We start from the raw sequence: 68,400 nt of genomic DNA on the forward strand, positions 1-68,400 counted from the left end.
CGTCTCGTTTCCCAGCATGGCACTGGGCCCAGGACCACGGAAAGGCATCGCTAAGACGCCAGCGCAGGCTGCAGCAGGGAGCAGTGTCCGGGCTGCGCGCCAGCCGCAGTCCAGTACCAGTGGGCGGCTCTGGGCGTCCCCCCGGCTGCGGAGGGCCCAGGACACCGGGAGCCTGTGGGGTTCCGAGGGAAAGGGACCGACCGAGAGCGCCAGCGCCTCGCCGCAGGGGAAAGACCACTGTCCGGGGTCCTGACAGGCCCGGGAAGGGACGGGAGCTTCCTGAGACTTCACAACCCGACGGCGGGTGTTCGATTACGATCTTTAACTCCGACGAGGAAAGGCTCCGCCTGCGCTGGGAAGGGCTTCCGATCGCCGTGAGGCTGGGCCCGCACACAGCCCGTCAGCCTCGGCGATCTGACCTAACCACGTGGTCTCCCTGTTTAAAAACGCCGCGCAGGGCCAACGCCGGTCAGCGCCCGCCGGAAACAGGCCTTGCTGCCAGCGGGGCGGAAGTATTTCCGCCCCCAACCAAGATGGCGCCCGCGGCGGGGCCGCCGGGCGGAAGTGACCTGAGGGGCGGCTGACGGGTCCATCATGGCGGCCGCGGCCACCTCCGCCGCGTTCAAGCGGCTGGATCTGCGGGACCCCGCGGCGCTTTTCGAGACCCACGGAGCGGAGGAGATCCGAGGGCTGGAGCGCCAGGTTCGGGCCGAGATCGAGCACAAGAAAGAGGAGCTGCGGCAGATGGTGGGCGAGCGGTACCGCGACCTGATCGAGGCGGCCGACACCATCGGCCAGATGCGCCGCTGCGCCGAGGGGCTGGTGGACGCCGTGAAGGCCACCGACCAGTACTGCGCGCGTCTCCGCCAGGCGGGCTCGGCCGCGCCCCGGCCGCCGCGGGACCCGCAGGTCAGTCCCGGGCCCCGCAACCCCCGCGCGCAGACTCCCGCGGACCCGCCCGCGCGCAGACTCCCGCGGACCCGCCCGCGCGCAGCCTCACCTGCTTTCGCGGGGAGCGTGCGCCACTTCGGGGCTCCTCCGCTCGGGGCGCGGCCGGCAGGCCTCCCGCTGGCTGCTGACCCACCCGCCAGGCCATCTGGCTCCTTCTGCGGGAGCCTCCCGACTTCCGGCCGGGAAGCCCTCGCCTCCTCGTGGGTTCCAGGGGCTCCCACGTCCGACGTCAGCGGGAAACGCCAGGGGTCTCCCTCGCCTGACAGCTCGGCTTTCTCCGTGTGACATTTCCCGACGTTCTTCTTAGCACAGATTTCTCCACGTTGACATGGTCCCCCCAGTCGTTCATTCCTCATACCAGCCTTCCCCACCCAGTTCCCCAGAATCACGTCCACAGTCCCAAGGAGCCAGGTCACCCGTGGCTGGAGGGTCGTGCCGGACTCCAGCATCAAGCCATCCCCGGTAATAGCGGAACATGTCCCCGTCGGTGAGCTCAGGTTATTCCAGGCAGGTGATCCCAAGTGTGCTCTCCTCCGACCGCCAGGATCAGACGTGAGGTGGAAGGACGCGGCCCTGAGCACACCTCAGGTTGGAGCAGCGTTTTGTGTTCTGTGCTTGGAGGACAGTGTTGACTTAGGGACAGGGACAGCTTGAAAAGAAAAGGGCGCGAGGGCGAGAAAGGTCAACAAGGATTTGTTCTTAAAAACCTGGGAGAAGAACCTTACAGCGACGTGCAAGGAGAAACTGCAAAAGTACCACTTAGCTCCATTTTGGAAGTTTTTAATACAACCCGGGTCTTAGAGGAAGTAGGTCAGTAGGCTGGGCTCCCACGATAGCAGGTTGGGGCGGCCGGTGTAGCTCAGTGGTTGAGCCTCGACCCGTGAACCAGGGGGTCACCCTTCGATTCTGTTTGATTCTGGGTCAGGGCACATGCCTGGGTTACAGGCTTAACCCCCAGTAGAGGCTTGCAGGAGGCTGCTGATCAATGATTCCTTCTCATAATTGATGTTTGTATCCCTCCCTTCCTTCCTCTCTCTGAAATCAATAATTCTAAAAAATGTTAAGAAAATGGGTTGGAAACAGCTGATTTTTGAAATGAGTGACCTCATTCCTCTGTAAGCTGTACACAGAGTACATGTCCCTCCCTACGTGGCCAGCCTTTGTTACAACTGAGCCATGCTTCAAGGTTTATTAGTAAATTAACTTGTACTCTTGCTTGCTTTTAGAAATGTGTTTATTTTTATAGTTGCTATATCTGACTTAAACCCACCAAACGTTGCCTTTCTTTAGGGCACAAAGAAATGGAAGTCTCCCAGTTCCTGCTCTGACAGAGCTTACAATCTATCCCAGCTATTAAATCCATGAAAAATTGATAAGAAAAAATGTAAATAATGTACAGTAGCAGTAGAAAACATTTTAGCATTATGGTGATCAGGTCCCAAAATAATTGTGCACATTTACCATAAGAATTCCGAAGGAAGTCGTTTCAGACTCGGTCCTTCCTTCTCAGCAGAGAGGGGCCTTAAGGACAGATGAGGCTTGGAATGTGGGTCTGAAATATGTAAAGACAAAACTGGTAATGAATTTAATTAAAGCAGGGTTACTCACCCTCGTGCTGTTGACATTTGGGGCCGGGTCATTCTTTGTGGGAGTGGCTGTCCTGTGGAAGTGTAGAAGCGTTCCTGGCCTCCATCTGTGAGATGCCAGCAGCACCCTCCCTCTCCCCACTGTGATCAGCACAGATGTCTCCAGATACTGCCAGGCGTTCCCTGGGAGATGAAATCGCCCCTCTGCCCCACACATGCAAACCAACGGATTCAAGGGCCCCTGGAAGAAAGTAGTGGAGGATGGGAACCCTTGACTACCAGGCTGATACGAAGCAGCGAGGAGCCTTTAAAACGAAGCAAAGATAATATCTAAGTAGCTGCTGAAGAAGGCAAACTTGACAGTAAAGGAAAAGGATCGATCGGAGGAGTAGTGAATGAACACAGCACAGGCTAAATGTTTTTGGATGAATCTGAGTGCGAGGTGATATGATGATGACCTGCATTAGAGTCGTGGAAGTGTAACAGAAACTTAGATGGTAAAGAGATCAAGAGAGCCCATCAGAAGGACATGACTTTGGGGAATTTAGCAGTAGAGTGTGATGTGTGCTAAGATAGATAGGGAGGAGATGGCCAAGATTTTTGTGAGGGAGATGAATTTAGTTTGAAGTAGACTGATAATGGAAGGGTAGTGACACCTAGCAGGCCGCAGCACAAAAGGCTGGACTGGGATTCAGAGGAGTGACGAGGACTAAAGATAAAGATGTAGTAGTGGTCTGCTTAGAGGTGATGCTTGAGGGAAGAGACTCCTGAAGTGAAAGGACAGACTGACAGGGGTGGATGAGGACTGAGACAAGTGAAGGTTCGGTGGAGGGCTGGTGAATAGAACAGCCAGCAAAGACGTCCATGATGCACTTGAAGAAGCAGGAGAATGTGTAGGAGGCTGAACATCTTTAAAGGGAAGGAGAAGTGCACTCACGAGGGGTCCACAGGGCTCCGTGCCATTGAGGCATCACAGGAGCAGTGGTAACCAGACTGTGCGATGACCAGGGTAGGCGTGCCTCTCCCTGGGCCTGAGCAAAGCTGCACGCCACAGGTAGGAGAAACTGGTGGGATTGCGCAGCACGCCCCCTTCAGGAACTCCATCGCACTGCGCTTCGATGCCTTGCTGAAGGGCACTGCGCAGGCTCCTTGAAAGCTGTGAATCCTAAAGTGCCCCCACACTTCAGCCTGCCGAACACGCCCTGCCTGTTTCCTCCTCTGACCCTGTGCCTTTCCCTGTAGCCACAGCCGTCCCGGGAGAAGTTCTACAGCATGGCTGCCCAGATCAAGCTCCTCCTAGAAATTCCTGAGAAGATCTGGAGCTCGATGGAAGCCTCTCAGCACCTCCACGCCACACAGCTGTACCTGCTCTGCTGCCACCTGCACAGCCTGCTCCAGCTGGATTCTTCCGGCTCCCGCTACAGCCCCGTCCTCTCCCGCTTCCCCATACTCATCCGGCAGGTGGCAGCGGCCAGCCACTTCCGGTATGTGGACCGAGCGTGATGCTCTCTGGTGAGGGCTGTGCTTCACCACGACAGCTTTGTGGAGGGTGTCTTCTTTCCTGGGGCACCAAGACTCTTGTCTCAAAATGTGCAAAATCCCCTGGTGACCCTTGTCATCTTTCTAGGACAACCATTCTGCATGAAAGCAAGATGCTGCTCAAATGCCAGGCTGTGTCGGACCAAGCAGTAGCGGAGGCCCTGTGCTCTATAATGCTCTTAGAAGAGAGTTCTCCTCGCCAAGCCCTGGCAGACTTCCTGTTGGCCAGAAAGGCAGCTATTCAGAAACTTCTCAACCAGCCGCACCATGGTGGGTACCACGGGAATGGGGAAGGATGCGCTGAGGGAGACCGAAGCATGCAGAGCATTTTCTGTTACTAACGTTACTAGAGGGGAGTGTTTAAAGGGATGGTTTCTTCCGTAGGTGCTGGTATCAAGGCTCAGATTTGCTCATTAGTGGAGTTGCTGGCCACCACTTTGAACCAAGCTCATGCTCTCTTCTACACTTTACCAGAAGGGCTGCTGCCAGACCCATCCCTGCCGTGCGGCTTGCTCTTCTCAACTCTGGAGACCATCACAGGCCAGCATCCTACCGGTAAGCTCGTAGCCAACCTTTCTTATCTTCTGGTTCATTCAAATGATGGTTATTGAGCATCTACCATCTGCCAGCTACTATGCTAGGCTCTGGGATACAGCAGTGAACTGGACAAATACGGAACCCACCTTTGTAGAGGTAACAGTCTAGTGGTAGAGGAAGATTTTGAAGTCAAATACACACATACCTGTTTAATATCAATATTGGTCTTTGCTCTGAAGGTGGAGTAGAAGTTGGCTTGGGAGCATTGACATGAGGGACCTCACCAATGTTACCTGCATTGAGAAATGATATTTAAACTGAAACCTAAAAGTTGAGTAAGACTTAGTCAGGTGAAGAAGGCAGGGAAAAGAGTGCCAGGCAAAGGGAAGAGGATGTGCAAAGGCCCTGAGGCACAGTGAGGGGCCTCCCGGAGTCACACAGCGTGGCCTATGCCCTGCTGGAGGGAGTGGTCGCCTCTGAAGAGCTATAACTCACTCATCAGGATGAGTGGCCATCAGCTCTTCCCTCAGATCTTCAAGGGAGGTTGGAGGATGGTGAGAAACAGGAAGCATCACCTTTTTCAATTTGAGTTCATTTGCAAATGTCGCGGACTGCACAGCACCCAGGACTTCTCTCTTCCCCATTCCATTCCTCGCTTTCCTTGCCTTCTCAGCCAATAGGATGACCGGAGTTGGAGGGAAGCTGCCAGCTCCCTGATGACGGAGCCCTGGACATATTCTGTGCTTCCCTTTCCCCCCTTTTTCAGGGCTCCAGTCTGCCCTGCCCAGAGGAAGACTAGATGGTCTGTGGAAATTCCTAGGTCCATTGTTTAACATGCTGTTCAGAGGAGGGCCCGGCTCCTTCTCACTTGGCCTTCTCTTTAGAAAAGGGCGTCGGTGTTCTCCAAGAAGAGATGAAGCTCTGCAGCTGGTTCAAGCACCTGCCGGCATCCATTGTCGAGTTCCGGCCGGCTCTGCGGACCCTCGCACGTCCCATCAGCCAGGAGTACCTAACCGACACGCTGCAGAAGTGGATCCACATGTGAGTAGGCAGAGCTTTCCCGGGGCCGGCAGGACAAGCCTGACCTCCTGGATGATGCTCTGCACACCGCTCACTAGGTCAGGTCGGCCCCTCACTCAGCCACCTGTCGCCAGCTTCATGGCGGGATAGCCCCTACTGTGGGGAACCAAGAAGGAATCTGTCTTTCAAAATACTACGTAGAGGATTTTAAATTCTCTTTATGTACGAGTTCTGTCACCCTAAACTTTTCTTTAGTTCTTGAAGACACTCTGTAGGGCTCTCGACTTCCTTCCAGATGCCTCAGAGAAGCAAGGGTAGGCCGGTGAAAGGGCCACAGGCTCTCCCCCATTCAGCCAGAAACGCTGTGCTTATGCGTATTTGTAACTGCTCTGAGATAAGTATGTTTATGTATTAGGAGGTTTTCAGATGGAGGCCTGCTCTTTCTCTTAATAAAGATGTGGAATCACGAATCCAGTGAGGCCTAAGGAAAATGATTGTGTTGCAGGTGCAAGGAAGACATTAAGAACGGGATCACCAACCTGCTCATGTTCGTGAAGAGCATGAAAGGCCTGGCGGGGATCCGGGACGCCGTGTGGGAACTCCTTACCCATGAGTCCACCAGCCGCAGCTGGGACGTGGTGTGCCGGCGGCTTCTGGAGAAGCCCCTCTTGTTGTGGGAGGATCTGATGCAGCAGCTCTTCCTTGACCGATTACAGGTACCGCGGGCAGTCGGTTTTAGGGCCAGTCCTGGTGCGATCTGTGACTGTCTGGAGTGTGTTCTTTCCCTGCTGACTTACTTCAGGGAGTCCTAGCGTGCCTTCCGGGGGGCTCTTCTGGATCCGCACTGAGACCCCGACTCCGGTGCTGGAAGAGCCCAGGCCTCTGTCAGGTGGTCGGGAACGTGTCTGTGTCCATCAGTGATGACTTTGTCCTCTGCCAGCGTCATGTCATCTGAGCCTGGAGGACTGCCACTTGGTCCTCTTGTGTTGAGATTTCTGAAAGGAATTGCTCTTCTCGTTCTGTTTCAGACGCTGACAAAAGAGGGCTTTGACTCCATCTCCACGAGCTCCAGGCAGCTCCTCACCTCCGCCTTGCAGGAGCTCGAGAGCAGCCCCAGCAAGTCTGCGTCCAACAAGCACATCCACTTTGAGCACAACATGTCTCTCTTCCTCTGGTCTGAGAGTCCCGGTGACCTGCCTTCCGATGCCGCCTGGGTCAGCGTGGCGAGCCGGGGCCCGTATGGCGGCAGTGGGCTCTCCATGAAAGCTCAAGCTGTCAGCCCTTGTGTGCAAAACTTCTGCGCTGCCCTAGACGCTAAACTGAAGGTGAAACTGGATGACCTCCTGGCTTACCTTCCCTCTGACGACTCGTCACTGTCCAAGGAGGTCACCCCCGTGCAAGCCAAGAACTGTGCCTTTGACAGGTACGCGGACGCCGGGACTGTGCAGGAGATGCTGCGGACTCACTCGGTGGCCTGCATCAGGCACATCACGGACTGCGTCCGGGCAGAGCTGCAGAGCATCGAGGAAGCTGTGCAAGGCCAGCAGGGTGCCCTGGGCCGTGACAAGCTGCATGCGGTCCTCTTCATGGCCAGGCTCTGCCAGTCCCTGGGAGAACTGTGTCCTCACCTGAAGCAGTGCATCCTGGGAAAATCTGGGAGCTCTGAGAAACCAGCAAGGGATTCCAGGGCTCTGAAAAAACAAGGAAAGGGGAAAACGGAGAAAGTCCTACCTACGCAGGCCCAGTGGCAGGAAGTTAAGGAGCTCCTCCTGCAGCAGAGTGTGATGGGCTACCGGGTGTGGAGCTCGGCGGTTGTGCAAGTGAGTACAGGTAGCATGGCCGCGTTCTTTTCTTGCTCCCCACTCCTCGTCTCCCTGTCACTACAGTCCAGTCTTGCCGACCTTGATCTTTTAACAGGAAGGAAATAACAATTCTTACTCCACACAGAGCAAATGTCAAACCTCTTCCATTCATTTTTAGTCTGGACTTAGACAGAAACCCTGGTGATTTTTCCCTTCCATCTAATGAGAAAGACCATCTCTCTGGAGAAGGATCTGTATTTCCTGCTCTTCACCCTAAATATCACGTTCCCTATAGTCTCTGCTGTTGTCTTAAGAGCTGACATTTGCAGAGTAATTAGCAACAACATCCCCATTGCCGATACCAGTAATTAGCCAAGAGGAGAGTGACGTTTGCCACTTGCCACCCCACGTGACCTAAGCAGCAGAAGCTCCAGAGTCTGAAACAAACTCTGCAGGATCTGAGTGGCCTCTCTGGGCATCTGCCTTTTATTACCAGGTTTTAGCTCATGGATTTGCCCAGTCATTACTTCTAGATGATGCTGGTTCAGTCCTGGCCACGGCCACCAGCTGGGATGAACTAGAAATTCAGGAGGAAGCGGAGTCTGGCAGCAGCATCACATCCAAGATCCGACTCCCTACCCAGGTAAGCCAGGGCCCTGTCAGAGCCGGGCTGACCTGCTCTGGGGAAAGGAAAGAGCTTAGAAAGTCACTAATTGTCAGCTGCGGAGGGTGAGCTGCAAGTATAGTTACCACTTTCTGCAGGGGGTGCGGGAGGCAAAGTGGCCCTGGGGCCAAGTAAAGAGACTGCTCCAGAGTCAGTTATGATTCTTCCCTTTCATAGCACAGGCTCTGCTAATTAGAGAACCACTTACCCTTTAGTGAAAACGGCAACGTACAACAGTGCCACCAGCCAGGTCGACCCAGGCCACCAAGGAAATGACAGCAAATGTCACTCGGATCTGTTAGCTGGTCTGTAAGAGGGGCTGATTGGAGAGGTCAAGGTCTTGGTGTGAAGCCAGGATAGATGGACCCATATTTACTGCGTCTCACTTAATTGGTGCAAGTTGGCGACTCGGTGCTCCTTTGTTCTTTCAGCCGTCCTGGTATGTGCAGTCCTTCCTGTTCAGCTTGTGCCAGGAAATTAACCGGGTTGGAGGCCATGCCTTGCCCAAGGTGACGCTGCAGGAGATGCTGAAAAACTGTGTGGCTCAAGTAGTAGCTGCCTATGAGAAACTCTCAGACGGAAAAGAGATGAAGGTAGGTGTTTGAAGTTTTCTCCACTAAACACTGAAATAAACCTTAGCTTTTTCTGGGGTCTGGGCAGCGCACAGCAAGGACTCTGGGTGTTGAGGGTCACTGAGCCCAGGCTATCGAGTTGGTAGTGGCCCACAACTCTGCGAGTGTGATTACACCGCTCTCAGGGGTCAGGCAGGTCTTCATAAAAAGGCAGTCAGTACAGTGGGAGGAGGAAGGCCTCAGAGTAACAAAGACCCCCCTCCTGACCAGGCACAGTCACACACCGGGGTTTGGGGCGAATCACTTACATCTCAGTTTCCTCGGGATCAAATGTGTCTCTTAAACTAAACGGCTCTGGGGCTGGGAGGGAGTTGGAAGGATTACAATGCACAGCCTGGCGAGGTATTTAAGAGTCCCTGCCTCCCAGCCCTCCTCTCCCCTCTCACCCATGGTCTGGGAAGCATTCTGCCCTCATGGCATATTCCCATTTCATTAATAACACTTTTATGACAGGCCCACCTCCCAATTTGGGAAGAATTCAGGTAAGCCTTCTCTTCTGAGCTTGCTCACAAGGCCTCTCCTTCATGCAAGGGGCGTTTTCCCTTTAAAATGACCATCTCCAGCACCCGAGACCTTTTTTAAGGGCTGGGTCCTCCCTGCGGTTGGGTTTTAAGACCAAGTTTCTAAGCTGTTTGTTGTGAGATTCAAGTGGTCTGCGTGTGAAAAGCATCTGCTTCTGAAATAAGCTGGGACTCAGCCAACCCGTGACTGTTTCTTCCGTGCATGGAAGTCATCTCCCTCAATGGGCGGCGGGGCATTCGTTTGCAGAGAGAAGGTGCGTTCCCAATGACCCAGAACCGGGCACTGCAGCTGCTTTACGACCTGCGCTACCTCAGCACTGTGCTCACAGCCAAGGGTGAAGAGGTGAAAAGTGGCCGCAGCAAACAGGACTCCAGGTAGCCCCACCCCAGCTCTCCCAGTACAGCCTCTGCCAAATGCAAGCAGCCCCGTGCCCCTTTCCCGGGGAGCCACCAGGAGCCGCGCTGCACGGTAGCTGTGCTTGTTTTAGACAGGAAGCTCTCCTGTTGCCAGCAAGATAAACATGACCACCTGCTGGATAAACCCCATGGCCAGGCGGACTAAGTGGGCTCTCATTCCTCTTCTCGCGAGTCAGCCTACCAGCTGTTGGTATAATTGGAGCCTCCAGGGCCCTCCCTACACACAGCATGGGAAAAAATGGACTTGACTTAGACATCACATCAGCTCAAAACTCTTGAGGATTATTAAGCACAACAGTTAGTAACAAGTGGTACTGAGCCAGCAATTAAGAATAAATCCAGCTCCAGGATTTCCATAGCATTCAAGTACCAGAAAATGGGTTTTTGTCCTAAAACTGTGGCCTCATCATCCTAATCCTTTTTTCAGAATTGAGAAAGTGGCTGACTACTTGGAAGCACTCATTGATCCTTTTGACCTGGATGTGTTCACACCACACCTCAACAGCAACCTCACGCGCCTGGTGCAGCGAACTTCTGTAAGCCAGTCCCTGGGACAGATAAACCCGCTCTAGCGCTAACGCTCCAGGAGGCAGGCCGGGAGGGGCAGGACATGAGCTGAGGTTAGTTATAAAGACTGAGAGAGGATAAGTAAGTTCTCACTGCTGAGATCTGACCCCTTTCATGGTAGATAAGGGTTATTCAGGTTTATCAAGGCCTCAGAAAGGAATAAAGGAGCCATGTGACCGAGATTCTGACATGTGGCAATTTTTAAGCATTAACACACTGAAAAGAATGTTCCCCAAAATGATGGTGATCACAAAGTATTCACTTGCACAGCGGTTTTAACTGGTCAATAAACCCACCATGTTTCTGTACCCCCTTCTTGTCTGTCAGGTTCTGTTTGGACTGGTTACTGGTACAGAGAATCAGTTCACCCCCAGGAGCAGTACATTCAACTCGCAAGAGCCCCATAACATACTGCCGCTGGCATCGAGTCAGATCAGGTAACGATTCCACCAGGCTTCTGCTGGCCCCCAGCTTCCTGTTCATGCCACTGAAATGCCTTCATCTTGTCTTGGAGGTTTGGACTTCTTCCACTGAGCATGACAAGCACTCGAAAGGCCAAATCAACCAGCAGAAGCATCGAATCCAAATCCCAGGTTAGTGCAGAAATCAAGTTCATCCCTATGGATCCTGTCCCATCTCCCACCAAACCACCCAATCGGCTCCCCTTAAAGAATCGATAAAGAACTGAATGACAGAATGCACTAATGCTGCTTTTAATGGCGGCGCAATATAGAAGTACAGGTTTTACTAGCTTGAGCTGATACGTTTCAAAGGTGCTCATTTACACTACCAAGTAGCCTCAGATAGAAACAGGCCTCAGGCTGCCGAGGCTGGAGAAGAGCTGCAGGGCAGGAAGGAGGTTGTTCTTGGGTTTTGTAGGATGAGAGTGAACTGCTAACCCGGCACTATCGTTATACTTGTTTGGGAAAAAAAATGGTTGTTTTGGTGATGGTTTCATCTTCCATTTCTTTTACTTGGGTGGTAAATAAAAGGAAATTTGCTTTCTTGAGTTTTACATTTTCTTGTTAATACACATTTTGTTTCAGTAGGTTGCCATCCATTAGCCTGCAGGAGGAGTCCTGGGTATTTCTGCATTGTGTTGTATACATGTGTGTTTGAGAGCTCAAATGCTGGCTTCTTATAGCATTTACTTGTTTACTTTATTGCTAGACAAAACATGAGCAATGAATCCTTTCCACATTCCCTGCCACAAACCCATTAAGATCCAAAATCTTTGTCAAACATCTGGTTTTAAAACTTGGGAGATGGTAGTAAAAAAAATTCTTGCACAAAACATCCACTCCATAAGCATTGGCCTGTGCAGTAACTTCCCTCCATAATTCTAAATTTCTACTTCAAGTAACCGACCTTTAAATTCTGTCCATAGTAGAGGAACCACCGGGAAAGGAGGTGTGGATTTACCCTTTCCTACAGTGGTTCCCTCTGCAGTTTAGTCGTCCCCATGTCCTCTTCAGTCCCCTGAACTAGAGCTGCCGTGCTTCCAGGTCTGTGTGTGCTGTGTGCACTCCGAGTGGGGCGGGGCGGGGCGGGGTGGGGCAGGGCGGAGGGTGAGCAGGCAGGAGGATCTGGGTGGACTCTAAGGCACTTTCCTCTCCATGCCATGGCAGGTTGTCCCCCCGGCACTCTCCCGAGCAGATGACCCGACGCATCCCGGCTCCTTATTCAGGCAGTTTGTCAGTGAGGACGAAGACTCTACACCTTCATTATTCAAACTTGGTTGGCTCTCTAGTATGACCAAATAACACGGGACATGGCCATCACTCTCTAAATAAATACTACTGCATCATTTCTACTAACGGTGCCTCTGCTCATCCGTTTCTAAGCCATGCTAGTCTGTCCAGTCTCAGTGGTGGAATGTGGCCCCTAGTTACTGGGGGGGGGGGGGCGGGGGGGTCACTTCAATTCTAAAGGGAATCCTTGGCCAACAGTCACAGCACTGTGACTTCAGACATCAGTTCAGATAACTTACACTCTGTCAACTTTCAACAACGCTGCAATTCTCAACACTACAGGGTAGAATTATCAATGAGATCACATAAGCTGCCGAGAGAACAAGTTTGTAAGACAAAAAATCATTACATATTTCTTGACTGTCGGAACTGCAATGTTTTCTACCAAATCGGAGATGTAGGCTTTGAGCAATGAGGTGACAGTTATCTGCGTAGACAAGAACCTCAAAGACATTCTCTCTGGAAATACAAATACCACAACAGGGAGGAGACGGTTACGGGGGAGGGTGCTTCGCATACACAGCCTCCCTTGGATCTGACTCTCTTTACAAAGGAGAGCACTTCCCACAGCACAGCTACATACTAAGAGGTAGTATGGCAATTTCAGTGCAAGACTGAATCAAGGTCTATATTTTGGAAAAAATGTATGTTTCTTCATGGAAACTATATACTCTTTACTAGTTTATTGAATTTAAAAAATTGAAGATCCCGCATTTTTAAAAGGCCTTTTTACATAAAGTAGAATTTCTAATTGACAGATTTGGAAATCAATCTGAACTGGACAAACTATGGACTCAACACGCAGATGAGATTTCCTTATACCATTACCTTGACATGGATTGGATACCCACCCTCAAAAGAATCCTATAAAAAATTGCTTCAAAGCCCCTTTAAAATTGCAATAGTGCAGCAAAACCACAAGTAAACAACTGCCTGTTAACCTGTTATTTCAAATATAGACTGAAAAGCCAACAGGCATTTTTTGTGCAATTTTTTAAAACATCGTAAGATGAAATATCAAATCTGCACAGCACTGTCCCTTCACAGAAGGCAAGAAACCGCCAGCCCATCATGTTGGAGGCCGGCCTCGGTGCTGAAGGCTATGAAAGTGGGCCTCCTTCAGGGTCTGGTTGATGTGGAAGTAAAGGCCTTGGCATAGTGCAGACTGCTCGGGTGCGGGCTGAGGGGTGTTGGGGCTGGACCCGGTGACGATGTGGTTCAAGCTGCTTTCTGGCCCACTGGCCCTGTCCGGGCTGTTGATACTGCTGCTGCTGCTGCTGCTGCTCCCGCCACTGTCACTGCTTGAAGACTGGAAAGAAAAAGAAACAGTTTCACGACGAGGCTATTTAAGAACTTCACTGTGGTTTAACAATATTCTTCCTACCTAGTCTGAGAAGTACCAGCATCAAAACATACTGAGGAGCCGGCTGGTGTGGCTCAGTAGTTGAGTGTCGACCTATGAACCAGGAGGTCACAGTTTGATTCCCAGTCTGGGCACATGCCTGGGTTGCAGGCTCCATCCCCAGTAGGGTGCGTGCAGGAGGCAAACGATCAATGATTCATCATTGATGTTTCTCACTCTCCCTCTCGCTTTCTCTCTGAAATCAATTAAAATATACTTTAAAATATATATTTAAATATATATATATATATATATTGGGCTTGCCCTAGTCAGTTTGGCTGTGGTTAAAGCATTGGCCCACAGACTGAAAGGTCACAGGTTCGATTCCAGTCAAGGACACATACCTCGGTTGCAGGCTTGATCCCTGGCCCCAGTCAGGCGCACAGGGGAGACAACCAATCAGTATGTCTCTCTCTCTCTCTGTGTCTCTTCCCTCCCTTCCATTCTCTCTAAAAAATGAATGGAAAAAAAATGTCCTTGGGTGAGGATTAATAACAACAATAAAAATAACATATACTGGGCTTTACAGTTTACAAGTTACGTTCACCTGAGATCTTTCATTCTAGCCTCACCACTACCCTGTAATGTCAAGTGGGATTACTGTCCCCATTACACATCCCTAAGTGGCAGGGTCCAGACTGAAGCACAGGCCTTCTACTGCAAACCCCTTCAACTACATCTTAACTCCTTTACATGCCTTCTCTATCTTGTCCTTCATTCCAATAATTTCCAATAATCAAGGGAACAAGTTCTCAGCCTGTAAGGCAGGGGTGGGGAATGTTCGGCCCGGAGGCCAAATACGGCCTGCGAAATCATTTGGTCTGGCCCTGCCCAGGCGTCAGGGGTGAGCTAATTAAATGTTGAACAATGTAGCAGGCTAATCTTTAAGTTGATGATTTTGTATGACCCTCAAATGATGTTATAAAAATCCAAATGGCCCTTGGCAGGAAAAAGGTTCCCCACCGCTGCTCTAAGGTAGTATCACTCATCGGTACAGGGTGTAAGAGAGGTATCCTCATAACAAATAAGAGGGCTTCTGGGAACAAGTTAAAATAAAATAAAAACTTGTGACAATTTGTGGTTATCTCAAGGACGCGAATGGTGTTCTCTGAATGCAGAACACACATCCTGAGATTTTAATATATTTCTTGTAAAGTTATATTAGCATTTTTACAGTTCGATGTGTGTATATGTGCATGTGCACGAACCTATCTAATATTTTAATGTAACTAACATGACTGGGTGTCTTAGTCTTGAAGAAGCTACTCAGAGATCCCTAACAAGAGTCACTCAGAAATCTCCTTCCACTAGTAGGGTTCTCAAAAGAGAAGGCAATGAATGGTAAGGATCCTTTCAGAACTACGGTATTACACAATTTTAATACTGCATTTCTAATAAATGACAATGGCAATCATTTAATTAGCACTCTCCTCTATTTACAACTCAATACAATATCGTACTAGAAGGAATAATACATGAGAAAGTTAGAATTCTAGTAATAAATAATTTGGTGTAAAATTTTTTCTCATTAGCCTTTTGATACACCTAAATTTATATTCCCTTAAAGATATTGGTTTTGAAATGTCTGCTTACAACAATGTAAAATCTACACATAAGAAAAAAGCCTGGAAAGAAATAGCCCGTAGTACTAATGTTAAAATAGAGGGGTTATAGATCTTATTTTTCAACTCTTTACTATAAATTTTTTGCAATGTAGTTATTACATATTTTACATTATCAAAATAAATGTATAAATAAAATGTTATTTCAAGATAGATACTTTAAAAGTCACTTTTAAAATACCAAAAGTTACACCTAACAATACATCTATAATAATAAAAGTGTAATATGCTAATTAGACCAGACATCATTCTGGAGGACCTTCTGAACGAAGCCGGGACTGCGAGGGAAGCCCGGGTCCCTGGTGCCTGCTGGCGACCAGAGGGAAGCTGGTGCCGGCAGCCTGGGGAAGGAAGGCCTACTCTTGCACGAATTTCATGCATCGGACCTCTAGTATATTATAATCCACATGGGTATGTAGGAATCACATGAGTCCTTTTAGAGAAATTGCAGTTGTAATTGATGAAGGGATACTGGGTTGAGGCCTAAGTAACTTTGATTCTACTACTTAGAAATATACACGTATATAAAACATGCCTGAAACAGCAAAGAAAGCATGTTCACCACATGCATCGTCATTGATAAGGCTTGAACCAAGAGCTGTCATGGTCCATGGGTCACCTGGAGCTACTGAGCATGTCACATACCCTATTGCCTGTGGGTAGTAGGAGACAACCTAGCTTTCTTTCTACAATTAAAAAAATTCCATGAAAACATAAATGGGCTGAGTGGCATCAGACGGCAGTGTTACAGCAACAATTACATTTACTTGAAGACTGAAGAAGTCAAAGCCAATTTAAATTAAGAAACAAGCACCTTGCTTTCCATAGCAGCCTCTCCTGACCTAGACTGTAACAACCTAGAACTGCCGCTGGTACACCTCGCAAGGCCGTGCACATTTAACAAGCAGGGAAGGTACTACACTAGGTAAGAAACCCACCGCGCAGAAAACTTTGTTTCCTCTTAGTCTGTTTTCTTTGTTTTTCGTTACAGGTAGTGTCTGAAAATTAAGGCAAGAACTAGAATCAGTTTCTAGTAAGTCAAGTTTCTGTTTCAAATTATATTTATTTCACAACTTAACAGCAAAGGTGATACTACTCTGAGAAAAGGTAAAAGTTTTTTTTAAATAAACAGGTTAGGAAAGATTTCTGTACAATGACCATTAAAAGGGGGGAGGGGGGACACAAATACACCAGCAATTCCTAGGCCATTTAAAAATTTTTGTAACGTAACTTTATAAAGACACATACAAAAATGTTTAGTGTGCCTGGCCTTCATGGCTCAGTGGTTGAGCATCAACCCATGAACCAGGAGGTCACAGCTCGATTTCAGGTCAGCACACATGCCCAGATTTCAGGCTCAAACCCTGGTGTAGGGCATGCAGGAGGCAGCCAATCAATGATTCTCTCTCATCATTGATGTTTCTATCCCTCTCTCCCTCTCCCTTCCTCTCTGAAATCAATAAAAATATATTTTTAAAAAAGTTTAGTGTGACCTTATTTAATTAAAAAGCTAAAGTCTACAAACAACCAAAATGGGTAACAATAGAGAAACTGGTTAAATTATAAATCCTATATAATAAAAGCCTAATATGCTAAGTGTCTGACTGTTCATTCGACCATTTGACCTGTCGCTATGATGTGCACTGACCACCAGGGGGTAGATGCTCCGACCGGTAGGTTAGCTTGCTGCTGGGGTCCAGCCATTCAGGACTGGGCAAGACGGGCTGGACACGCCCTGGAGCCCTCCCAGGGTCCCTCCCCAGCCCCGCTGATCAGAACTAAAATGGATTAAAATGGGCCGGACAGGCCCTGGATGAATCCGTGCACCGGGCCTCTAGTATGTATATAAAGTACAATACATGAATTATAATTCATAACAATGAAATTGTATTCAGCTATTAAAAATTACATATACACACACACATAAACACACCAAGATAGAAAGAAGCCTTCAACATCTTTTTTACAGGTTACAAAATAGTGTATATAGCATGTCAGCTGGTTTTAAAATTATTTTCTTTAATGTAAATATAAATATATACTAAAAATATTATGGAAGGATATATATGCCAAAATATTTAGAATCTGGACCTTCTATTTTTTTTTACTATATTTTCTATAGCTTCTACAAAAAGAGATTTATTTTGTGGGAAAAATTATCATGAGTGAGAATATTGCTACAAAATAGAGGTCTTTAGTTAATTCTAAGACTTAAATATATAGATGAGTAGTTCCCAATCTTTTTTTGGCCATGCCCCTCCTGAACATCTCTAAAATCCTGATGGCAACCGACCGCCCTGCCCCCGTGACCATAATTCTTCTTATTCAAAAAGTGAACTCCTATTCACATGGAGGAAGCCTAGAAGGCCATTAGCTTGGTCTAAATAAGCTTCCAAAGAACATGGCATCCATGAAAGAGAAAAATAAAAGAACAAAAGGATAGTTGAAATATTGAGGAAGAAATCACTACGCAATTGTTAAAAAAATAATAATATGAAGTGATACGAAAAATTAGCAAATAAAGTTTCAAAACATATAATAGAGAACTGAAATGCATAAATGTCACTATATATTTATATACTGTATATGAAGTCCCTAGAACGACAAGAAATGCAAAATATTCAGTTAATAACTCATCCTCAAATTGTCCCCCTGGGGGCGTCTGGCCCACGTTGGGAACCACTGATATAGATAGATACTGTCCCTAGGATTTCAGAAAGACTGTTTGGCCTCCTTGAGCTACCTAAGAACCTTGACAAGAGCCTCAGTTGTATTCACTTGCATGGAGGAAGGCAATGATACCTTCAAATTAATAAGAGTCAGCCCATATAGAACCAAGGTGGGGTCCTTAAGTATCAGATATATACTAGGTTTGTAATAAAAGAAAACACGATAATTTCAAGAGAAACATCAAAATGGCTTTATTCAAAGTGATGTCCATTGCTAGCTACACATTTCCCCCACCTTTAGGTAATTTGTGGATACCGTCCCAATAGAACTTTTCTTGTTTTGAGGCAAACCATTTAGAGACCCAATTTTCCACTTCTTTGTATGTTTTAAAGTGCTGCTCAGAAAGTGTGTGTGCCATCAATTGGAACAACTGGTAATCTGACGGAGCAAGGTCTGGTGAATACGGCGGGTGGGTTAATACTTCCCAGGCAAGATCTTTTAACGTGTCTTTAACTGGTTTTGAAGTGTGTGATGGTGCGTCATCATGAAGCAAAATTACTTGCCGTGTCTTCTGGCACATTCTGGTCATTTCACGATCAAAGCGTGGTTCAAATTGATTATTTGTTGTCAGTAGCGATCAGTATTAATGGTTTCACCTGGTTTTAGATGCTCAATAATACACCACACCTTCCTGATCCCACCAAACGCAGAGCATTGTCTTCTTTCCGAAGCGATTTGACCTGGATCAACCCATGATTTTGTGCATTTGGGATTCTCAAAATAAATCCACTTTTCATCGCCAGTCACAATTCGATGCTAAAAAGACTTTCTTTTGTGCCGTTGAAGCAACATTTTACTGATGACTTTTCAGTTTCCCATTTGTCTTTCGTTCAGTTGGTGTGGCACCCATTTTCCTTCCTTTAAAATCTTTTGTGTGGTGTCCAACACGGTCAGGTTTGGTGAGCCTGACAGTGGCAGTGAAGGATTAAAGCAGACAGACAAGAGAATACAGCTGGGGCTCGGTGGGACACTGCTTCTCTGGAGAGACAGCACCACAGCCTGCAAGCCGAGGCTTTTATAGTCCGAGTACACAAAGCAAAACAAGGGAAGTGGTCAACATGTTTACAATGTTCTTGTGAGTTTCACCTTGTTTTGGCAGCATTTGCTGCACCTCCCACAGCCCATTAGCTACCTAGGAAGGAACTAGGGAGGGCTATAAGGTTAAGCTTAATTATGCTAGGAGAGCTCTGCCTTCCAAGCTGGGACTTGTTTGTGGCCCTACCACAGGTCAGTCCCAGGCCTGACCCTATAGCCGCTCCCTACAATCTTTCCCATTGCTTGTTAACAATCGGAAATTGTTTGCTGAGCAACGTTTAATCTTTCTGCAAGTTGTTTTTTGAGTTTGACACACATCTTCATCCAATAATGCTTGTAATTGTTGGTCTTCAAACTTTTTCGGTTGACCTGGACGTTCTTTGTCTTTCACATTGAAAGCATCACTTTTAAAGCGTTTAAACCAGCGTTCACAAATATCTTGAGATGGAGCATGTTCACCATAAGCTTCCTGAAGTATTCAGCAGCACTTTTCTTCAAAATAATGAATTAAAACTTTCCGCAAATGCTCTTCTTTTTGGCACAAAATTCGACAGTTTTAAGTGTAAAAATATCTATGATGTTAACACCTTCAGAAAACTTGACATATGAAGTTTTGAAGCTTGTTTTCAATACAAAAAAATAGTATACATATCAAATCGCATATCTATCAACATATGTGTAATTCCGTCTACTGAAAAAAATCCGCATTATTAACGGGTACACCTAGTACCACTGTCATCCAAGGTAAAAATGCATCTCTTTCAAGATCCTTTGGCTCTATTTTCTGCCAATTCAAGTCTTCTCGCTCTCCCAGAGGCTTTCTCAAGTACGAGTGTTTTTCAAATGGATGGTGAAACCCATTGGTGGGGAGCAACCAGCACAGAAAAAGAAAACAGTGCAACAGGGGGAGGGAAATTGTGAAACTTTTTTTCGATTATTCACAAATATATTTGGTATTTACTGGGCCGCACAATTAAGCATTTCTATGGGACAGGGTCAAAAATGTTTGAAAGTCATTGTAAGCGGTCTTATTAACACTTAGCCATCAAAGTGTTCGACTTGATGGGATCAAGACCATTTACTTTTAACCCTAAAGGCATAAAATGAAATTTTAACTCTATCAGTGCTTTAAGATATACAGAGATAAATCGTCTTATTAAAAAAAAAACCACACACACTTGAAATAGGAAAAAAAAATTGTATTTCCCCCACTGAGTGGCACTTTTTCGTATCAAATCCTTGGGGTAGGAGGCGGGGGGCACTACTCGACAGCATGGCTTTGAGAACTGGTACAGTTTGTACCTCGTTACTATTCCTGCTTTGAAAGGCGTGAACACATTCTGTACTGCAAGAGTCCAGAAACTTTGGGGCTGAGAAAGATTCATCAACTATGATCCCTGTTCCCAGGCTCCTGACTCCTTACAGACCATTTATCCAAATCCACGGTTACAAAGTGCATTTCTTTTCTCTGAATTTTCAACTTGGGCTGAGTGCTGACTCTGACCAGGCTATTTTCAATGACAACTTTGTATTACAAATCAAAAGACAGTAAGGTCCTGATCTGTGAAATAAAAACGCCTTGCAAATCCAGGTATACAAGCACAAAGTTAAGTTTATGAAGATTCTGATCGAGAGTCTCTCTTTCTAAATACACAAAGGCAGCTCACAAGAACCCTGTGGCGAGGAACTGTGTGAAAAGGGAGGATTCTAAAACCTATTGTGCACCCTGGTAACTGCAGATGAGACCCAGAAGAATGCAGTCCATGTTAGAATCACCTGTAGGCTTTTGAAAACATGCCAGGGCCCCACCTCAGGAGGCAGTGCACTGGGGCTCCCTGGTCATTTATTTACTAAGCTTCATCAAGAATGTGGTGACAATACAGCCACTGCTAAGGATAGTAAACAGCCACTGTAGCGACAGGAAATCTAGCAATAGGTGTGTACGAGGGAGCGAGGAGAGAGGCTCCTTAGAATGGATGGTGTCTGAACTGGGCCTAGAGGAGAAAGAATCTTTTTATAAGGAGGAGGTGACAAAATGGGAGAATAAGCAAAATCAGGCATGTTCTGGGGAGGAAAGACTAAAGGTGAGGTGTTGGCTGCACCACTCCAGGAAGCATTAGTGAGACAAAATATACATGAGAGGTCATGGCTAGGTTATAGATGTCCCAGTCTGCAGGAACAGTTTCTAAGCATGTAAGATGTGTTCAGATCTGCACTTAGGAGTGAGGAAGCTAGGGATCTATTGAGATGAACGAGGACATGGAGATCAAGCAGGGGCCAACTGGTAAGTTTTCTAGAACATCAAGCAGGAGAGCAGGCCAGCATGAGGACCGTGGCAATGTCAATGAAGGGATATGTGTCGTACCCCAGAGGGAGATGGAAGGGACACAGGAAGGAAATAGAGACATCCAAGTTGACACCAACCACTCAGGACAATGCCTGCCAAATACAGTTGATCCTTGAACATGAGGGTTAGGGGTGCTGACCCCTGCACAGTTAAAAATCTGCATATAACTTTTGACTCCCCCAAAACTTAACCACTAATAGCCCACTGTTGACCTGAAGACCAATAACATAAACAGCCGATTAACACATATATTGTATTATTGTATATTAAATTATACTAGAGGCCCGGTGCACGAAATTAGTGCACTGGGGGGGGGGGGCAGTGTCCTTCAGCCTGGCCTGCGCCCTCTTGCAGTGCAGAGCCCTCAGGGGATGTCAGACTGAGGGCTAAGCCAGCCGTGACCCCAGCTTCTGGCTGAGCGGTGCTCTCATTGGAGCGCACTGACCACCAGGGGACAGCTCCTGCGTTGAGCGTCTGCCCCTGATGGTCAGTGCGTGTCATAGCGACTGGTAGTTCCGTCGTTCAGTCGATTTGCACATTAGCCTTTTATTATATAGGATTATTTTATATTATATATTATATTCTGTAATCCTATAGGGTAAGCTAAAGAAAGGATATTAAAAAATTATAAGGCAAACACATTTACAGTACTATACATATTTACTTTAAAAAAAGAACGCATACTAGTAAATGGACCCACATAGTTCAAACCCGTGTTGTTCGAGGGAATGTCGCTACCATTGTATAGGACTCAAGAGGAAGACACAAAGTGATAAATCATTTCACTTCTTGCTCATCAAGAGAAAAACATGCCTAACTTAGCCACTGCTAACACGATTCATACAGAATGGCTTTACAGAAAAATTTTATTCCTATAGTAATAATATATATCTCAACTTAAAAAATAGCATCCTAAGGCTCACAAGTCATTAACTCTAAGTCATTGGAGTTAAAATTCAAGGTCTTCAAACATCAATTACATTTTTGAAAAAACAGAACAAACAAACAACAACCACAAAAAATACTAGACCCCAAAGTCTCCATTTATTCTACACGGATAGAAACCGAAATGGTTTCTTGCCAACACCATGCTATAGCACTGACTTGGGAACACGTTCCAGCCACTCTTCTGTTTCTCTGATTTCTGCCAAGTCGAGGACCTCGCTGGCCCTGGATAGCTAGCACAGCTTCCCAGAACCTCCACCCGCTCTTCCGGGAGGCGGCACACCATGGCGAGGAGCAAGCTGCTCAACAGTCAAGCTCTGGGGCTCGCTGATCCTGCCTCTTAGCTGTGTATCTCTGGGCAAGTGACTTTATATTTTTCTGTGCCCCCAAATTTCCATCTGACAAGTAGAAATAATAATACCTGCTAAAATGGCAGGAAGAAAATGCACAAGCAGAGTGAAAGTTTCTTTCTACATAACTCATCTGGCAAGTCAGTGCACATTCTTTGGCTCCGTGGTGTGTAGGAAGAAAGAGGCATGAACTGGCTCCAATTTTCAGGCAATTTTCATTTACTTGTGGCATAGTTTAATAGTTTAACAGAAATCAAATACCTCAAAACAAACAAACAAACAAACAAACAAACAAACCACCTCACATCTTACTTCACAGTGCTTGCCAATATTATTACATTTAGGAGAAAAAGATAACTTTTGGGAATTTTAAATCTCTCTTAGGATTAAAATTTCCTTCCAAATGGAAGTTCTTCAAGTCACAAAAAAAGGAATTCTAAAATTATTTAAGTATTTCAGGAACGACAAAGGAAACCATTTCTCTTAACTGGGTTAGTCTTAAGGAAACTTACCTCTGCCCTACCTTAGAATTAAAAAGTAACATTTTCATCAATAAGGTAATTTGTCATGTAAATTAATAAAATAATCCATTTATAAGGAACCATTTTAGTACTTCCCCTTTTATATGTCAAAAAGCAGCCAAATAACACTAACCTTGCTATTTTTGTGCTACAAGCATGATCTATTCCAGTGGTGACGATTCAATTATTCAGGGCCTAACTTTCCGCTTTGAAGACTTTCCCCTGCCGTCTGCTCCTCTAGCTCTCCCTGGGTTCGCAGGCCTCATTACTTGTTAATGCCACCGCTGGGGAAGCGCAGCACCACAGGCCACCCGCTCAGGCGGCTGGTGGATGTCCAGCCAGCATAGCTGAGACAGAGGGTCCAAGTTACCCTTAGCAAGTTACCACTGCCCGAGAGGGCTACTGGTGCGTGCAGATACCATGACGGATAAGGAGTACCTGCACTGACTATAAACTATAACAAAGACAGCCTAGTCCACCCCCAGCCTAATGATTTACATAGCTGCTTAACCACTGAACTTCTCTGGACAAGTAAGAACAAGACATAGGAACCTACAGGTTGAGTAACAACACACTGTTTTCTTCTGTGATACCAACACACAGGTTTTAGAAAGAGAGTGCAGGTCATTTTCTACAAACAACAATGAAAACAAAACAAAAACAAATCCTAAGGAGTTTCTCTAAAAATAAGAGATCAGAAATGTTTAATTTTTTTAAAACATAACAATTTATATTCCTGTTCTCAGGCATCAAAAATGTAGGTATCAGGGGAAAAGACGTATACAAAGAATTAGACTTACTACTATACCTTCAAAGAACTGTGAATATCATACAGCGGAATTTACATACAGATACAAGTAAAGAAATATTCATGCCGACACCATGAAAGTAATCACTGCATCCTCTTTTAAGGAATAGCCTTATAATTTCCCGGGAGGAACACACCCCTGCTTCCCCCCCTCCCCCCAGGCCCTTACCATTAGTAAAAAAAAAAAAAAAGAAAGAAAGAAAAATGGCGACTCAATTAGTGTTAGTGTTTTATCATCAGATGCTCACGGTAGCCTCTAAAGTCTGGTTTCTTTCATCCCTGAGATTCCCCAATTACCACTTTAAACAAAGGTCATAACTTTTTTGTTCATCCTTTTTTAAAAAGGAAGAAAAAGTGTAATAGAAAAAATTTTAACAGGGATAAAAGTTATAGAAACTCAAATCTCCATGTAGAACAAGCATGTCAAACTCAAAGGCTAACATGGGCCAAATAAATGAAGCACATAGCATGTGAGTCGCAGTCCGCGAGTTTGACATGCTTGATGTAGAAGGATCTAGCTACACTTTTCATTAGTTGTTCCTGAAAGAGTCTTCCCCACATGACAGTTACAGAGCCCCACCCTGGGGGGAGTTACTTTGGATTTCTGGCAAAGACTGGATATAAGTCAAGTCCTATCATCAAGAACTAATTAAAATGCAAATTACCTGGGTGTGCAAGAATTGTGATATACAGAATTCTGCTTGAAGTTCTGAGGCTTAGGAGTCTTTGCCATTGAGGAGTTTCTGTTAGGTGGTACCTGTCAAGGGTCTAAGTCCTTAGGCGCCTAATTTATAGCAGCATCACTTCAATGTGAGCCTCCCTTCGGCACCGTGGCCGCCTTCCGAGGACCTCCCCGCACGCTGAGGAAGCACTGTCAGGACAAGAACCCTGGGAGCTCTCTCCCGCTCCACGCTACTCTGCCGCCTGAGCAGCTTTGTGAACAACACAATGACAGGGTGGAAACACTGAAAAACAGGATTCTGCGTACATATACATTACATATTCTTAAAGACATGTGAATTGAAGCAACAAGATATGCTTACCTTAAAGACAATAATGGGTCATAAGCTATTAGAAAATAAGTTGGTTTGTGAAATATCAAATAGGGGGTTCAAAGAAGGGCTTGCAAAGGTTCAGGAAACTTGTAACAAAACAGATTGGGGGGGGGGGTGTGCCTGATGAGGGCAGACACAGACTGTTTTGCTGGGGAAGGTGCAAAGCTTCCTCAAAGGGGCCATGGCTCAAAAAGAGGTTGAAACGCCGCAATCCCTACCTCTGTGTCCCAGGAATCGTGAAAGACAGGGTTTCTGCTGCTCCTTTTGGTCTGTGGGGGCAGAGGGTGGTCCTCCTCATTGCCATTCCTTCTCCTTTTCCTGAAATCAAATCACACGGAGGAAAAAAAATCCAACAATTCACCTTTCAGACACTCACAACTGTAAACCATGACAACATACAAATGTGTCCTCTTGCCTGAAAAGAACAGAACTCAGCGTATGATAGCCCAATAGGTTAAAACTGGAAGCACACCATCGCTAGGCACGCTGAGAGCAAACACATCAAACAGCAGCAGGAAGGAGGGGCTTAAATTGCTGTGACTGATTTTGCAAAAGAAGCTTTTTAAATGCCGACTGTGAATAAATAAGAGCAGGAAGACAGTAATGACTGAGCTTTTTAAACTCCACCTAATTAAGGTTATGGTCTTTCTACATTTCCTGAAATTCCAAGTTACTTTATTTTGCTTCCTTCCATGTGACAACACCTATTTTACCCTTAAAATCCATATGAAAATGGTGCTACCCAGGAATATCCATAGAGGTTCAGGGTAGCCGCTAATGTTTAGTCTTTCTTCATCCCTGATTTTCTCCCACTTGTCACATTAAACAAAAGCTCTATGCCCTCCAAAGTATTAAATTATTTTTCTGGACTAACCCTGGAAAAGCTGCTCTTGAACACAAACTTGATTATTCTGGCTACAGCACCTAGTGTTACAATATAAATTACTTGACCAGATTGTTTCTTTGAGACTATGGCATAAAAGCTGCTTAAAACGTACAAATTTAAAGAAAAATCAGACACCTTTCTCAGTTCCGTGTGTTCTAAGATGTGCAACAGAGACAAAATTTGTATGCTTTCAATGCAAGAACCAAGTGTTGTCAGAAGAACTTCCAACCCCCAGTTAGAAAAGAGAATTATAGGAGGTATAATTTTAAGTCAAATTGCCTGGAACTGTGCTGTCCAATATGGTAGCCACTAACACATGTGGTTATTTAAATTTTAATTAATTACAATGAAATACAATTATAAACCAAGTCCCTAAGTCGCACTAGCCACATTTCAGCTAGTGGCAACTGTACTGAACAGCACAGACGAGAAGGTTCCCATCACTGCAGACAACGCTACAGGACAGTGCTGCCTGGAGGCCAAGCTACACAAGGCAGCAGCACCTACTACAGCGAAAACTCTTAAAGGTCCCAATTTTTAGAGCTAGAGGAAAAAACAGCTTTTTGGAAAGTACAGAATTTGAGCATAGAGTATCTTATTATGTGAGCAGGGCGGCTTATTGGGGCAGGCCCTTAACCCAAAAGTTTTGAGTTGAAGTCTGGACAGTGAAGAAACTTTATCCTCCTCACTCAGTTCCTGTACTCTGCAGCAGAACTAACGTTATGAATGAGTTTGGATCCAGTTTAGGGTAAAGAGTGGGTGTGTGGTTCTGATAAAGCATGAACCAACCAACAGGCAGAGGGCTACGCCACTTATCTCATTCTAAGGCTCAGCTGTTTGTAAAGTAAGATCATCACTTCTGCTTCCTGCCTTTCTCCCAGGAGTCTGGGTCATATCTACACAGTGTTTTGCAGTACTTGGAAGCTAAAAACTAGATGAATACCAGGTTTTAATAGTCATTAAAGATGTTATTAACATAGATTTGAGCCAAGAAATTGCTACTTTCATCCTCATATGACCAGAGAATGTTCACAGGAATATGAAGAAGTTACAGAGCAATGTCCAGTGGAAGGCCAGTGGACACCCAAAGAATCTCATGAAACGGCAGTCTGTTGGTCCCCAATTCTACTTTTATCAGTGTGACAACAGCTGATTGTGCTTTGGGCTGCTGAGTCACTCTTACCAAACTTAGGAGCCTGACCCAAACTTTCCGATTTCCTCATTTATAACGGGGAGTATCTTCCCAGCGACAAGAATGTGAATGTCAAGAGGCTGCTAGGACAAAAGAGTGTAAGAACGGAGGATGGGCTGGTTTTGCTGATTTCACTCAACTCTGGGAAGGTCACAGCAAACAGCCCTGCCGCATTCATCTTCAGCCGATTTCTCAAAGTACCAGAACCCTCTTCACCTGGCGGGGGCCCTCTCTTTTGCATGGAACTGGGTTAAGAATGAGCCCTACTTGTTCTTCAATTCACTTTTTGTCTAGACTCTATGCAGATTCTGCCCCTGAAACATTCTTCTTTCAACAGTATCATTAATAACTGGAAAGATTACAGCTTCATGCCCAAGCCTACCCACACAATCAGTCAGATTATAACTTTCAACATTAAGGCCACAGACCAGGTTATAATTTTAGCAGCCACCCTGTCATTGATCATATTCTCCCTAGCCTTCTAGTTAAAGATCATTGTTTAGCATCTACTACTTCTAAGGATGGCTGATTCCATCACTTTTCATCATTTCATTTCTCCCCCAATCTTCCTGTCACCTTCTAGAGACTGGGCACAGAAGTAACAGAACCCTTCCTTAAAGGATCGGTATTGGTGAAAGAAAGTGACCCATGGGTCACTTGTGGGTATTTCACTTCAATACCCACTCCTCTACCGCCATCCCAGTATGTGTACCACCATCTCTGACCAATGCTTCACCTGACAGCTGAGGAGAGACCCAGACGTGAACGAACGTGGAGATACCAAGATAGCTGGAGCTGGCAGAACTGGTCCCTCGTGCGCCGTGGGACTTGGGGTGAAGAGAAAAGCAGGTGAGAAACCCCTGTCCACACCGCTTTTATAGTAACAAGTGACCAGTATAAACATGTTGGCCTTACTTGTGTACCAGAGAGGAAACCTGACACCAGGATAAACCCAGTCATCTGCGCACAGGGTGGGATAAAAGAGAATCTTTCTGTAGGAAATACTTTGACTTTTTCAGATACGTGAGACAGCCCAAGGCACGATCCAAAAACGGCACACGGGGTTTGAGAAGGGAAAGAAAATGGCAGTCGGACCAAGCTGACCATAGGGAAGGGCTCTGCTACTAATTCCGCCAGGTCAGTGGTCTCTGGGCCCCTAAAGTCAAACTGAGCGCACTCTTCTCTCCTGTACAGAGGCGCTCCATGCCTCTCTCCCGGCATGGCCCCAGTCAACACTCCCACGCCCAAGCCGGAGGAACCACAGCTTCTCACTGGCGGACCAGATAGACGACCTCAGGAAGGAAGCCTTCCAGAATTCTAACTCCGTGAATTAACAATCCTCCGGGGCTGGGTCCTCGGGGCAAGACAGTCGATTCCATTCAGCGCCCATGAAAACATGGAACAAGAAGGTAATCAGCATCCTGTGTCAAGGCGATCCTACCTATTCACTTAAACCTCAGAGGCCATTATGGAGCAAAGGGAAGCCCCGGGAACCTGAGGGACGCAACCCCATCAGCCGGCCTCCCTCCGTTCGTCTCAACAGGAAAATGGAAGAGGTGGACTGGGTGACCCATCGGTGTTTCACCTCCAACTCCCCGAGGAAGGCTTTTTCTCATTTGGAAATGAAGCGGATCCCCTCCATTCGGGGGTACCCAACCCCAGTTTTCTCCTCTCCACATTGTTCCAGGGGTTGTTACTCAGAAGAAGAAGAAAAAAGGATCGCAGCTGGGTCCGGACTCGAGCACGTCAAGCAGGCCCAACCCCCCTACCCAGGCCTGAGGCCAGGCTCCGGGGGGAAAAGCATTGCGTCGCGGCACAACCCTCCCTCCCTCCGGCCTCCGGAGCCAAACGGCTCCGCCTCCAAACAGTTTAGAACCCGGTCAGTTCTCTCCGGGCTCCGGCCAGAGGGGCCCCGCCAGCCACTCTGGGCATCTGCCCTTCCGTGTTCACAGCCGTCCAGGGCCCAAATCCTTCCGTCAACATAACCCCTCCCGGCTGCGGGGTTAACCCCAGTCCTCCTTTCTGACCTTGGGGAGCCGGCAGCCCCGCACCCCGTCCCCCCTCTCCCCCAGATGCCCTAGGAGCTCCCACTCGGAGATCAGACATTCCTCCCCTCCCCCCACCCTCCTAAATTTAGGACAGGGACGCCGTAGGGCCCGCGTCTCTCTTCCGGGACCGACCAGACTTCATTCCAAACAGAGGAAGATGGGGCGGGGGGGGGGGGGGAGGGGGGAGATGGGGTAGTGGGGAGATTTGGACCCTGGAGTCACTCCACCAGCACCCTCAGGGGTCAGGTGCCGAGACACACGCACAGCCCGCTCGCCTCCTCCACCTGACTGTAACACCCGCAGGGCCCGCGCTGGCTCGGACCCCGCTTCGAGCGTCCTGTCGACTCCGCCCTCCAAGAAAAAGCGGAGAGGGGCTGGAAAGGAACGGTGGGGTCCCTCTGGTCTCACCTGGGGCGGAGGCGCTCGCTCATGGCAGCCGGTGGAGGGGAGCGACGAGGAGGCGCTCCGCGAGAAGAGGGGGCCGAGGGTGTGGTGTTTTGGCGGCCGCCACGCCCACCCCGTCGGGCCTTGGCTCTCGCCGCGGCACGGGTGGACTCTGCCGGTGGTAAGTACCCCTCGGTGGGACCCGTACCACTGCTACTTCCGGCGTCTGCTCCGCGCCCCCCCATGTCGCAGCCGCCGTGGTACCGCCCTCTCGCGGCTGCGCAGTGACGCGTCCCGGCCGCGCCGACCAGTAACCCCGCCCACGGGAAGAGGCGGGCTGGGAGGGGGAGGAGCTACTGAGAACCTCGGGGAGAAAAGGACCTCATTAGAGCTGTCTGGAGCTTTCGCCTGTTCGCAGCCTAGCGAGGGCAGTGTAAAAGTCGAGCCAGAGTTAAATGAAATTAACTTATGTCATAATAATACGAAGTAAGTATTTGAGTTTAGGTCCCTGTGAGGTAACAATTTTTTTAAAAAATAGCTTAGATGCATCAGGCAGTTATGTAGACGCGACCGGGAGTTGGGAAGCGGCTCGTGGGATGCTCTGGGGGTCTTGTCGCGGGGGCTTCCAGGACTTTTTAGGTCTTGGGAGGTGAGGACGCTGGTCTAGGGGAGTCTCGACGGCGGGGTGCCTATCTAAGAGCGACTATCGTGAGCCGAGAGGGGTGTCGATCGGGTAGCGGGACAGATGGAGGGCTTTCCGGAGCCGCAGAATGAGTCCCCTTCGGCGTCCCAGCGGCTCCGGCGCCTCGGGCCAGGGCTGCGGGGAGGCCGGCCTCGGACCTCGGAGCTGCCTGGCGGTCCCCGCCCACTCCGCTGGAAGCTGCCTGACAGCTTTGTGAAAAGTAAGGGAGCCGGGAGGGGGGACGGGAGAGATGAGGCGGCCGGGGAAGGCAAGGTCCGCTGGAGAGCGCTGGAGGTGAGGGCGAAGATTAGGGTAACCTTGAGATCGGCCCCGTGCCCGGGAGGCTGGGGAAGTCTTAACTCTCGGCTTCCCGGAACACGGAAGGAGAACTGCCGGTACCGATCACCCGGGCGTGTGTGTGCGGTTCAGTCGACTGACTTCTCTGATTGTGTCTTGGCACAGGCTGACGTTAAAACCATTTGATTCTGTCAGACGCGGGATCGGCGATCGGGAAGCATGGAGATCCAGGAGAAACCACCGCAGAATTAGCGCCCTTGTACAGAAAGAAGCTCGGGTAAGAAAGCAGTCGTTAACTCACGATAAGACGTTCCCGTGTGTGTGGACAAAGAGATTGTTCTAGCAACGTTAAGTGTGAGGGTGGAGTACTGTAGAGGCGGCAGTCTAACAAGAGGCCTCAAAAAGTGATTAGCCTAAGGCGCAGGGACTGGCCTCAAGTGTGTGTTTTTGTAAACAAACGGCCTGTAACTTTCATTGTATTGTCACAGGGGTTGCCTCCAACTGTAAGTCTGCTGACAGGAAGCAGCTTTGCCTGACTTCACGTAGGACATGGTGGGTTGGTTACTTTGATACACGCAACGGCCAAGGTTATACCTCCTTATTTTGTAACCGGTTTTGGAGTCTCACTCTTTGACCTAGTGGTTAGAAGATATTCATACTTACAGTACTTGATAATAATACTGTGTGTTTATGTGCGGAGAAAGTTTTCATTGAGCAAATAGCACATCCAGGCTCAGTGCGAGGTTTTGAGAACACAGCTGTGAGCAGACTAGACATGTCCTTGCCCTCTGGACCTTCCTAATAGGTTAAATGTTAGTAGAGCTTTGTTTCTCATACTTAGACAATGGGAGTTGTAATATTTTCTTCTTGCACCTGTGATTCTTCCATATATTTCACTTTAGAAACTACTACTATAATCAACCACCTTCAAATCCTGGCCTGAGTTTTTTTATTCACCATTATTTGCTTGAATGATGTGTTTAAGGGTTTTTTTTAAAAAATATATTTTATTGATTTTTTACAGAGAGGAAGAGAGAGGGATAGAGAGTTGGAAACATCGATGAGAGAGAAACATCGATCAGCTGCCTCTTGCACACCCCCTACTGGGGATGTGCCCGCAACCAAGGTACATGCCCTTGACCGGAATCGAACCTGAGTCCTTTCAGTCCGCAGGCCGACACTCTATCCACTGAGCCAAACCGGTTTCGGCAAGGGTTTTTGACAGGTGTTTTTTTTTGTTTTGTTTTTTTACACTCGTGATACCCAGTTGACTTGCTACAACCTTAAATAGCAAACCTTTTATTCTGACTGTTATTTGGACATCTTTTCATACACTAACCATTAATTCATTAGGTGGAAGTCGGTCTTCCTTACCTCCTCGTCACGGACGTGGATTTGATTGTCTTCTGCTACGATTGCTTCCTAGAAGACTTCCTACTGTAAATTAAGTGGTCCTGGAAACCAACCTGTGTCTTCTATTTTCTAACTTCCTAAGACAGTGGTCGGCAAACTCATTAGTCAACAGAGCCAAATATCAACAGTACAACGATTGAAATTTCTTTTGACAGCTAAATTTTTTAAACTTAAACTTCTTCTAACACCACTTCTTCAAAATAGACTCGCCCTGGCCGTGGTATTTTGTGGAAGAGCCACACTGAAGGGGCCAAAGAGCCGAATGTGGCTTGCGAGCCGAGGTTTGCCGACCACTGTCCTAAGAAAAAGAATAGATCAAAACAAACTTTAAAAAGTTATCTTTAACCTAGGTAAATTATATTTAACCAAATGAATTTAAAAGGTATGAAATGTTGGCATTTACAAATTATGTGCTCATCATAATCTCATATGTACCTTTTTCAGGAATAGGAGAGTGAGAGTCCATCAGAATGGAGGTGTGTCCTTACTGTAAGAAGCCATTTAAACGATTAAAATCCCATTTGCCACATTGTAAGATGATAAAACTAACTATACCTGCTGATCAAAATGTTTGTCAGTCTGAGCAGGCTACACTCCCACATGCTAAGAAAAGGAAAAGTCCAATCAAAGACTTAACTAAAGCTAAAGAGAGAGAGTTGGGGACAAAGAGTGAGAAAAGAAATAGTAAGTTGATGAGGGACAAAACAGAACGGACTGCTGAGCCCTTTCCACTACCAGCTATTGGTTTGGAAAGAGCAGGTGATACAAAGGCAAGTGATGATGACACCAAGAATCAAATTCAGCTCTCCCTCAAAACAGTAAAAAATCCTGAACCAAAGGTTACTTTCAAGGAAGAAGCTAAGGCTCAGTTTTATGCATTAAAGAACGCTACTCCTAAAAGGGAACTGGCAAAAGATTTGCCTCAATCAGGAGAAAGTAGAAGTTATCCTTCACAAACGAAAGCATCTTTACCTTTTGGCCCAGTGGCACCTTCTTTGTCAAATCGAGATAGAAAATATTCTTCAGCCTTACCTAATGATGCACAAGCCACTTCTGCTAAGTCAAACTTGGACACAATTGATCCCTCAAAACAGAAGCTTCTAGTAAAATTGCTAGATACGCCTACTGGTGATAATCATAGTTCTCCCATGAATCTCAGTTATGGAGATAAAAGAGAAAGAACGTCGTTTTCGAGTGACGAGCGAGATTCCAAGGCCAAGGACCACCTCTCAGAAATGTATATTGATGTTAGAGACGCTGAGAAGGAGAAAAAGAACATGGAATCACAAATTCTAGATTTTCAAGTCAGCCCCTTAGGCAAAGTCCAAGTCAAGGAGAACCCAGGAAAAGGACTTGACCTTGGAGTAGAGGCTTGTGGGAGCAAAGGACACACAAAGGAAAGTGTATCTGTGACGGAATTGCAGGAGTGCCCTTCCAGGAGCGACAGCTCTAAGAACTTCAGTATGGATGCGCCAGCCACAGAGAAGAAATCTCGAGGGGAAGGTCCCAGTTTAGATTTGTTCATGCCAACGCAGACGGTTTGCAGTGAGTTTCTTTCTGTATCACAGCCACGTAATCAAAGTCTGGCCTCTCTGGCTATAAAATTTCTACAAGAAGAGAAAGCTGAAGCCTGCGATCCTAATCGAGTCCCTGATGGAAAGGCATTGATGGGAAGTGAGGGGCAAGCCTTCCTGGAGCCCAGATCTGGCTGTGGGCCCCAAGCCTCACACCCTGAGTGCCAGCGGTCTTTACCTTCAACCCAGCATTGTACTTCTAAAACTCTCTTCACCGGGCAGATGGAAATTGCCGACAGGAAGACCCTTCCTAGCTCCCTGGGGCTGGAGTGGTTTCCAGAACTCTATCCCGGTTACCTTGGACTAGGCGTGTTGCCAGGGAAGCCTCAGTATTGGAATTCAATGGCCCAGAAGCCTCAGCTCATCAGTCCCCAGGGGGAAAGACTGTCACAAGGTAAATATGCTCATTTTCCAGGGCCATCCAGCTCATACAGACTACTCTGTGCCTTTTTTATTTTTTTATTTTTTTATTTTATTGATTTTTTACAGAGAGGAAGGGAGAGGGATAGAGAGTTAGAAACATGGATGAGAGAGAAACATCGATCAGCTGCCTCCTGCACACCCCCTACCGGGGATGTGCCGCAACCAAGCTACATGCCCTTGACCGGAATCGAACCTGGGACCCTTCAGACCGCAGGCCGACGCTCTATCCACTGAGCCAAACTGGTTAGGGCTACTCTGTGCCTTTTGAAGTAAGATTCAGAATACTAATATTTGCCCTCAGTTAGCTTATTTTTACCTGGGCATTTAAGTGCACTGGACTTAGAGTTGCTTTGAAAATAATACTTCTTTCTCCAAGGGTAACAGTGGTTTATCACTCTCCCTTCCGCTCCACCGATAGTTGAAAGCCAGGCTGGCTGGTGATGTGGATAGTTGAATTTCTACATTAGGGAGAGGCATGGCCAGTAGAAGAAATTGGGTGGGTATTCAAGCCGAACAGACTCAAGCACAAAGACTTCAGAGTCCACCTAAGAAGAAGAAGCACTGTTCAGACTTCAGTCACAAAATAGGTTCCAAGTTTATGGTCAAATGCAACATCTGGGAATTTAGAATAGCAAAGAAGGTACAAGCAGACACTGTTTTTGGATTTGGGGGCGGGCTGGTATTAAAACTGTTCAGGGAGGCACGCCAGTCCAGGCAGATACAGGGGAAGTGGAAGGTTGGGAGAAGCGCACCAGGAATAGAGGGTGTTACAAAAAGGTGTGAAGTCCATGCCCTAGAAAAATTAGTCCACAGAGAATAGGACCCAAGAAAGTCTCCATTTTCCTCATCAGGCGGCTTTGGGTCTTTTTTCCCTTTTTTAGATTTTCTTCAGGCAGAGTTAAATGTAGCTTCCATCTCTTTGGTATATTCTATAAATGATCACATATTCATGAAACACCAATTTATTTGGTCTCAAAAGCATTTTCTTTTGTATTTTAAATTATCCCTTTCTAAAGATTTTAAAATGGAAGAACATTAGGTAAGGAGTGTTAGCTAAAGCTCCAGTTTCTTCAACTGCCTCAGCAGTGACTGGTTTTTCTACAGTCTAACACAGTGATGGGCAACCTTTTGAGCTTGGTGTGTCAAACTTCGCCAAAAAACTGAGCATAACTCGGGTAGTGTGTCACTTTGAGGAAAAAACTAACTCCAGGACTCTAGTCGCAAATGTTTCATCCTCAGGAGCAGCAAATGTTTCATCCTTGGCATGCGGTCGCGTGTCATCAGAAATGGCTATGCATGTCAGTGCTGACACGAGTGTCATAGGTTCGCCATCACTGGTCTAACATCTAGGCTCTCTTTACAAAGTTGTAGTCTCAGGCCCCTTCCCCATATTAAACATGGAATGAATATTAACATTTGTGTTGTTTGGTGGGTTTCAGAGTGCTTCCATCTGTTTTCTTATTTTGGCCTCATCGCTCTGAGAAGTGGGCAGTGATTTTATCTGTTTTGCACAGAGGGGATAAGGGATTTGTCCAAGGCCATGCTGCCAGTAAATGGTAGAGTTGCAAGTAGAACCCGGTCTCCTGAGGCCTAGTTTAATCCTTCCCACTAAACCATGTTGTAGAGAACATACCATCACTAGAAACATAGGTGTTCATTATATCTCTGTACTTCTCTGATTTTCAGTTGCATAAACATACAGCCCAGAGCAAATCTCTCTAGCATGTAGGACTTGTTTACTTTCTGTTCTGCCTTTGATAGCACTAAGGAGTGTCCTTGAAACACCCCCTTTTCATTTAAGAAGAGAAAGGGAGGAACCGGTGTTTGTCAAGTGATGCCTATTTCAGTCATTGTGCTAAGTTAGGTCCAGTACATTATTATCTCAACTAACCTCATAAGAACTCTGATGTGATGTCACTGACCCGCCCTCTTTAGTAGGTGAAGAATCTGAGCCTCAGACATCTTAAGATTTGCCCATATTCATTCACAGTAAGTGGCAGTCAATTCAAATCCAGATCCATCTCACTTGTACATCCGTGGTCTTTAAACTGCCCCAGGCTACTCTTTGGGGCACTTAGTGGTTGATGTCATGGCTGATATAAGTTATTAGATGACATACTCACTAATGGGTCCCAAGAATACAGTAATAATAGGGTAAGAGATACAGTAACATGTCATCAAATCACTAGGCTTGTGAGATTAAATATGAGGGAGAAATACAATCCTTCCTTCAACAACAAGTTCCTCCACAATGTGGTTAGGAACTGTTTTGTTCTCTCTATAATAAGTGATTAGTTTGATTTCTATCAGACAATGTGTGGCCATCCCAGGGCCTCTAGTTCTGTTATAAGTTGAGAAACTAGAACTTAATTTCACGACTAATGTTCAGAGTTTGATGCTGCTACTGAATGAGACCCTAGGATCTCAGTCAGGTCAGGACCTGATACCTCAGTTGGCCAAGGACTTCAGCAAGGCCATCTATATCTACAAGAATTAAAAGGCAGTGTGGCTCCTCAGCTTTGTTATTTTACCAGACACTGGCTACCTCCAGTGACTGCAAATTAAAATTGAATTTTCATGGAATCTTTGCAGCAGTGTGAACGATATTCCCTTGCTCAGGCAAGATCTTTGGTAGACCATTGGCCTTGATCTCAGGAAACCAACTCATTTCTTGGCTGCAGGCAGGGCCAGTGAGCTAACAATGACTGGGTTTACTCTCTGTCAGCTATAATGCCTGCATGTCTACCAGGCCTGGGAGACTGGTCTTAACCCCTTTTATAGACAAGGAAACTGAGTTCCAGAGAGGAAATAACTTGCCCGACATCAAGTTTCAGTTGATGGTTGTCATCACGTTTCAGTTGATGGTCTTTGCCAAGCTTTTCCAGGCAGCATTTCTTCTGTTGGACATTGGGTTTCAAAGTGGTGTCCGATCTGCTTTCTTGCATAGGGAAACCTGTAACAGCAGTTAGTCCTTCCCCACAGGATACCTGGGTGAACCTAGGTAAACTGATTCCACCAGATGAAAAGGTACCCAGGGCCTTGAGAGGCATCAAAGACTACCTTATCATTTTGATGATGCAAGGTGGAACCTAAAGCTCTCAGACCTGATGGAAAATGGGTATATTTTGGTGTCTGGGGCTAGGAGGTCCCAATGCAGACTGGTAGTTCTGAGGATGCCACAGAGTTTTAGTAAGTCAGGAGTAAGAATTTGGCTTATGAATTCAGCAATAACTACCAAAAGCAAAGCTTGGCTGATGGGGGCACCAGAGGTAAAAGTGAGGAAACCTGATAGGATCATGTGCTTTTAAAGGCATGTAACAGCTAAATAGAGGCCCTTCTCTAATCTTCAAACAGCATTTCCATCAATAGGGTATCCGTGTGAGATGTCTGAAATGGGGCAAATGTGGGGGAAGGACTCAGAACCTGAGCAGGAATATGAAAAGATACTTACATTTTACCTGTGCCTGTTTACAGCCAGGATTAGGTCCCCTGTTAGCCAGAGGAGTCCATGAAAAGGGGTGTTTTAGATAAAGGAGCATATGAATAATCAACAGCCAGAGATTTAAGGGGCAAGTCAAATCCTAGGTCTTGGATTCCAGAGGGATGATGGGAAATGTTAGAGGTCTAGAGGGTGGCTGAGGGTTTTCTGTGGTTATATTAGAGAGTGGGGCCAGTGTCACTAAGAGGTTAACCATATTCATTGGGTTTAAATATAAGGACATGGACCCTAGCAGGTAAAAGACAGTGTGTAGGAGATGAGATGGCAAAGGCAGTGGATCTTAGCAGCCCCGGGCCCAAAGGGATGGAAATCAGAACCCAGAGTAGCTGGGCAGCAAGAAGACATAGAAGAAAACTGTCAAAGGACTGTGGATTCTGAACTGATCTCCTGGGCTCTGTATCCCAGCTCAGGGCCTGAGCTGATATGCACATAAGTCTGGCAGCCTGCAAGGAAGTCAGTAGACTCAGCTGGTTGGAGAAAGAACAGAGTAGAGGAGCCACCCTTACCTGCTCAGAAAGTTGTACAATTGCAATTTCATGAAGTTGCTTCACCCCATCTTTTCAATTTTTTTCCAAGATGAATGGATTATACCCTGCTTTGTTTTTTTTTTGTTGTTTTTTTTTGTTTTTTTTTAAGACCCTAGTCTTCACCTTACAAGAGAGTTATCTTCTGTATCATTTCTTGGAAGCTAGCACTGTTCTTTTCATTGTTACTTAAACTGACTAGTGTGGCCCGGTGCACGAATTTGTGCACATTGAAAGGAAATTAATTGGAAGAAATATTTTAATATCACTATTTTCCCTTTATAATAGAAGTGTCAACCAAATTCACAATCAACAATGACAGATGGAAACACACGTGCGATTGGCGCCAGCAAGAGCTTAATATGTATCGCTCATGCACGAGTCAACTTAGCCTTTTATATATATAGGATACACTTGCTTAATTAGTCCTGCTTTCTGATTTAGCTAAACTTTTTCCAGCCTAGTGAAGCACCCCAACTTCTCTTTCAGGTAATTGTCAGCAACACAGCAATAAATATCAACACGAAGCAGATTATTATTGTAGATCATGCAGTGAGAAAAAAGGGTAAAATATTTAACTGTAGCAGTGTTTGACTATATTCTGCGCAGTAAGAAAACCTGAAGTCATTTTCAAGGGCAACCATTTCTTACGTCTATTCAGTCGGGTCAAGTTTCTAAGCTTTCTAAATCTCTATTTTCCGGCTAATGAAAAGGAAATAGGATTCCACCAAGTCTCCTATCTACCTACTCCAGGACTTCTGTGAAGATCAAATGAGATGAGGCACGGGAAAACGCTTCACAGACATTTGGTTAAAGTGTGAAATGTTTCCACCTGGCTATAAAGCAAGACATGTTCCTGGGCTGAAGAAACTGCAAGGAGGCTAGTCACTAGGGAGAGGAAGCCAGGGTTGCTACGTGACATCATTACCCAGATGGTTGGACACTTAGCATATTAGCCTTTTATATATATAGATTACCATTTAGGTAGTATTTTTACATCCACATCACCTTTTACCATGCCTGCTAAATTGGTCATAATATTTGCTTAAATTGTCCTTTATCCTGATGAACCAAACCAAGACCAGAGAACCAACCATAGAAGAGATTCCCTGTCTGTCATTAAACAGAAAAACAGGAACAGGAAAAATGTAAATGCATAGCGTAAACCCTCCTTGCCGGTTCTCCTTTAGTTAGCCGTGTATTGAACATAAATAAGAAACGTTTGCTGTCAGTAGTAGTGATGGGCTGCTGGAACAGACCTGTTGACTGCAGCTACAGTGACAAGTAGCTGTAGTTAATCTGAGTGTAGACAGTCATGCTTTTTGCTCAGATGTTTTAGCAGATGATAGAAAATAAGAGCAATTTATTTCATTCAACACATACACATAGGTCATCTGGGCAGAATATTCATCAGATCAGAGGGGAGCCTTTTTCTGACCTGCGAGGGGCTGCTTTGACTTGGAGCACTTAGTGTGGCTGCAGCCCCAGGCACCTCTTTAGGATATGCTCTTGCGGAGGCCTAGCCCTTGGAACCTTGGGTACTGAGTGTGGGGAACAGGGTGAATTCAGATGAACTATCACTGTGACTTCTGTTTGGGACCGCAGTTCCTTTGTTGGAAAGAAGTTCGACTGCTCTGTGGAGTTGGGAACCCCCGACCAGGCTTACCGCCTCCAACGTCTCTCTAATGCGGCTCTTGGGAGCTGTACACAAAGGTGAGGCGCAGTCATCACTTGTTGGGGTCTGTTGCTGGTTCCAAGCTTTGGGAGAATTTTCTTTCTTTAGCTGTGACTGTTACTTAACACACGGCTACAGGAAAGAGAAATGTGCCTTCTTCCTGCTCCTGTTTGCTTTCATCCTGGAGTCTGACGTCATCAAAAGCACCAAAGTTAATAAAGTAGTAGCTGCCATTTATTGAACAGCTTTTGGTTTATAATGCCTACCCCCCCTCTCTGCCACCTACACCATGTCTCTCTTGCCCACATTGATCGTCCCAAAGCCAGGAGGACTCTAAACCTTACGTTAACCAATCAGTGGTATTAGCCTCCTCCTCAGTAAGGATTTTAACCAAAATCCCAGAAGCAAGAGTAACAATTTTTTAAAACTGAGGTCTTCTAGACTTTAGCCTTTTCATCTGTTTACATATCTAACCAGTGCTGTGTAAATTCTTTGAATTACGGTTCCATCGCCCCAGCTAGCGGAGAGCTCGCAGGTCAACCTCAGTCACAGGTCCCGGCATCACTGGTTCTTTCTTAACAGGCTGGATCAAGTGCAGCACCACCGTGAAGAGTGGAGTTGGTGGCGTCACGATGCTCTTCACTGGATACTTCCTTCTTTGTTGTAGCTGGAGTTTCAAGCATCTGAGTAAGCCTTTCTATATTTTTAGCCTCAATTACAGGTCACATCCCATTGCAGGGACCTCCAAGCAATCCTCTGACTGCTTTTTATAGCATTACAGCTTGGCACTATCTGAGTGCCCTGGTGAATGAGGTGGTGCCCGAGGCCCTGGGGTTCTTTTTATTAAGAGCTTTGGGTTACAGTGGCCTTTGTAAGACTTGACTAGATTTACATAATTGCTTTTGTGCTCGGTTAAGGTTGTCATGGAGATCTGTTTGCCTCCTGGAAGATGGGGCTCTTCTCAGGGGTGCCTTTTTATTTCCTACCTGAGAACTTCTTTTTAGGATTGAAACCAGCTTTCTGCCCCAAAAGAGAGGAGAAACGGGATACAGCTGTCAGTCACCAGCTTGTAGCTGTCGCAGGCACTTCCCGCTGGATAAGCACTTCTACTTGTGCCAAATCTTACCAGGAGGAAATGCTTGGTTCATTTCTCTTTCAGCTTAAGATGACTTTTGCTCATTTTTTAATGTATTCTTTTATAAAAACATATGTTTATAGTTAAAAGTTTAAAAAAACATGGAAAGAGCCCAGTATTTTTCCACAATTAAAAGCAAAAGAGGCCCAGCACTTTCAGATGGAAACTTCCGGTGTAAAAGTACAAGGTAACCATTAACACTAATAGCCAATAGGATTCCCAAACATCTCAGTTTAACAGCATGATCTGTAGAGATGAGAGATAAAGAGTCGATTCAAGTGGCCTCCCAGATCCTTACATTTATCTGTTTATCCAAAGAGCTTGGCTGGCGGAAGCAACGTTGACCCGAGCGCCACGGAGAGTGCACTGGAGAGGATTCTGGAGACGACTGCAGGGCATGGTTCACAAGTTCAAGTTGTGTCGGGCATAAGAGGGAGGGAAAGAATAAATTATTGAATGGAAAGCAGTCATTTAGGAGTATTTTTTTTACATGTGAACAGATCTGGTTCTGTCTGGATATTTCTTTGGCTTGCTCTCAAAAGTCACTGAAAGTTACTGGGAAAAATCAGTTTATTTGTTCATAAAGGCTGATGTTATTTAAGGAGACGTAATGATGACAAAGTTTATCATTAAAATTTTTAGTGATTTCCCAATTCTCTGTGAAGACTAATATCTCAATTTTAAGTCTCTCTGCCTAAAATTCTCTATACTTTGACATATTACTGCTATTCATCTAGACTAGATACTGAGCTACATGTATACTGATAGAGAGTAACTACTGTCCCGGTGCACGAATTCATGCACATTGAAAGGAAATTGGAAGAAATATTTTAAATCGCTATTTACCCTTTCTCTGTAATAGAAGTGTCAACCAAATTCACAACCAACAATGACAGATGGAAACACGTGTGCGATTGGCGCCAGCAAGAGCTTTATATGTATCGCTCATGCACGAGTCAACTTAGCCTTTTATATATATAAAATAAACTTGCTTAATTAGTCCTGCTTTCTGATTTAGCTAAACTTTTTCCAGCCCAGTGAAGCACCCCAACTTCTCTTTCAGGTAATTGTCAGCAACACAGCAGTAAATATCAACACGAAGCTGATTATTATTGTAGATCATGCAGGGAGAACAAAGGGTAAAATATTTAACTGCAGCAGTGTTTGACTATATTCTGCGCAGTGAAAAAAGCTGAAGTCATTTTCAAGGTCCACCATTTCTTATGTCTATTCAGTCGGGTCAAGTTTCTAAGCTTTCTAAATTTCCATTTTCCGGCTAATGGAAAGGAAATAGCATTCCACCGAGTCTCCTATCTACCTACTCCAGGACTTCTGTGAGGATCAAATGAGATGAGGCACGGGAAAACGCTTCACAGACATTTGGTTAAAGTGTGAAATGTTTCCACCTGGCTATAAAGCAAGTCATGTTCTTGGGCTGAAGAAACTGCAAGGAGGCTAGTAGTCGCTAGGGAGAGGAAGCCGGGGTTGCTACATGACCTCATTACCCAGAAGGTTGGACACTTAGCATATTAGCCTGTTATATATACCGATAGCTGCATTGGCAGAAAATCTGCATACTTTGGCCCTTCCTCTCGGGAATGGTTTGGCCCTCAGATCTTGGCAAGTGTGAGAAACAAAAGCAGAGTAGGGGTGGGTGCAGAGTTGCTGGCGAGCCTGTGAAAGGTTCTTAAGAGACTACAGCAGTGAGCAAATGGTTTCAGTTTATCCTGTCTTCCTGAAAACGTGAATCTTGCCCTATCTCTGCTCAAGAACATTCCTTTCCCTCTGTTAGGGTTGTTTGGGGCTGGTGGCTTTTCTATGACTCTTCCCCCATCAAAATATTCAGTTTTCTAATATTATGACTTCTGTTTTGGCTCCTAGAGATTAACTTGGATACTTACAGATAGAAAAATCTGTCTATAAATATTCAAAACAGATAACTTTCTTCAGCCCCTTTTCTAGCACAGGGGGTGATTATATCACATAGATATGCATATATCTAAAAAGTATGTTTATGTATATGTGTGTGTGTGTGTGTGTGTGTGTGTGTGTGTGTATTATACAAAGTGTCCCCTCGGGAGTTCCACTGGGAGATTGGGAGTTCGATCGCTTGCTATGATGTGTGCTGACCACCCACAGGGTGTAGCGCGAAACATGGTGGGCAACCAGCAGCAGCAGTGGGGCTCTGAAGGAGCGAGGGAAGGGGGAGGCAGGGAACCTGATCGCCGGCCAGGCCTAGTGACCCTACCCATGCATGCACGAATTTCATGCACCGAGCCTCTAGTATATACACTGAGTGGCCATATTATTATGATCTCTGAACGCGTAATAATCTGGCCACTCAGTGTATATCCATCTAATAAAAGGCTAATATGCAAATTGTCCCCTCGACCAGGAGTTCGACCAGCAGGCAGGCCAGCCAACCGCCCATGTCCCTCCCCTGGCCAGACCCCACCCATGCACGAATTCATGCACCGGGCCTCTAATATATATATATTTTCACACACACATTGAGTGGCCAGATTATTATGCATTCAGAGATCATAATAATCTGGCCACTCAGTGTATGTAAATGTGTATATATGACCCCTGGTCTGCCATTTCTTGCTGATTTATAGATTTTCCTAATTACTCTCCATACTGCTTCCACCCCATGCTCCTCTGTTCTGATTATTTGCCTCTTCCTGTGTCCTTGGACAAGACCCTCACCTGTGTCCTTGGGCAAGTTACCTCCTTGGAGCCTCCTTGGTCTAGACCAGTGATGGGCAACCTTTTGAGCTCGGTGTTTCAAACTTCGCCAAAAAACTGAGCATAACTCGGGTAGTGTGTCCCTTTGAGGAAAAAACATTATTTCGCGATATTTATAGTTTAAATAACATAAATGTTTCATCCTTGGCATGCGGCCGCCTCAGCGGCTGCGTGTCGTCAGAAATGGCACTGACACGCGTGTCAGAGGTTCGCCATCACTGGTCTAGACTGAAAAGTCCTACTTTACAGAGATTTGGTGAGATTAGAAGTCTGGCACCTGTTAATTCCAGCAACGTCTGACAAATAACAGTTAAAATAACAGTTCTTCTAAAGCCTCTGCTGGTGTCGTATTCTGTTCAGATTCTAAACTTGAACCGAGCAAGAGAGATCCCACCATAACCCACACAAAGTGCAGCTGCCATTGGGCACTGGCCCTGTCAGAGCCAAGTGCTGTGCGGGCTCCTTACTGCGCTCCCTCCCCTCCACCCCGTGAGGCAGGGGCTGTATGCTCGTTTTCCGAGTGAGACTTGGGGAAGGTGAGTCAGGTGCATGCACAGCTGTGTGGTACCTGTCACAGAGCAGCCCCGGAGCTGGCAATTGCACCTCCAGGCCCGTCTCCCAGGGCCCGCATTCTCTCAGGCTTTCAGGCGGCCTCACCCTTCGCTCCAGCTCTGGCAGGTCCCTGTGTCCACCTGCCAAGGGGAGGCCTAGTCCTACCGCACGCCCTGTATTGTAGCTCTTTCCTCCATTTGCCCAAAAGGCACAGCTTCGTGCCCCATTCCTCCCAGCGATTCAGTGCCTGGGTGTCGGCATCGACAGCCTTAAACTTGAGTTCCATGTCATGTCCTGCCTCCCTGTACAAGGATAAGCCTTGTTCGTATAGCTACCTCTCTGTACGTCCCCGCACCAGGCAGGCACGCAGATAGCCTTAAACGGGAGCCACGCAGGGACGCAGCTGCGTGCTAAGGAGCTTGAATTGCCAGTTGTAGCAGCAGCGCAGCCCCAACTGCTGCAGGGCCCGGAGCGGAGCAGAGACGGCTCCCGGGTCCTCGAGCTCCTGCTCTTGCACACCCGTTTCCTGCCACTGTCACTGCCTCCAGTCCTGGGGGACCTCTGGTAGCCCATTCACTGACCGGATGGGCGGGAACAAACCCACGTGAGCAGGCCACTCTGTGCCGCACCCTGTTGAGGCCGACAGCGTGCTCTCAGGGATGTTGGGGACAGGAGCCCACGGAATAGGCACGGTCCTTGCTGGCAGTCCCCACGCTCCCCACAGCCCCGGGGCTGCGCTCTGAGAGCTCTCACCTGTGCAGTCGGCCTGCAGTCGATGGCAGTGGCCCGTTTTTTCACACTGAAAGAGAAAAGGTCAGTGGCATTGGTTTTTGTAAATTCCGACCCAAAAGAAAAACCCTAAGTTGTCCAGGGAGCCAGAGGATAAGGCTGGCTCTCTGAGGAAGCTGGTGGCTTCCGGCCCCAAAGAGGCCTGGAGATTCACTCACTACCCGGAGAACGGGGCTGTGGGCGCGCACAGGCCAGGAAGTCGGATGTGCAAGGAGGGCGAGGGTCTGCCCTTACCTCTCACCCTGACGGGACTGACTGGCAGAACAGAGAGGTCAGAGTTCAGCAAGGACAGCAAACAAAACCCAGGTGCTGCCTTCCCTCCCTGCCCACTCTGCCCCCCAAATCCTACGGGCACTGTACACAAATAACCCCAGAGAATTCGTAGGCCGCAAAATAAGACTGGAAACTTACTAGCCTTTTTTCTTTTAAATATATTTTGTATTGATTTTTACAGAGAGGAAGGGAGAGGAATACAGAGTTAGAAACATTGATGAGAGAGAAACATTGGTCATCTACCTTCTGCACGCCCCCTACTGGGGATCAAGCCTGCAACCAAGGTACAAGCCCTTGGCCAAAATCAAACCCCGGACCCTTCAATCTGCGGGCCGATGTTCTGTCCACTGAGACAAACCTGTCCGGGCCTTACTAGCCTTTTAAAGAAATGTGTCTGGCAGCAAGAATAAGATTGGGCGGCTGCCACGTCCCTGTCGTACATTTGGTGTGCCCGTAGGCCCCCTCCCTTCACGCCCACTCCCACGCCCAGGTGCGGGTGTCTTATCTGTGGCAGGAGAGGAGTCACACATTGTGCAGCTAATCACCCGCCCTCCAGCCCTGGACAGAAAACAGCCCGAACCTCCACCCCCCATCCTGCTGAAGGGCCCTGCTCCTGCACCCTGACCCCCAGGCAGGAGAGCAGCTGCTCCTGGGGCGACATCGGAAGGGGGGAGAGGCAGGCACCCCCTCGGGAAAGGTAGAAGCAGGAGGTGCTGAGCCCCACGGCCAGGTGAGCTCAGATACAGGGGACGGGGAGGTACAAAGAGCTCCTACAGACGTTCCTCTGTGCAGACGCAGCCCCTTCTCACCGAGGGCGGGGCCCTGGCCAGGCGTTCAGGCCGAAGCCAGGCTTTGAAATGCCTTCATTTACCTTTCTCATTGCTGAAAACAACATTTGACCAGAGTTAGAAATGGGCTTATGAATTCCCCACCTTCTAGGGGAGATGCCACTCAGAACCAGCAGGGGGCGCCCTCCTCCCGCCCCATTGCCATCCCAGCCGGGCCAGCTAGTGAACAGGAGCTCAGCAGCAATCATTCCTGGGTCCAGGCTGCGCAAAAACCAGGGAGCGGGGGCGGGGGCGACCCTCCTGAGGCCGTCATCCGCACCTGGTGGCCGTAGGGAGTTCTGTTCCCACAGGGACCCCACCAGGGCCTGATCCACAGTGACTGGGCCACAAGTCCGGAGCTGAGCCCTGTTCTTTACCACCACCCCGCCTGTGTGAGGAGCGAAGGGGAGGGGGAGGTGTGTGTGGCCTGGGAGCTGGGAAGTCCCACCTGAAGCAGAGGTTACAGAGCTTGGAGGGGCCTGGGAGGAACCGCCACACGTATGTGCCACTCATGCAGAGGCGTGTGCCTTCCCCAGGACGGGGAGATGGCAGATGGCGTGAGAGGGCAGTGGGACAGGCAGTGCTGGGGGCTCCGAGGTCCCGGGCACACGTGCAGTAACCGGCGTGAGACAGACACGGCCCTTCCTGCCCGCACTCACCTCGGGGCGTTGGGTTGAATAAAGGGACCATCTTGGGACTGAGGAAGCAGAGAGAGACATTACGGCCGGGCCGCTCGCCATCGCCTGCTCTAATGTGAGGCGCGTTCCACGTGAGGGCCCAGGAAGGAGCCCAGACCCTCTCCGGGGACGGAGGGAGGGCTGCAGAGGGTTTGGGCCCTCCTGGCATCCTTTCTACCCTTGTTTCTAGAACAGTCTGTGAAGAGCTACATGCCCGTCCCCGGCACGGACATACACGAACAGCCCGGGGCAGAGCTCAGTGTGGCCGAGGCAGGGGTGGGTGTCCAGGGAGCGATGCAAGGGAAACACCGGGCCGACGCTCCCAGACACCTCATCCCCACCTGGGTCAGGAGCTACGGAAGGATCTAGATGGGAAGCCAGAGAGTGGGCCCAGCACTCGGGGGATCACACTTACTGTGCGTACTGGCACTCGGGCCCCAGGGGGCAGAAGCCACCTAAGTAGTTGGTGCACATGACCCTCTTGACGTGGCGGTATTTACACAGGGGACCTGCCAGGCAGAGAGAAACGGCCGGAAGCATCCGAATTAGCAAAGGAGGAACACAGGCCAGGGATGGCCACAGCGGTCCACGTCCCGGTGTGGGACTTCCTGCCCTGTCCATACCGCCCTGCAGCACCTGGTCCTGGCCTCGTGACTGAGCTGGGAAGGGAACCCCGGAAGGTGTAGGGTCGGAAGAGTCCCCAACAGGCTGGCTTGAAGGTTACAGACCGTAATCTGCCGTCTTGTATTCATTTAGCCATAGGAGGCGCAGCTGAGGCGAGACTCACCCCACATCTCACTCACCCTCCTTCAGCACCCCTTCTCTGCAAACCCCGCCCCCCGCAAGCAACCCTGCCCAGAACTCAGAGCAACATGCCTGAAGGCACAGGGAAAGAAAGCACAGGCTGCTCAGAGCAGGGACCCTGATGTGGTCCCTGTCCCCCAGTGGCTGACTGTCATGGGGCAGGTGGAACCTGCTTAAGTGACAGGGTACCCCCAGGTGGGTGAACTGTATGCCCTATGCCAACGGCTCCCCGTGGGGTCCCCCATGGGAGCGGCCGGCCACCCTAGGATGGAGCTGTCTTCTGTTTCCATAAGTGAGGAAGCAAGCCGTTCAAGGTTGTGCAGCCGACAAGCCCTGAAGCCACTGGGGTTGCACCCACGCCTCCTCCAAGAAGCCCGCCAGCCCACACCAGCCCACGCGTCACCGTGTGACAGGTTCTCCTGGGAGCGAGCTGAGAACCACGGAAGGGACGTCTGCTGGGATTCCAACCCAGGGGTGGACCTCACCCCAACATGCCACCTCCCAGCCGGGAGACCGCCCATCTGGCCCCCCACGTCCCCTTTGCTCCCTCTGTCGGGGCCTCACCGTCTTTGCAGAAGCCCTGGTCATACGAAGGACAGGCCTGGGCCTTGGAAGGTGTCTTCACGTGAAGAAAGTCGCACTCCTTGTTGCTGCACTCACCTGAAAACCCCAGCGTCCTCTTGGTCACGGTCACCTCCCCTCCCCCTGCCCCCGCCCACACACACACCGCATTGACCTTGCCCCTCGAATAGAAGCCCCTCGCCTTCCTCTGGTCGTCAGCAGCTTTTGAAGACAGGGAGGTGTTTCTAATCCTCCCTGCACTCTACAAAGGGCGGACCCCAACAGTACTAGTACTTGCTAAGCAGGGTTTGGGGTGATTGCACACACTCGGAGCGGTGGGGTGGGGCAGGCCCGGTGCCCAGGAGGGGGACAGGAACTGGAGGCAGTTAGATGCCATCAGGGAGGCAGGAAGCAGGCAAGGCGGGACCCGGGGCTGGCAGCTAAAGACCAAGACGACATAAGACACTGGAGGAGACCTGGCCACGCGCTGTGACCAAGGTCCCTGCTCCTCTCCGCAGTGAGGTGTCACGCCTCGAGTCTGGGGTGCAGCTCTGTGCGGTGAAATTGCCAAGAAGAGCAGACCTGCCTCAGAGTTGGCCCAGGGATGGAGACGGCGGGAGAGACAAGCCCCTGCTCCCCGGAGTTTGCAGGCACTACTCGAGAGTCACTGGTGAGGACCCTCTTAGGTGTCTCAGCGACCCAGGGGCTCTGAAGGCGCCATAGGGCGGGGGGGAGTCAGCCCATCTCCTGCCTCACTCAAGTCAAGAGCTGGAGTTTCCAATCTCATCCTCCTCAAAGGTTTACGACTCTGCCTTTCGGCGCCGAAAGGCGCTCCGTGGTGCCTATGCCATTGGGGTTCAAACCGCTCCCTAGAGACCTGTTTCGTACACTGGGCTTCTGCAAAGCAAGGGGTCACCGGAAGGAGAACCCACTGGCTGAGAGGCCTAAGCGTCTGTTCTTGCCCAGCCCTCTCCTTCCACAAACGCAGACGCCAGGGACCAGACAGGGCAGGTGGGCTGTCCATTTTCACAGGCTCCTCACGTCGTAAGGGGGTTAGCTGTCTCATCGCCAGTGCGCATCTGACTCCGGGCTTGGGCCTTCTAAGGCATCCAAGGGGCATCCCCCCCCCCCTCCACCCTCCTGCAGGGACTGGTGAACACCGGACAGATGGAGACAGCGGGCAGTCACCCTATGCACTGGGGTTGCCTTTCTGCCCTGGATGCACGACGCTGCATTCCTCTCATGGCCAGCAGGTGGCGCCCGCACCTCACCCTCCAGAGGCAGCAGGTACCTTTTTGATGGGCACAGCCAGGAACCGGGCCAAAAGACCAGGATTTCTCCACCCCTCCCCACTCCTGCACGCCCCAACAATCTCTTTAAAAATAAAACGGCTTACTTCCAACAAGAATGATAATTACTTTGGCATGCGACGAGAAAGAGATATTCGTTCATTAACTCCGAGAGCAAAAACGTACATTATGTAGTATTGCCATCACCGATTTACATGCCTGGCCCTCACAATGGGAGTTGAGGGCAGAAGGGGACCTGGGCCTATTCCTGTATCCATGTCCAGCACCGTATCCCCAAAAGCAAACCAGGGTTACTGAAGGAGTCAATAGTGCTGCTTCAAAAGGAAAGAGGTTTATGCGATGACCGAGGGGAGCCAGGCCCCAGATAAACTTTGTCCTGTCCTTGAAGGCACGTGTGTGGGCAGGCCTCGTCCACTGCCACAGCTCTCAACTCCGAGGACCAGGCAGGAAACGGATTGGGCCTGGGAGGATCTCTCTCCAGGACCTCCCCACCCGCCCCCGATGCTGGCTGGGGTTCAAAGCCACGGCCACAGCCACCGTCAGAGACACCCCTGGAGGCTGTCCCAGCTCTCTCCCCTCCAGGTCACTCTTTTCAAACACACTTTCCACACCACTGGACTAGATCACCCTTCAGGCTCCTTCTGTTCTGGAAAGCACTGAGCTGTAGAATGCGAGGGAGAAGGAAATATTCCCAGAGTCCACGCCTAAACGAGGCGGGAAGCGGCCGTGGCTCCCCGCCCCGCAGCCCCTTGGTCGACGACAGGAGGAGGTGAGGCCCAGACCTGACCACACAAGATAATTTTAGGGGGGCTCTGCTTCTGAGCCCCAGGGTTGTTTGTTTACAGTTGCCTTTTATTGCCAACGAGTGATGCTAGCTTTCCATTTATGGAAGAATGTCAAGCTTTCTTCTAAAGTGAGAGTTTAAAATAGCGAAGCAGTTGGAAAATTATACGATGGTGCCGGTCCAAGGACAAGTGCTTTGTGAGAGTGGCGAGCACCGGACTGTGGCCCGCATGCGCCTGCTGCTGGGGAACCACTGGCCTGGCCCCCCGCAAACCCCGGACCGAGAGATGGCCCGTTCGAGGCTGTTTCGGACAGTGAGTCTGGGTGTGACTGGACCAAGACTGCGGAGGGAAACGGCTCAGCCTTTGATCCAGCCGCACCCTCTCCTTCCCTTGGGTGGGCAGCGTGTGCCCGAGCCTGGCAGGGCCAGATAAGCCAGGACCAGAGTGCAGTTCCACTTTCTCTGGGCCCGTGGTCGGCAACCTGCGGCTCGCGAGCCACATGCGGCGCTTTGGCCCCTGGAGTGTGGCTCTTCCACAAAATACCACGGCCTGGGCGAGTCTATGTTGAAGAAGTGGCGTAAGAAGAAGTTTAAGTTTAAAAAATGTGGCTCTCCAAAGACATTTCAGTCGTTGTCCTGTTGATATTGGGCTCTGTTGGCTGATGAGTTTGCCGACCACTGGCCTAGGGCGTTGGAGAGGCAGGCGTCTGGGGCTCAGGCAGGCCTGGCCTGCTCCCTGAGACAGTGAGGCCTCCTTTGGGGGGGTCCCTCCCAAGCATCCCATCCCACAGCCGCTGCTGCCGCCCGCGGGGAACGGGCGGAGCCAGGCGGGCATTACCGAACTTGGAGTGGAAGTAGCACTCGGGCATCCTGGAGAGGTCGTACTGGTGCAGGAACCGGCACTGGTCGCCCTTCTTGCACAGCCCGCGCAGCCAGTGCTTGCACACCACCGTCTTCTCCCCGTGGTCGTGCCGGAACGGGCACAGCCTCCCTGGGGACCAGAGCGCCCAGCTGGGAGCCCCCGCCACCCCCAGCCCGGGCCCCCTCGGCCCTGGGCTCAGACCCAGCTGCCCCCTCTAATCCCCTCCCCTGCACCCTGGTGGAGGCTGGAACTGGGGGCCAGAGGCAACAGGGGGGACCAGCTATGGTCTGAAGAGATGGCTGTGCCCACGACCACACCTCTGCCCGGACTTTCCTCTCTGCCTGGCGTGGTGCCCGTCAAACCCCAGGAAGCCCCCAGGCTGTCGGGACACCCCCTGGCACCTTACATGCCCCTCTCCTCCAGGCTTACAGTGGGGCTCCCACCAGAGAGCAGAGGCAGGATCCCGGGCCCGGCCCCTGCCCCCCACAGCACCGTCCCTATCACAGAGCATGTGCTCATTAAGGACCTATTGGATTCACGTCTTTAAAAAAAATGATGCTTCCTGATTCCAGAGGCCTAACGTGACCACGAGTGAGGTGGCATCCAGGCAAACCAATTGATGTGTCTCTCTCATATCTGTTTCTCTCTCTCTCTCTCTCTCTCTCTCTCTCTCTCTCCCTCTCCCCCTTTCTCTCTCCCTTCCACTCTCAAAAAGGAAAAAATCAATGGAAAAAAAATAGCATCGGGTGAGGATTAAAAACAAAAAACTCTACCCCATCCCGACTTTCCCTCCCCAGGTGCGAATGCAACACCCAATTCGAGGCTACGCGGAGCCCAGAGCGGCCTAGACGCGCGGCCCACCTGCCGACCCACCTTTCTCACAGAGCCCCTTGGCGTAGAAGTTGCACACAGCCGAGCTGGACTCTAGAAGGGGAGAAGGAAACAGAGGCGCCAGCTTCCCCGAGGGCCCTTCCTCGGTCAGCAGCCTCCCCAAAGGCCCCCCGAGTCCTGCCTCTGGATGCTGGGCCCTAGAACCAGCCTCCAAACCTCAACACCTGAGCCCCCCAGTCTGCAACAGAGGCCATGGAGGGGGCCTGAGGCCAGCCTGGGAGCTGGGGAGCCAGCCCTATTTCCTGGGGAACCCCACACAGGATGTAGGAGGGGGGGCCCGAGCCCCTGAGAAGGGAGGGGCTAAGCAGGGAATCCCAGGCTGTGGTCCCCCAGCTCAGACCCCTGGTGAGCAGCAGAGCAGGGAGCTGCCCAGCAGGTGCTGAGCAGAGGCCTGCAGAGCAGCGGGCGGGGGGAGGGGAGAGGGCAGGGGTGGGCGGAATGGCTGGCGCCCTCCTCACTCACTGTCCATGCCCAGGAAAGGCAGGGGTTCAATGCCCTTTTGCATCTCTACATCCTCCTCCAAGGTGAAGGTGAACCGCTCCAGCCCGGCAATGACCTCCTCCATCCTCCGTCTCCTGCGGGGGCTGCTAGAAACTGCCAGGGCCCCTGCAGGTGGGCCCTATAAAGCTCCAGGGCCCTTAAAGGGCCAGGGTCCGGCCCAGGGGCCAGGTGGCTGCCAGGCTACCCGCAGGCCCAGCTGTGCAGGAGCGGGCCCAGCTGTCTGCCCCTCCCACCCCATGCAGGTGCAGCCGCCCCAGGGCCCCTCACCCCCACACCGTGTAAGCTGGGGGGGGGGGGGGGGGAATCAGCAGAGCCCCGCGCGCGCATCCCTGCTTGTTCCCAAACCCACACACAGCATGTGCGCCCACGTTCCCAAACCCGCGCTCATACTTTCAACATGAACACACAGCCCAGGTTCGCACGGGGAGCTGCACAAACCAGCCTCAGCCAGGCTGCTCGGATTGGCAGGGCTGGGGAGCCAGAGGGTGTGGGGGCGGGGCGGGGGCGCAGAGGGACGGGCCCCCCCACCGGGCCCCCCACCCTGCCTCGCCCTCCCTCCCCTCGGGCCCCGGCCAACCCCTCCCTCCGGGACTCCTGACACCCCTTTTCTGGCCCGAGGGACGGGGCCCGAGTGAGCTGTTCCTGGGAGAGCGGGAGGAGACGCGGAAACTCGGCGGAGTCGGAAAGAGTTGGATGAATGGCGCTTTGTTCGCCTCGCTGCCTGGCGCACGACCGCAAGCTGGGCTGGGGGCGGGGCCGATCCGGGCTCCGCGGGCGCCCCCCCCCCCTCCACTCCGCGGGACCACCCCAGCGCCTCCCCGCCCCGGAGAAAGTGCTTTGTCCCCGAAATCTCCATGCAAATGTTGTTTTATTATTATTACCCCCTCCCCTGGCCCCTGGCCCCTGGCCTGGGGACATCTGAACTTGCTTTCAAAGGAGCTTTGTGGGGCTCCAAGTGGGGCAGGCCTCCCCCCGCCCCTCCCCCGGCGCAGGCCCCCTCGGCGGCCTTCCCTCGGATGGAGCCGGCGTTGGAGTCACGTGGGAGCCCATGCCCACAGAACCCAAATGCCCTCCTTGGCGCCCGCAGGCAGAGGGGCAGCCCCTGCAGGCCCGCAGCGAGGCCAACAGGAATGAGCCCGCTGGCGCCTGGCTCCCGGGCTGTGCTCCTGGGTTGTTGTTCTTGGGAACTCGGGATCCGACAGGGAAATAGCTGGAGAGGTACACCCGGGGGCCAGGCGAGCCGGGAGGGGCAGGGAGGGGAGCCAGAGCTTCCCTCCAGCCACGGTCCCAGGAAGGCAGAGGGCAGAGCTGAGGGCCGTGGGTGGGGGTCCCTGGAGAGATGCCCTAACTGTGTGCCCTGATTAGTCCAAGAAGACGCTCATCGGTCAACACAGGCTCCTCTGAGGCCCGCACCCACCCGGCAGGGCAGGCAGGCAGGGGAGGAAATGGAGACCAGCAAAGCCAAGGGCACATGGTTGGGAGGTGGCAAGAATGGAATTCAAACCACATCTCTTTAAAAATATATATATTATTATTGATTTCAGAGAGGAAGGGAGAGGGAGAGAGAATAGAAACATCCATGATGAGAGAGAATCATGGATCGACTGCCTCCTGCATGCCCCACACTGGGATCGAGCCCACAACCTGGGCCTGTGCCCCTGACCGGGAATTGAACTGTGACCTCCTGGTTCATAGGTCAATGCTTAACCACTGAGCCACACCAGCCGGGCAAAATCCACATCTCGTGATGATTTCCTTCTATAAACACCCGAGGAGCATCTCTATACTAGGGACCGGGGACCCCAAACAAAGGAGTGTGTCCCTGCCCCTCAGGGACCACCCATTCAAGTGGGGGCACACTCAACAGCACAATTATACAAGGGGGTGATGGGTGACAGTGTGATCCTGGTAACCAGGGGCCACCAAGCAGGGGCAGAGAGGGGTGGCAGGGAGGGCTCTCAGGGGAGAGTCTGGTGACAATGGGAGGGAACATTCCAGAAGAGGGGCCCGCTCTACCAGGCACTGGGCCATGATGCAACACGGCAGGCCGAGGGGACAGACAGCCAAGGGTTCAGAGAGAGGCCGTGATGGGGGACAAGACGGGAGACGTGCCAAAACCTGTTTAGCTCAGTGGATAGAGCGTCGGCCTGCGAACTGAAAGGTCCCAGGTTCGATTCCGGTCAAGGGCATGTACCTTGGTTGTGGGCACATCCCCAGTAGAGGATGTGTAGGAGGCAGCTGATCGATGTTTCTCTCTCATCGATGTTTCTAACTCTCTATCCCTCTCCCTTCCTCTCTGTAAAAAATCAATAAAATATATTTTTAAAAAAACACAAAAAAACAAACAAACAAACAAAAAAAGACGGGAGACGTGAATAGGACCTGGGCCGGGCGGGCCTTCTAGGACCCGGTTTGTGTCCAGCAGGAGGCCAGTGGAGGGACTGGGAAAAACGGGGAGAGCAGCACTCAGCCCCTGGGGAAGGTCTGTGGGGGAGGCAGGGCAGCGGCTCCTCGGGGTGATGCTAATCATCGAGCCCTGGAGATGCAGCCGGAGGCCCTCCCAGCCTGCTGCGGCCGGAGCCTTCACCCTGAGGGCTGAGGGGGACTCTGCGCAGCACCCTCCCCTCTTCTGGTCAAGGCCTCGCCTCCGCCTGCCCCCCGCCCCCCCCCTGTGCCCGGCCAGGTGTGGGGAGATCCCTGCCCCCCCTGTGCCCGGCCAGGTGTGGGGAGAACTCCACCCCCTGTGCCCGGCCAGGTGTGGGGAGGAAGCCACACGGGCGGATGCCCTCCTCCGGAGGCTGCACCCTAAGAATGACCGCACCTGGCATTCTGGGCTTTGCTTCTGCAGAAGCCTCCTGTTGTGGGTTGAATTGTTCTCACCACCACCCCCCTCCCCCCGCAAAAAAAGAGAGTCCAATCCCCACCCCCGTCTGCATGTGACCTTATTTGGCAATTGGGTCTGTGCAGATGCAGTTGAGGCTCTGCAGGTGAGATCACCTGGGAATTAGGGCGGGTCCTCGACAGAAGGACCAGGGGGAGCGGTGAGACAGCCAGCAGAGGCCGAGAGGAGAAGCCCGCGGCCACAGGAGGGGACGGTCAGCCGGTGACCGCGGAGGCCAAGGAAGGCCGGCCAGCGTGGGAAGCCAGGAGGGCGGCCTGGGCCCGCTGCTCCCTCAGAGGTTCCAGAAGGAACCAACCCCGCCCACACCCTGATCCCGGACCGCGGGCCTGCAGAACTGTGAGACCATCGATTTCTGTGGTTTTGAGCCACCACCGTGTGGGCAGCCCCGGGAAACGAATTCATCTTCCACTGAGACATTCGGTTCCGGAAGACCTGGCCCCTCGAACAGATCAGCAAATAGAGATCCAGAGAAGTTGGGTGACTGCCAAGGTCCCTCAGCCGGGTGGTGTCCACTGGGAGCCTGACCTGGTCTCCCACCCTGCAGGCCTCTGTCTTGCTCAGACCAGGGGGGCTGTACCCCCCACCCCCCACTTATATGACCACCTCAGGCTCCCAGGTGAGCCGGCGCCCACTGCCTGGCAATGCCCTGGAGGATGGCTCCGGGGCGTCCCCTCTGGCACCTCACAATCTGCTCTTGGGTGCCCGGGAGCTCACCCAGCCCCGTGCTTGCACTGATGAACGAATGACCTGGTGGCTGCTGAGTGGCAGTATGACTCGCTAGGCACACAGTGGTGTCAATGTTAATCACCATCAGGATGAGCCCCTCGCCCAACACCAGCTGCAGGTTTCCCGAATCATCATGGGCTCCTTTCCCTTCACACACGAGCTGCCCCGAAAAGCAGGGGTGCGGGGAGCTCCAGAATTCTCCGGCCGCCGGGCACTGGCAGAGTCACTGTGCCCGATCTCCGGGCCTTGATCAACCCCGGCCAGCGCTTTGCTGGGCAGAAGGTGGCCACACCCTCCCTTCTGGTCTCTGTGCGACCGCCTCACTCCCCCCCGGGGCACCCCGAGGGGGTGCAGACTGTGGCATCGGCCAGGCCAGGGTCAGATCCTGTTGCTAAGTGGCGATAGGACAGCAGGGAGCAGTCCTTCCGGGAGGAACTCGCTGTGAGGCACCAAGAATGGGTGTGGCCGGTGCCCAAGGCCCCCAGGTGTCCTGCCCCAGGTCCCTGATGCCTCCCCTCCTTCAAGCTGACTGTTCCTAAGGAGCTGTGTGTGGACAGGGGTTCCAGGCTGTTCGGATGCTATTGAAGGGTGGGCCTGGCAGCTGGGCACCGTGGTGTTGGGAGCGGGTGGGGGTCAGGAGGATCCCCAGTGGCCCTCAGCGGCTGCCGCTCAGCCCCAGGAACAGTGAGCCGGTGTGCCTGCCCTCTCCATTGCTCTTTGTGCCCCAGAGGGAGGGAGAGAGAGAGAAAGAGACAAATCTGAAGATTCGAATATGCTACCCTCCTGGCTTTGACGATGGAGGGTGGGGCCGTGAGCCAAGGAAAGCAAGTGCCTCTAAAAGCTGGAGGGGCAAGGGCAGGAACTCTGCCCTAGAACCTGGAGTGAGGGCAGACCCGCTGACTCCGCGATCGGGCTCAGTGAGAGCCATTTCGGCCTTCTGACCCCCAGGACTGGAAGATAAGAAATTCCTACTGTTCGAAGCTGGTAACTCTGTAGCAACAATAGGAAACTAAGAGCGGAAAGTAACCATTCGAAGGGCAGTGTGGGAAATAGAGGTGTGTGCAGAGCGGCCAGCAGACCGCCGGCTGCCTCCCGCCCGGGCCTGGGTGTCAGGGAAAGGCCTCTGGGAGGACGGAGGGAGACAGAGCGGTGGGCAGGCAGAGCGCTGCCAGGGCGGTAGGGGGCCCTGTTCCCAGCAGAAGCAGCCCGGTCCACGGGGGAAGCCGCTCCTGGTTCTAGGGCAAGCCGGCTGCTGGAGAGGCTCATGGGGCTGGGAGCTGGCTAGGGAAGGGCCTTGAACCCGAGGCCTCGGGAGTCACCGAAGGAGCCAGCCTTTCTGCTTTGGGTCTGATTTGCATTTTTAGAAAGAGCCGTCTATCCCGGCTGGTGCGGCTCAGTGGTTGAGCATTGACCTATGAACTAGGAGGTCACAGGTCGATTCCGGGTCAGGGCGCATGCCTGGGTTGTGAGCTTGATTCCCAGTAGGGGGCGTGCAAGAGGCAGCCGATGAATGATTCTCTCTCATCATTGATGTTTCTATCACTCTCTATCACTCTATCACTCTCTCCCTCTCCCTTCCTCTCTGAAATCAATAAAAAAACAAAACAAAACAACAAACAAACAAACAAAAAAACAGCCCTCTGGCTGCAAACCTGGGGCCAGAGAAGGGGCTCCAGCGAACAAAAGTGCCAGAATCCACAAGTGGCTGAGAAACAGCCATAGGAAAGAGGACCCCACTCCATCCCCCAAGGCCCTGACAGATTCTGTGCTGGTAAAATAGAAAAATGTGGACAGTCCAGATAAGCCACAATCATTAGCGAAGCTCTCATGTCCATCCCTAGGTCCCTCGGGACGGGCTGTGTCTCTCCTGGAGCGACGGACTCCGGAGGAGAGGGAGGAGGGTTGCTATGGGACACGGACCCGCCCCCTGGCCAGGGGACAGTCACGGATGAATTCTTCCAGCCTCAGCCTGGACGCTCACTTTGATGGATCGAGGGCCAAGGTCACACGTTTGATCTGCCTCTAGGTCAACTGAGTCTGCAGGAAAAGTTCATTTTCATCACCGCAGACTGCCCTCCAGCCTGTTATCTCTAAATGATGCTCGGGTCACGAGGCGGAGGGAGCTCGGATGGAAAAACCCTCCAGGCCTTGGCAGTTGACAGGGAGTCGATCGGGCCCATTTTGGGTTCCAAGCCCAGTGGCTGTGGCGGGCAAGCAGGGGGCAGCCCCTCCTGGGCCTCAGTCTGGATAAGCCACCCCCGGCTCGGGGCCGAGGGCTGGGGGGAGAGACTGGGGGGAGAGACTGGGGGGAGAGACTGGGGGCGCAGGGGGAAGCTCCCAGGCCTGACTTTCTCTCCTATGTTCGTCAAAACCATAGAGCTGCCCTGGGCCTCACATCTCGGCCACAGATTCCGACCTAGATGTGCGGCTGCAGACACAGGGGGAGGTGCCCGCTGTCTCCGTCAATGGGGGGGGTGGGGGGTGGGGGTGGTGGGGGACAGTAACAAACAGCACAGGCCAGGGGTTTCAATCACGGATGTTCATGTCTCAGTTCCGGGACGCTGGGTCATAGGTCAAAGGACTGGCAGATTCCGTTCCTTGTGGGGGAGGCAACCAATCGATGTGTCTCTCTTGCATCGAGGTCTCTCTCTCTCTCTCTCTCTCTCTCTCTCTCTCTCCTCTCCCTCCCTTCCACTCTCTCTAAAAACCAATGGAAAAATATCCTCGGGTGACGGTTAACAACAACACAAGTATCTGAAGAAAATACATAAACCTTTAGGTCGAAGAAAAAGTTTTAACACGTAACGTGAACGCACTCATCTTGTTACTAACGTGGTTGTAAAATACCATTTTAATCACTTTTATGGGGGAGGGGGCCACGAAAGGCAGTGCCACGGGGGCCGTGTCTGTCTCATCTGCCGCCTGCGTATGCCCCCCCTCCCCCCCGCCCCCAGCCTCTCAGAGCGCTTGGCTCAGAGTAGGTGCTCAGTGACTATCAGATGAATCTGTGCTGTAAATTTCTGTTTTCAGAGAATACAGCCTCAAGCTCTCTGTCGTCAGCCCCGGTTTGGCTGCGGCGGGAGGAACCTTGGTTGTAGGAGGTGACATGGAGGCAGCGGCATCTTCCAAGACAGGGGGGGGGGGGGAATGACACGGGCCACTCGCCGCCCTCCACCCACAGAGAGCAGGCCAGGGCCCGGCCCCCTTCTCCATCCACACTTCCCTCGCTCTGACTCCAGCACAGACATTAGGGCAGGGGTCCTCAAACTTTTTAAACGGGGGGCCAGTTCACGGTCCCTCAGATAGTTGGAAGGGTCAGACTATAGTTTTAAAAAAAACACTATGAACAAATTCCTATGCACACTGCACATATCTTATTTTGAAGTAAAAAAAAACAAAACGGCAAAAACACCTGCATGTGGCCCGCGGGCCGTAGTTTGAGGACGCCTGCATTAGAGAGCGCCTCTGTGTGGCTGTTTCCCGAAGAGTGCCCTCAGGTAACAATGCCATTGGCGTTGGCTAAAGACAAGTGCCAGTGTCCTCAATGAAGTGGGTAATTTAAGATGCATGCATATACATCTTCCCCAAGTATATAGGTTTCATAAGTCTATTTTTTTTTTTTTTTTTTTTTTGGCTTTGAACCCAAAACATGTGGCCTGGAAACATTTTTGCCTTAAACTGGCCCTTATGGTAAAAAAAAAAAAAAAAAAAAAAAGGCATCTCCCCATTCCTGTAAGAGCAGTGGTTTTCAGCAGCCGACGGGACACGTGGCCATGTCCGGGGACATGTTGGATTGACATGACGGGTTGCTAGGAAGCAGCTGGCGTCGAATGGGAAGCGGCCAGGGATGCTGCTCACCGTCCCAGAGGACACAGGACGGTTCCCGGCCACGGAGCAATGGGGCGCCCAGGGCCGATAGTGCGGAAATCCTGCTCCGGAAGTGTCCACACGGTGTGTCTCGGGCGAGTGACGGCGAGGGCTGGGGTCTGGCCCTCCAGAGTGCTGGTTTTATCGGTCTGTGTCTTGGCCTCAAGCCTTCGCTGCGCGCCGAGCGTAAAAGCAGCTTCTGGGGTGTGCGTGACGGTCTCTGTGACGCCACGGGTGTGGCGCCGTCGCCTGGAGCCCCCGCCCCGCCCCCTCCAAAGGTCTCACAGCACCCCGCTTCTCTCAGACCCCAGGGTCGGAAAACGCTGAGCTGCTTCTGGGGACGCGGCGAGTCTCACCAGAGGTGGGTTTCCCTTTTCGCCTTGACTGACAGGAAGCTCCGAGCCCAGGTTTCAGCCCCCCTCGGAGGATCGTCGAGGCCCACCCCGCACCAGTCCTCCTGGTTCTCTGCTTGTGTGCGGCAGCCCCGTCCTCCCTCTGATCTATTTTTGTCCTATTGTGACGTACCCCGTTTTGTAAGCGCCTCTAATCCTTGTTGGAACAAAGCAGGGCATCAAATCAAAACAAGCTTCAGCGGAGCCCTGTGGCCTGGGGGTACTTCTGAAGCTGCCAAAGTCGTTTCAGGGTTGGAATCCTGCCGGAGGGAAGGCCGCTCTCCTGGCCCCTCCTGGCCCCTCCTGGGAGTCTCATCTCGAACAACAGCAGCAGCTCAGTGAGTTAGAGCAACAGGTTTTAGAGGCAGCGCCACCAGCACCCATCTGCCTGCAAATACCTTCCCTCTCCCCAAAATGTTCCCTCCAGCCTCCCATCTGGCTGCTGGCAGGCGGCCACGGGGCTCAGAGGAGGCCGCAGAGGGGAAGCAGACAGACCGAGGCCCTGTTCTCATCCCTCACGCTCCGCTCCTGCACCTTCTGTGGGAGTCAGGCCCTCTGGGAGGCTGTGTGTGAGGCTGAGCGAGCCAGGGAGGGGTGGGGAGAGCAGCACACACCTGAAAAGGTCACCCCCCCCCCCCCCCGCCCCACTGGCCACCCCCACAACTACCACACGCCCGGCCCCGTGAGCAGCTGCGCCCCGTACTGTCCGCCGGCTCCAAGCCAGCCCAGCCCCCTTTCGCAATCTCCGCTCAGCTCCCTCATGGGACTTTGGCCATCGCCTTCTTCTCCCAGCCTCCATAAAACGGGATGGGATGGGGCCCGGCCTGGCGAGACTCGTGGCTGAGCATCGACCTATGAACCAGGAGGTCACGGTTCGATTCCCCGTTCCATTCCCGGTAAGGGCATGTGCATGGGTTGCAGGCTCAATCCCGGTGTGGAGCGTGCAGGAGGCGGCCGATCCAAGATTCTCTCTCATCATTGATGCTTCTCTCTCTCTCTCTCACCCTCTCCCTTCCTCTCTGAGATCAATAAAAAAAATATTAAAAAAAAACACACACAAAAAACGGAGGCGGGGGAGGTGGTGAACCCAACCCTGAGGTTTGAAGATGCTGAGAATCCCCTGCCTTCGTGAGCTGATGCCTCTTCGTTTTTGTCCACTTTCTCCTGGGGACAAGGCGACCCTGGTGAAGAGGAGGGGGTGGCTGGGTGTGTGTGAGAGAAGGCAGTCGAAGGTGAGCACCTGTGGGACCGGGTGGGGCCCCGGCGGGAACCCAGGCCCGAGGCTGCAGGCCTGAGAGCAAGGGGCCTGCGGGAGCCCTGGTCCTGCCCGGCGGAGAGTCAGCCCTGGTGACCCTGGAAGGGCAGGACCTGCCCCCCCCGCCCCGCCCAGCGCACCTGGCCTGGGCACTGCCTGCCGGGCCCTCAGGACGGGAATCAGCAGCAGCTGCTGAGAGGGGCCTGGAGCTCTCTGCACCCCGCCTACAGCATCCAGGAGCACCCCTTCCCCCGGCACACCCTGGCCAGGCGGGCCATCAGCTGGGCGTCTCTGCACTGCTCTGCCAGCCAGGCCACTGCTCCCCGCCGGCCACCCCCGGTCATTCAGGGTCCCAAAGTGTAAATCATCAGGTGGGGATAGTGGGTGTGAGGAAGGGCCTGGGAGCCTGGGCCCGGGTCCCTGTCCCAGCGCCTCCATGGACTAGCCCAGAGGTGCTGGGCCAGGTCGGTCGCCTGGCGCTGCCTCACTCCTCACCTGTACCAGGAGAGGGACGTGAAGAGTACAGGTCTCACAGAGCTGCTGTGAGAATTGAGGCCAAGACGGGAAACCGGCGCCTGGTACACGGCGGTCCTCACAGCTGACAGCCCCGATCACCCTCACAGTCCACTCTGGTGGGTGGGGGGGAGGAGGGAGATGCCCCCAGGGTGGCTGGGCCAGGGCGGGGCTGGGACAAAGGCTTCTTGGGGTGATGACTGCAGCTCCGCGGGGGACAGGAGGCTTTGGGGTCCAATCACATCTTTGGAAACGTTAGCTACGATCTGAGTTTAAATGGCTACATCGTTACCTAGAAAGTTCTGGAGGCTCCTGCTCTGAGTTGTGGGAGGTGGAGGGGGTCCACAGAACACGTTTAAGGTGAGACACGCTGTGTGAGGCCCCAGGCTTCTCAAGTGAACCTCACAGACCGACGGAGAGAAAGGACACTGCCCCCCCCCCCCAATCTACTCCCACCCAGGGAAGCTCTGGCTCAGCCTGTTATGTACAGGGGTCCAACCTACAACCTTGTTGCAAATAAAACTTCTGGTAAAAAGTTGAAAACATCTGAGCTAGTGCCGCCTTTTAAAGGCAGGGAAGCAGAAGCTGCCCAGAGAGGGACAGTAACTGGCCCAAGGCCACACAGCAAACCGGGATGAGAGCTGGTGTGGCCTGGATCCTGCTGCCTGGTTACCCCTCACTTGTCTGGCGGGCCTGCTGAGCCCCCACCTGGAATTCCTGCTGCTGACGGTGTAGGTCTAACGGGGTCTCTCCCCAGGCCCCTGGGGCATCCCGAGTGGCTGGCATTTCTCCATCAAGTCAGTAAGCAGGCCTGGGGCTCCGGGCGACTGGCTTCTCCCAGGCCCTCGGGAACCCTGCGCCAGTGGCTGCCGGTGGAATGGGGGTTGACACACTCTGGGGAGCACAGCCCCCGCTCAGGTGTTCTCCCCTCACCTGCCTGGCCCCCTCAGCCCTACATTCCTCTCTGCAAGGGCCTAGAGCTAGGCTGCAGTGCCCAGGGGATGTGCTGGGCTGGGGGTGTGCCCCAGTGCGCCCCCTTCAGGGCCACCACATCGTCCGCTCCTGACTCCTGTCTCAGCCAAGACCCTCATTAGCTCTAATGAGCCAGTCTAGGGACAGGACATTTTAATTGTGCTTCTCACTGCTTCCCAGGACGAGGACAAGTGACAGGGTAGAGGGACAGGGTTTCCAGGGACTCAGCCACAGGGGCCCCCACATGGAGGGGCATCAGCTGGCAGAGCCAGCCCTGCCCAGGCTGATTCCTCCTCTCAGAGATGCCATGGCGGCGGGGAAGGCGGGTGCCAGGAAGGGAAGGTGGTAAGGCAGGTGGGTGGGGGAGTCGCCGGGTCCCCACCCAGGGCAGACACACCCCTGACCTCACTTTCCAGAGCAATGGAGCTTCCCAGCTCCTGTGAGTGACATGGTGAATGTGTTTAATATATTTTTATTGACTTCAGGGTAGAAGGGAGAGATAGGGTGAGGGCAGAGATAGAAACATCATTGATGAGAGAGAAGCATGGATCGGCTGCCTCCTGCACGCCCCTTACTGGGGATGGAGCCTGCAACCCCGGCATGGGCCTGACCGGGAATCGAACCGTGAGCCCCTGGTTCATAGGTCAATGTTTAACCACTGAGCCACACCTTCCGGGCGCAGAAGCAGTTTGAACCAGCCACGTCCTGACTCCATTACTTGGTGATTGGAGAACGTGGCCACATGGGCTCTCGGCACATAGAACGGGGACACCAGGCCGACCTCACTGGGCCGAGGCTGAAGGAGAGAGAACACGCCGCCTGTAAGTTGATTTTCCAGGTCAAAGGGTAAAAGGCACCTGCTGTGTCCTGGTGGTGACACAGCCCGTGTGTGTGGGCACCTGGGGCTTGCCAGGACACAGCCTCCCGCAGGTTAACCACAACGTTGCCAACACCAGGCCAGAGACCATGTCTGCAGCCCAGCCCCGTGGGAGCAGCAGGACCCCCACGTAACAGGCGAGGACGCTGAGCACAAAGCAGCTAAGCGCCCAAGGGCCCCCCAGGGCCCCCCCCCGAGTCCCAGAGCCCCCGAGGCCTGCCCAGGCCCCGAAGGCACGGCGAGAGAGGCCACCTCCGGCCCCCGAGGACCCCACCCTCACCCCTTCCCACCCACAACCCGAAGTAAACCCTCCCAGAAACAGAGGTGAACACCAGGCAGGCTATAGGGCTTTTTTATTGTTGCCTCGCTGTTTTAACAATTTCATGAAAAAAATATACAGTTCAGAATCTGGGACGGACCACCGTCAGGATGGGGTTCAGGGGCAGCCAGCGGGGGCTGGACTACTGGAAACCAAGCACCCACGGGGCACTGGGATCGGGAACAAGTTAGTGTCTGAGTCAGGATCTGGCAGAAAAGGGGAGGCTGGAGCGGCCCCCCTCCCCCGCTGGCTGGATCCTGCGGTAGCCAGCCCCTCCCCCTCCCGGCTGCCAGGGGACAGAGGCGGTGGGTCAGCCTGTTCCCAGGACAGAAAAGCCATCATCCGTTGACCCTGGGACTCACACCCGGGCTCCTACGCAATCCCCTTGAGCAGGGTTAGAGGACATCGGCCGACATCTGCATTTCAGAGGAACAACAAGTAACGTTTTAATATAAGTATGTTCCGTATGGCAAGGGGGCATACTTATACCGAAAAAAAAAAACCGATCCTTTTGCTTTGTTGCTAAATCTGGCCGCCCTGGTACCCCTACCCTCAGGGCCCTTGCCTCAGCAGCTGGCGAGAGGCCTGGGAAAGGAAGAAGTCGTTGGGGGCGGGGTGGGGGGGGGGGGGTGGTGGAGAAGAGGGAATAACTCAGTCCAAAAAAAAAAAAAAAAAGCTTTTATTCCCCCCCCCCAGGGGTGATATATTACTTTAAAAAAAGTCATTTTTCAGAAATATTCTAATACACGGGACGCCTTCCGCTGTTAACAGCTATGCGGGGAGGGGGGCCTTGCACGCAGACACGCACCCCATACCATTCTAAATAAAGTTCGGAAGCACTGAGCATAGTGTCTGAAAAGGGTGTTCCCTCTGATGGCAGATCTATGGCTGCCCCTGATGCCGCCCTCGGGATTGCCACACACCAAGACAGAGCGGCAAAATCCCCAGGGGGCTGCGCGGCCACGACAGTCCGTGCCTCGTGTCCTCTGGCAAGGCCCCGTCCCCCAAATTCAAGAAGCCCAGGGCTTCCGCTCCCCGCCCTGTCCTCCTCCCCGGGAAGGGGCCGCGGTAGTGTTCAGGGCTGTCAGTCCGGCCTTCCTCCAAGGCGCTCCAGGCTTCCTGTGCTGGGGCAGGCGGGGGAGGGAGGGGCCGGGGCGCGTGCCCCCCCCAGGCCTCCGGTGACACACATTAACCGGGGGAAGTCACTGCCTCACTGCCGGGCCACAGCAGGAACTCCGGGGGGGGATGGGGGCAGGCAGGAGAGCCCTGTCCTTAGCCCCGGCCGAAGGTCGCCCCTGAGCCCACCTGCACCACTGCAGGCGGCAGGCGGGCACCCCGGTGGACACCTGGCTGCCACCTGAGGCCAACGTGGAGAACAGGAAACGGATTCCTGCTGTGAGAACACAGCCCCGGCCCACGGAGCTCGGGGAGGCCGGGCTGCGGGACAACGTCGGGCACCAGGGCCAGCTCCCCAAGTCCTCCACGGGCCCCAGGCCCGGCCAGCGCCCCTCCTCCGTGAGGCCCAGGGTCCGTGGCCGAAGCCAGGCTCTTGGCTGCCCCTGAACGGGAAGGGGGTGGGCTGGAGGCAGGGAGACGGGGGCCACGAGCGGGGAGCCACCGCGGCCGGCCTCACACTCGGATCTCATCCTCCTCCTCCTCATCCATGAAGGAGAACTCCTTGTCGGGCTGCCTGGGGAGAGGGGCCTGGGCCTTCTCCGGCCCCTGGAAGGCGGGGCTGCGCTCCTCCAGGACGCTGGAGGTGCAGCTGGACAGGGAGCTGCTGTCCCGCGTGGTGTGGCTGCCCGTGCTGCGGGCGGAGCCGGGACTGGGGGCGGCGGCCGCCCAGCCCTCGTCCTGCAGAGCCTGGGGCTGTGGGGGCGAGTCCTGGCTGGCCTTGCCTTCCTGCCTGGATGGGAGAGGGGCCCCCGACCCAGAGAGGGGAACCTTGGGGAGACTGCCCGGCTCCTCGTCGTCGCCGTGGAAACCGCCATCCTCTTCCTCTGGATCCCACTCCTCCTTGTTCATGATGCTCAGGACGTCGCCCAGCATGGAGGGCCCCAGATCAATGTGGAAGGACATGATGGACTCGGCGTGCTTCAGCCCGAAGCCGGCCTTGGGCATGACGGGCAGATCCGTCAGGTCCCCGAAGGCCCGCTCGTCCAGGAGGGGGTCGAGGGAGTGGGGGGAGGTGGCCCCGTTCCGCCGCCGGGGCACCTCCTCCACACGGGCCGCCTCCGGGTCACCCTCCCCGCCGTTGGCCTTCTTCACGGGGCTGGACGACAGGCTCTTGGGCAGCTTGCCGGCGCCCCTCTCCGCGGCCTCCTTCTCGTTCAGCTGGGGCAGGGACATGGCGTTCTTGACAAACAGGGCCGAGTCCCGCAGCGAGCCCAGCATGTCCCTCTGCTCCCGGTCCCCCCGGGTCACCGACTGCGACCGCTTGCTGCCCCGGAATTTCCGGGACAGGAGGCCGCGCTTGGAGGACGAGGTGGACGCCTGCTCGTCCGGGGGCTCGCCCTCCAGCTCCCCAGCCTTGCTGTTGAGGAAGGAGGTGTCCCCAAAGGCGTCCCCCGCCCGGCCCACGTGCATGGTGTGGCGGAAGTCGCCCAGCGGCGCGCTGATCATCTCGGCCGTGAGGTCCACGCGGGAGCGGCGCTTGGAGTGCACGGAGCTGGACACCAGCTGCTTGAGGATGGGCATCGTGCCCCGGGGGGTGGAGGCGGGGCCTCCGAGGCTGCAGGTGAGGCTGGCGTCAGAGGTGAGGTCCGGCGGGTGCAGGGGCCGGGGAGGGAGGGCTCATAGAGCTGCAGGGGGAGAACAGCAGGAGAGGGTTAACCTGGGCTGGCCCCGCGCACAAAAGCCCATCTGCCAGCGTGGGCAGTTATTCCAACCCCAGCTCCCGCCCCAACCGAACAATAGGACGGGAGCCAGCGATCAAAGCTGTAAGCCCGCCCTCTTCCTTCATCCACAGGTTCTCAGGGGCGGGGACTGTCTTTTGCAAAGCTGTTTGGAGTTCAAGGAGCCACAGACACACAATCCCTGAAACCTGAGAGAGGGAGAGAGAGAGGTAGAGAGAGAGAGAGAGAGAGAGAGAGAGAGAGAGAGAGAGAGAGAGAGAGAGAGCGCTTTCTTCCAAAGGACAATACTGGCTCCCGCCCTCCACACCTCCGCCCAGCCAGGATGCTGCCAGAGCAAACAGGACCGCGTTTACTAGCGAGGAGGTGGAGGTGCAGCCCGATGCCACAAGGCAGAGCAGGAAAGAGTCAGACGGAGCCCAGGACTCGGCTCCTCTGAGCAGCTCGTCTGGAGACACGCGGGAAGTTCTTCCTGCTGTCTGACCTCAATCCCTGTGAAGTCCGTGGACAGCTCAACCTGAGTCACCGTCCGCAGAGGAGGGAGAGGACAGGACAGGCCCCAGGGCGCTGCTGCCTGGCACCTCAACCTCCGTGGGCGGCTCGGCTCGGCTCACTTTCTGAATCAGAATTGGGGTGGGGCTGCAGGATTCACAGAACCAGCTCCCCAGCCTGGCAGCCCTTGTTGGGTGTCCCTCAAAGGAGGATCCCGCCTGCGATGTCTCCATCGTGGGGCCCAAGCTCTTTGTCGAGGATCCACCCTCTGCCCCTGGGGGAGATCAAGCCTGGGAGACTCTCTCCCAACTTCTTTAATCACTAGGGGTGCAAGGAGGCCGGGACCCCAGGTGACCCAGGTCCCTGGGATCTGCGGAACAGCAAAGGGCCACCTGAAAGCATGAGGCATCACCCAGGCAGCACCTGGCAAGCGCCAAGTTCAAGTTCAAGTTCAGTGTTGGAGCCAAACGGGCCCCTTTCTCTCAGGAGGGACCTGCTCCAAATGCTAAACCCAGCAGCACAGGACCGAGCAGGGTGGGGAGAGATGGGCGCAGGGACTTAGCAAAGTATGTGGGTGAGGGGGGTGCTGGGTCGCCAGTCCTGCTAAGAGCACCGTCTCAACAGCACCCTCATTGCAGGCCCATCCTTCCCCATGCCAAGTTCAACCCGTGGGTGCCCCCCCCACCCCCGAAATTCTTCCTCCCTTCCCACCCCCGCTACTTCCTCCAAGTTAGGCCACCGCATCCCACCTGCCCCCTGACATCAGCCCAACAGGTCTCCCTGCTCCTTGTGTCCCTTTCTAGTCCATCAGCTAAAACAAAACCCTATCGGACTCCCCAGGGCAGACCCCCTGGTCCAGCCATCAGTCGCTGCATGCCCACTCGATGCCACCCACTCACCGCTCCCCTACGCCCGCACTCTGCCCTGGCCCCCGAGCCTCTCTCTTCTGGGCTCCAGGACTGGACACACGCAGTTCCCGCTGGGATACCGTCACCTGGCTCACCCAGCATCCTTCAGGGCTCCGCCGAGACGCCACTTCTTCTGGGAGACCGTCCTTAGCCAGGTAGAGTCCTGTCCCCCTCCTCCCTGACCGCCTCCTCCCCCACCCCCCCAGCAGGCA

At 51.6% G+C, this 68,400-nt stretch overlaps 5 protein-coding genes across 9 annotated transcripts in view; 2 read left to right on the forward strand and 3 right to left on the reverse strand.

The window, feature by feature from the left end:
- The first annotated feature begins 588 nt into the window (after positions 1-588).
- COG1 (component of oligomeric golgi complex 1) lies at positions 589-12,130 on the forward strand. The gene is made up of 14 exons (XM_008156254.3): positions 589-909; positions 3,780-4,021; positions 4,165-4,346; positions 4,461-4,631; positions 5,498-5,654; positions 6,139-6,349; positions 6,662-7,453; positions 7,932-8,078; positions 8,531-8,692; positions 9,500-9,627; positions 10,097-10,205; positions 10,564-10,673; positions 10,751-10,829; positions 11,865-12,130. The coding sequence occupies exons 1-14, from the start codon at positions 595-597 to the stop codon at positions 11,997-11,999; spliced, it is 2,940 nt and encodes a 979-aa protein (XP_008154476.2). The 5' UTR covers positions 589-594; the 3' UTR covers positions 12,000-12,130.
- Positions 12,131-12,655: 525 nt separating this feature from the next.
- FAM104A (family with sequence similarity 104 member A) lies at positions 12,656-29,797 on the reverse strand. Of its 3 annotated transcripts, XM_008156248.3 has the most exons (4): positions 29,337-29,790; positions 25,021-25,120; positions 15,950-16,009; positions 12,656-13,296 (listed from the first exon to the last, which is right to left on the reverse strand). In XM_008156248.3, the coding sequence occupies exons 1-4, from the start codon at positions 29,555-29,557 to the stop codon at positions 13,057-13,059; spliced, it is 621 nt and encodes a 206-aa protein (XP_008154470.1). In that variant the 5' UTR covers positions 29,558-29,790; the 3' UTR covers positions 12,656-13,056. The 3 variants fall into 3 exon arrangements, with proteins under 3 accessions (XP_008154470.1, XP_008154471.1, XP_008154474.2); XM_008156249.3 differs by lacking the exon at positions 15,950-16,009 and having other exon boundaries at positions 29,337-29,788; XM_008156252.3 differs by lacking the exon at positions 15,950-16,009 and having other exon boundaries at positions 13,206-13,296; positions 25,021-25,038; positions 29,337-29,797.
- Positions 29,798-29,826: 29 nt separating this feature from the next.
- On the forward strand, positions 29,827-41,142 carry C20H17orf80 (chromosome 20 C17orf80 homolog). Of its 3 annotated transcripts, none has more exons than XM_008156247.3 (6): positions 29,834-29,961; positions 30,457-30,568; positions 32,149-33,672; positions 39,330-39,437; positions 39,982-40,086; positions 40,853-41,138. In XM_008156247.3, the coding sequence occupies exons 3-6, from the start codon at positions 32,175-32,177 to the stop codon at positions 40,876-40,878; spliced, it is 1,737 nt and encodes a 578-aa protein (XP_008154469.2). In that variant the 5' UTR covers positions 29,834-29,961; positions 30,457-30,568; positions 32,149-32,174; the 3' UTR covers positions 40,879-41,138. The 3 variants fall into 3 exon arrangements, with proteins under 3 accessions (XP_054565711.1, XP_008154469.2, XP_054565710.1); XM_054709735.1 differs by lacking the exon at positions 29,834-29,961 and adding an exon at positions 30,226-30,288; XM_054709736.1 differs by lacking the exon at positions 39,330-39,437 and having other exon boundaries at positions 29,827-29,961; positions 40,853-41,142.
- A 5,604-nt stretch (positions 41,143-46,746) lies between these two features.
- CPSF4L (cleavage and polyadenylation specific factor 4 like) lies at positions 46,747-52,177 on the reverse strand. Its single transcript, XM_054709445.1, has 6 exons — positions 52,075-52,177; positions 51,591-51,645; positions 50,698-50,846; positions 47,769-47,864; positions 46,816-46,909; positions 46,747-46,765 (listed from the first exon to the last, which is right to left on the reverse strand). Exons 1-6 carry the CDS (start codon positions 52,175-52,177, stop codon positions 46,747-46,749), a joined length of 516 nt encoding a protein of 171 aa, XP_054565420.1.
- A 12,975-nt stretch (positions 52,178-65,152) lies between these two features.
- CDC42EP4 (CDC42 effector protein 4) overlaps positions 65,153-68,400 on the reverse strand; it is an 18,027-nt gene continuing 14,779 nt past the window's right edge. Inside the window, exon 2 of the mRNA XM_028132271.2 lies at positions 65,153-66,737. Within this exon, the coding sequence (XP_027988072.2) occupies positions 65,566-66,633 (1,068 nt within the window). The 5' untranslated portion in view covers positions 66,634-66,737 and the 3' untranslated portion in view covers positions 65,153-65,565. The remainder of the gene's footprint in view (positions 66,738-68,400) is intronic.

The sequence above is a fragment of the Eptesicus fuscus genome, chromosome 20 (genome assembly GCF_027574615.1).
Source record: "Eptesicus fuscus isolate TK198812 chromosome 20, DD_ASM_mEF_20220401, whole genome shotgun sequence".
NCBI lineage: Eukaryota > Metazoa > Chordata > Mammalia > Chiroptera > Vespertilionidae > Eptesicus > Eptesicus fuscus.

Coding starts and splice junctions, on each gene's coding strand:
- COG1 (XM_008156254.3), top strand. CDS start 595: ATGGCGGCCGCGGCCACCTCCGCCGCGTTCAAGCGGCTGGATCTGCGG. Junction 910..3,779: donor GGCCGCCGCGGGACCCGCAG/GTCAGTCCCGGG, acceptor CTTTCCCTGTAG/CCACAGCCGTCCCGGGAGAA. Junction 4,347..4,460: donor TCTCAACCAGCCGCACCATG/GTGGGTACCACG, acceptor TTTCTTCCGTAG/GTGCTGGTATCAAGGCTCAG.
- FAM104A (XM_008156248.3), bottom strand. CDS start 29,557: ATGGGGGGGCGCGGAGCAGACGCCGGAAGTAGCAGTGGTACGGGTCCC. Junction 25,121..29,336: donor AGCGAGCGCCTCCGCCCCAG/GTGAGACCAGAG, acceptor ATTTGATTTCAG/GAAAAGGAGAAGGAATGGCA. Junction 13,297..15,949: donor GAAACAAAGTTTTCTGCGCG/GTGGGTTTCTTA, acceptor TTTTCTTTCCAG/TCTTCAAGCAGTGACAGTGG.
- C20H17orf80 (XM_008156247.3), top strand. CDS start 32,175: ATGGAGGTGTGTCCTTACTGTAAGAAGCCATTTAAACGATTAAAATCC. Junction 39,438..39,981: donor CTTGGGAGCTGTACACAAAG/GTGAGGCGCAGT, acceptor CTTTCTTAACAG/GCTGGATCAAGTGCAGCACC. Junction 40,087..40,852: donor CTGGAGTTTCAAGCATCTGA/GTAAGCCTTTCT, acceptor GTTTATCCAAAG/AGCTTGGCTGGCGGAAGCAA.
- CPSF4L (XM_054709445.1), bottom strand. CDS start 52,177: ATGGAGGAGGTCATTGCCGGGCTGGAGCGGTTCACCTTCACCTTGGAG. Junction 47,865..50,697: donor CTACTTCCACTCCAAGTTCG/GTAATGCCCGCC, acceptor TGGGGTTTTCAG/GTGAGTGCAGCAACAAGGAG. Junction 46,910..47,768: donor CCAGGGCTTCTGCAAAGACG/GTGAGGCCCCGA, acceptor TCTGCCTGGCAG/GTCCCCTGTGTAAATACCGC.